General features: G+C 33.0%; 2 protein-coding genes across 2 annotated transcripts; both read left to right on the top strand.

Moving 5' to 3' along the window:
- Window positions 1-20628: 20628 nt before the first annotated feature.
- On the top strand, window positions 20629-21246 carry LOC138339428 (uncharacterized). Its single transcript, XM_069291025.1, has one exon. The coding sequence runs from the start codon at window positions 20629-20631 to the stop codon at window positions 21244-21246; it is 618 nt and encodes a 205-aa protein (XP_069147126.1).
- Window positions 21247-24265: 3019 nt separating this feature from the next.
- Window positions 24266-24712, top strand: LOC138339427 (secreted RxLR effector protein 161-like). The gene has a single exon (XM_069291024.1). It carries the CDS (start codon window positions 24266-24268, stop codon window positions 24710-24712), a length of 447 nt encoding a protein of 148 aa, XP_069147125.1.
- Window positions 24713-60948: the final 36236 nt, after the last annotated feature.

Here is a 60948-nt window from a genome sequence, read left to right as displayed (position 1 = left end):
TAATTATAACATGTCATTACTTCATTATTTCATTAGTACTCATACATCACATAAAGGACATCTAAGTAATGGTCTTAGAAAGGACCTAGGGACTCTAACTAACATCTTCAAAGTCTATTGTGCAAATTCTAAATAGCGTCCCATACCACCACCAAAACTTCAAAGAACTTATTTAGTAATAGTAAGTATCCTACATGATGAGAATATTAAATAACCGACATAGACCATGATAGCCAGACATGGAATCTGGAATTCTATCCTACTCGGATGAGGTTGTTTAACTTGTCAAGTATCGAACTTAGACACTTCCCATGTAGGCACATGGTTAAGGAATATGAAGGGCATACTTTTGTAATCTAGTCTCACTCATTAGATAGAACTACTTCCCCCTTACCATACTCACTCGGTGCTAGCCTTCTTTCTCATAGAGTAAATTACACATTAGGTTCACATAAAAGGATGCCATAACAAGTTCATAACCCAATCACATTTACCCTACAAAAGAAAGGTCCACTAGGACTACCTCACAATGGCGACAAGAACTTCATGATAAATTTCCTAAGGATTAATATGATGTCGTTCCAGCCAATGCACCTTATGTCTGTCATCCTTTACTTTGAAGGATGAACTACGACTTATGACATCAACAATCTTAACATTACCACTAAGTCAAGTTTCTCACATAATAGACTCTCTAAAGTTCATTTAAGGTCACATGTCATTCATACATTCTAGACTAAGAGTGTTAACATCCTAATTAAAGATATCACATATCCATAATTATATATACATCAAGCAAGGGACAAAAGTCAACCAAGACAAGACACCATATACTTCACTTTTAACTAATAATGCAAGTCATTCTAGAAGAACATAGAAAAACCCCTAACATCATGAAGTCACCCTATATACTATAATTAGATCATCAATTTAACCAATATAGACTCGTATAGTCAAGTACCAATAAACAATACTTAACCCTAAGACTATACACATAAGGTAAAAGTCATAGTCTAACATGATCACCTATGACAACATTAATAAAAGAATACATATATGACTTCACATGTAGAAACATATTCTCATGCTTCACATAATTAAACTATATAAATAGTCATATTACTTTAAATAGTTGCTGACAGGACCAAGATCATCATATTACATAAAGTAACGCCTACACGTCCATATTAATTGCAATTAAAGCACATAACACCGCCATCGTAAGTGGAACATACCAATAACAACAGAATCGAAGTATAAATAACATCAAGATAAAGGGAAAAGGGCATCATACCCCCACTTCATCGTCAACACCTCAATCCGAAGTAAACTTACTCAATTCGATAACACAAGACCCTTACCCAAGAATATAACCAACAATTCAACATAAAAACTACAATAATAAATGAGTTAGGTCAAATCAACGTAAATTCATTAATTTAATACAAACTAGAAGTACAATTAATATTACATCAATCTAATACAAACTAGACATTAATTTTCTACAATTATTATTACATCAATGAATAGCCCACATAAAATTACGTAAGAATTTATCAATATTAGATCAATATCAAATAACTCACAACTTAGTCAAAATTTAGGGTTCATAGGCAATTTAGGTGAAAATGATCGACAAAACATCAACCTAATCCATAATAGATGTTTAAAATTAATTGACGCAAGAACCAATGGTAAAATCATTAAATTGGACGATTCAACTTTTAAAACTTAGAAAACATTTTGAGAATCGGGTCTCATTAATGAAACAAGTTTCAAGGATAAAAATTCATACCTCAATGATGATAGTTCTTCACATTGATGAAGAATATCCACTCAAATTGTCACACCGAGATCTTCCTTGATTTGGGACTTCAATGGAGTCTTTGGGAGTTTCGAAGGGATTTTGGGGTTTTGATTTGGAAGAATGAATTATTCTAAAGTGTTAAGCAATTATATACATATTTAAAAAATTCATAGACCCCAAATAAACCTCCAATACTCTTATTTGGATGTGGGGTGAAATTATAACATCACATGTCAACTTACAGTAAAGTTGCACGCATGTAGATCTCCAAGGACGGTTGCCCCATCGACAGGGCATTGGTCCATGGACGGGCCGTCCTGGTCTCCGCCGATGGGTTCAATGACTTTAAACTAGGAGTTTCGCTCCCCTGTTTAAGAAACACAGATTCCCCCCACCTACGGGGCATCGATTAATCCACTGGCCGTCGATTGCCATTCATAGATAGACTGCCTTTTGCAGTTTTGGCCACTAACATGGGTCGTTCCTCAAGGACACTTGGTTGATCCATGGGGTTGTTTTCCCGGACGTTTCTAACCAAACATTATATTATATGATTTTATCACGTCTCACATGAATTTCACTCAAAACGAACAAGTAAAACTCGACGAAACATTCCTAGATACACAAGGTCATTTCAAGGCACATATTTCTAACGTCATGGACGTTCTTGGACGTTTGACCTCCAAACTCTATCAAACATGACACACTGCCTAAATATTCTATAATAACTCATTTAAGGACCTTAAAATCTCATTAATAACACCTAAGGACATAACACCACATATGAGGCACATAGATGACTTAGTCGCCGAATGTCTTGGTCGTCACTTGACGTTCGACTTCCAATACGCCTAATACATTAGACATTGCCTCAATACCATATATTATACCTATTTAGGACCTTATAACATAAATACAAACATGTTACTCTAAGTTCACCTAAGTCATTTTCGGGGTCTTACATTTTCCCCACTTTGACAACATTCTTCCTTGAATGACACTTGCCACTCTCCTAAACACTTCTAAGCATGGAGATGTATGTAACAGATAATAATCATACCATTCAAAAAATCAAGAAAAAAATATGAATTTAACATAGTCAAGAGATTCACAACATAACAATAAACCAGAAGACTATTCTATAACTCATCGTGCTAGAAAACTCATATGCTTTATTCCAAATAACGAAAACTCCTTTTATATTCAATATAATGAATATATACATAAGCTATAACCACATTAAAACAATGTTAGACCAAAGAATCAATTAGTCAACTTCCCAGAAATCTTACAGTGAACTGTTTAATGCTACAGTGATTTTTACCAATTTTTCAAAAATGCGTCTTCTAGGAAATTCATGATATGAACATTCTCATATGAAAATTAATATCATATAAACACATCTTACAATATACAAACAACTTTAAAAATTACACAATGCAAGAAGTCAATGAAACTTAATTTCAACAAAACACCATGCACATGCAACATTCTTCTATATCATTCTATCCGATTTACTAAACATACTCCCCCACTTAGAAGGACCTCATATTACAAAAATATAAATAGAACTTACCAAAATCATCATCCCTCTTATCAGGCTTCTCCCTTGTATACCAGAGTTAATAGAAACACCTCTTTTTTGGATAATCGTCCTTTGGAACACTAGGAGTAACTTGTTTACCTCTCTTCTTCTAGAAGCAATCACAGGACAATCTATCACCTTGTGTCCTTCCTTACCACAACCAAAGAATGTCCCGGTACCTAAAAGACACTCACCATAATGTTTCTTGCCAAATTTTACACAAGTTGGTTTTACTCTTTGAGAACCAACTCCTTTCTCCAATTTCACTTTAGCACTCTTAGGTTCTACTTGAGTTTGAGCCCTCTTCTTAACACCTAGTTTTCTCTTTATGATTAGTACCACTCCTTTTCAAGCTTATAGTGATCCTCCCAAGTTTAGACTCTTCAATCGATTGTGCATACACCATGAGTCTAGCTAGGTCATATCATCATGTAGCATAGTGGTACGATATTCCTCCATCACTAAGTCATCTACTCTCTTAACAAAATGACTCATTTCATCTCTTTTGATTAGACAAAAGAAAAAGTGCACCCCAAGATAATGTTGAGAATTTCAAAGAGTACTCCTCAACATTCATATTTCCTTGTTTGAGATAGTTAAACTCCTCCAACATAACTTCTCTTTTTGCCTGGGGAAATTACTCACCAAGAAAAGATTCCTTCATTTATTCTTAGTCAATGGGACCCGATTCCTCTGGCCTATTTTCCTTCTATTGAGTTTACCATATTTGAGAAACATCCCTTAATTGGTATGAAGCCAACCCCACCTTCTCCCTAGATGTAACTTCCATAGCACTCAACACCTTATAAACCACATCAAGAAACTCGTGTGGATCCTGCCCCACCTTAGAGCTAAGAAAGATAGTAGGATTCATCCTAGTAAGTCTCTCAACCTAGATGTCATAGTGCTCTCTGCAACATTCACCCTAGGCTTCATACTTAAATTTGTTTTAGTAGTCACGACTTGGGATAAAGCAACCAAAGCCTCTCTAATATCTTGATTAGCCAAATCCAGATGAACCACCATTACCTCATTACCTCCTTCCACATTAGGAATATGATCACCTTGGTGAGCCACTTGAGAACCTCGCACACCTTTCCCATCTTGAGGAAATTGCTTAAATTGATCAAGTTTAGGAGGAATATCCTCATTCATCCTTTCATCTTCCAACCTTCTAGCGACAATCCTTCTAGTATTCATTTCCTAGAAACACAAGGAAACAAATTCAGAAGTATACTCATAACATTTACTCTAGTGGACGACATAGGAGTAGGAAAGAGAGGAAACTCTAAACGTCCTATTGCTCTTGAACATAGATATGTTGCAACTCACACCGATGTTCAACACTCTACAAGACGTGATTTGATGATACTTTTTTATTCGTAATACTAATTTCACAACCTGGCTCTGATACCAAGCTTATCAAATACAAAAATCACATCCTAGAAGTTAGGGAAAATCTCAGATTGCAACCGGCATACTTGACTCTCGGAGGTCTTGTCCAAGCCCATTTATATAATTCATCGCATAAACATAGTGAAAAGTAGTGTGGAATTAAAACCTTTCATAAACATAGCATAGTCTTTAAAAAGTCTTTCATATAAATCAATAAGAATTACTAATTCATAATCTTATCATCTTAAGACACAAGAATATTTGGGACACGGCCCATAAAAAATATATTATAGAAATAAATAGTCTATTAGAATACTTCAATAAGAAACATAAAGGACATATAGTCCCAGGAGTCAAACAAGGACATACTTCAACATCCCTTGAACGATGCTATGGTCCAAGTCTTCCTTCCCAAAATCTCCTCACTTACCATGAACTATATAGATATAAAAAAGCATGGACTTAGTACAACCACATGTACTAAGTATTGCATAATGCATAAAAATCTTGAAAATTGACATTTATTGGAAATATGCATGTTTTCTTTAAAATATCAAAATATAATCATATGAACAATATTTATCAACTTGAAACACATAAATAAACATTTAAACTAAACATCTCATTTTGTAGGATCACTTTACAATGAGTTAATTCACTGTTACATTGAAGTCTCTTCACTGTACAGTGAAATTTCATTCCTTCAATTGAGATACATTATAGCATGTAATTATCCCACTTAAATTTATCCTAATATTCGTTCAAGTCAAATAAAGAAAGACCGGCCACACAACCTCTCTAAATGTGCATAAACGACCTTTAAGATTACTTAAAATGGGTCACATAAACACTTCAAGACATGAAACATATCAACACATAAATACTATGACATTTCCTCATCAAAGTCAATCAAAAACACTTACTTAAGTATATCATAAAGATAACATCCATCATTGACCTCTTTCAGGCTAATTAAATGATCCGTAAGACTTCTTATGTTCGGATCATGTCCACATAATCAAAATAATCCCTAACTAGACCCATTCTTAAGACTCATCTAGATAAGATACGAAGTGACCATTCCTATGACCCCTTCACACCTTAACTAGATAACCCTTAACTACTCTAGATAGGAACTTATTCCATTTACATCCTTCATAACATAAGTAATTAGTTCATTAATTTATTAAGACTCATACATCACATAAATGACATCCAAGTAATGGTCTTATACAAGACCTAGGAACTCTAACTAACACCTTCAAAGCCTATTGTGCAAAGTCTAGATAGTGTCCAATACCAGCAACTAAAGTTCATATTACTTTTATAGTACTAGTAAGTATCCCACAAGATGAGATTAGGCAATAACCGACATTGATAATGATACCCAAACATGGAATCAGGACTTCTATCCTACTCTGATGAGGTTATTCTACTTGCCAAGGGTAGAACTTAGACACATCCCATGTAGACACGTGGTTAGGGAATATGAAGGGAATACTTTTGTAATACGGTCTCACTCCTTAAATAGAAATATTTTCCCTTACCATACTCACTCTGTGCTAGCCTTCTTTCTCATAAAATAATTTACACATTAGGTTCCCATAAAAGGGTCCCATAACAAGTTCATTATCTAATCACATCTACCCTACCAAAGAATGGCGACAAGAATCTCTTGATGACTTTACTAAGGATTAATATGATGTCGTTCCATCCAATTAACGTTAGTTCTATCATTTCATTACTTCGAAGGATACAATTACGACTTACGACTTAAACAATCTTAACATTACAACTAAGGAAAAATTTTCACATAAAAGACTCTATTAAGTTCATTTAAGGTCACATGTCATTCGTACAATCAATACTAAGAATTTTAACATCCTAATTAAAGATATCACATATCCATAATTTTATATTTATGAACCAAGACAAGACACCACATACTTCACTTTTAACTCATAATGCAAGTAATTCTAAAAGCACCTAGAAACAACCCTAACATCTTCAAATCACCGTATATATTATAATAAAATCACCAATGTAACCAATATATACTCTTATAATCAAGTAGAAATAACCCAGGCTCAACCCTAAGACTATACACATAAGGTCAAAGTCATAGTGTAACATGATAACCAAAGACAACATGAATAGAAGAATACATATATGACTTCACATGTAGTAGTATATTGACATTCTTCACATATTTAAACTACACAAATAGTAATATTACTTCAAATAGATGTTGACAAAGAAAAAATTATCATATTGCATAATGTTACACAGACAAGGTCACATCAATTGCAAGTAAAACACATAACACCACCACAATAAGTGAACAATACCAATCATAATAGAATCCAAGTATAAATAACATCAAAATAAATTAAATGTGGCAGCATACCCCCACTTCATTCTCATCACCTCAATCCAAAGTCAACTTACTCAATTCGATAACACAAGACCCTTACCCAAGGCTATAACCAACAATTGAACATAAAAACTACAATAATCAATGCACTGGGTCAAATAAATGTAAATTCATAAATCTAATACAACCTAGATATTAATTTAGTACAATTATTACATCAATAAATAGCCCACATAAAACTACATAAGAATTCATCAACATTAGATTAAATATCAAATAACCGACAACTTAATAAAAAATTAGGGTTCATCCACATTCATGGGTTCATTGCTAATTTAGATTAAAATAGTCAATAAAACATCAATATAATGCATAATAGACATTTACAAATAATAAATGCAAGAACCCACGATAAAATCATGAAATTGGACAATTAAACTTTGAAAAGTTAGAGAACATCTAGAGAATTGGGACTCCTTGATTAAACTAGTTTCAAGGATCAAAAGTCATACCTCAATGATAATAATTCTTCACTTTGATGAATAATATCCACTCAAATTTTCACACGAAGCTCTTTTTTGATTATGGACTTCAATGGAGTCTTTGGGAGTTTCTAAAGGATTTTGGGGTTTTGATTTGGAAGAATGAAATATTCCAAGTGTTAAACACTTATATACATGTACAAAAATTCCAAAATACCCCTAGTAAACCTCCAATACACTTATTCATAAATTGAGTTAAATTACAACAATACCTCTTAATTTACAGTCAAGATGCATGCTGGCAGACCTCCATCGACTGTTACCCCAATGACGGGGCGTAGGTCCATGCATGGGCCGTCCTGGCCTCCGTTAATGAGTTAAAGACTTGAAACTAGAGTTTTTTTTCTCCAAAAAAAAAGGAACTGGAGACACCTACCACCTACAGGGCGTCGCCTAGGCCACTAGCCGTCGATTGTGATACATAGGTGGACTTCCTTGGGTAGTTTTGGACACAAACATGGGTCCTTCCTCGATGACCCTAGTTTGGTCGTTGGGGATGTTTTCCTAGACGTTTCCAACCCCAAAATGATCATCTATGAGTATAGAACGTCTCACATGAATTTAACCCAAAACAAACACGTAAAACTAGACTAAACATGCCTAGACACACAAGGTCATTTCAAGGCACATCTTTCAAACGTCATTGACGTTTGACCTCAAAACTCCACGAAACATGAATCAATTCCTATATATGATATAATAAAAATATTGAAGGACTTTAAAACCTCATGAATCGCACCTAAACACATAATACCACATATGAGGCACATAGGTAACTTAGTCGTCCAACGTCTTGGTCGTCCCTTGACGTTTGACTTCCAATGCACCTAATACTTTAGATTCTGCCTCAATACAATATATTAGACCAATTTAGGACATTACACCATCAATACAAACATGTTTGTCTCTAGTTCACCTATTTCATTTTTGGGGTCTTACACTTCTACGAGTGGAGAGAAGTCCATATTTCTCTACAAAGTAACAATGTTCAGACAGAGTATGATATTTTATTCTATTACACTTCTCGTCACTAAAAAGTCGGCAGTCTGGTGATGAAATCTATTTGCTTAATGGACTTGCAATAATGGAAGACATAAAATTTAGCCAATGTGTCCTCCATTTAATTTTAAAATGAAGGGATCTAATTTCTTCACAATTAAGATGATATACAAGCATTTTTATCCAATATACATTACGCATAATTCATTAATCATTTACAACTTCACAATTTAGCTATTGTCAAGTGCTTACAAAAAGGAGTTCAAATTTTACAACACATGGAGTAGCATATTTTATGCTAAATTTTAAATCGTTGAAGAATATAGTATAAATCCTCAAAGTATGTAAGTTTGAATACATCAACCACAAAAATTTAAGAGTTCAAATTGTTTAATCTTTTCTCATATTCAACATCGTAAAAGTATCACATATAGTGAATTGGATTAACAAATTCTTTACTTGTTCCATGTAACTTATTTAAGAAAATATCAACATCAGTTTTTGATTATATTCTTTAGTTAGAGACAACAAATTGTATTTTTGCATTTGGGAAACTCTTAAAAGAATCAATAAGAAGCAGGGTAATGTGATTGATTCATTATAGTATTGAAATATTAAACATCATATATAATTTTCCACATTATATAAGCAAGTTTTGGTTATAGCTCTTTTAAATATTGTGTCAATATATCTTATCTTGTGTTTCTAACATAAAGATCAAATAGAAATTTTTAGTTGTTTTAAGTTATTGAATAATTAGATTGATACATCAAAATAAAATTAAAAGGCTATAATATTATAACTACTAGAGTAAATCACTGGGAAGTGGGTACTTGTCTCGCAACTCTTTAAAAAAATGGTACTCTTTTAATGCAAGTACTGCATCAATTGGGACTGGTCAAGTATAACATAGGGCCTGTAGTAGAAGCAAGATACTAAGATAATGAAGAGATAAAATAAGCGATACTCAATCAAGTTCATAGAAACATAGTTCATTACAGATATTTAATAATATAAAATATCCTCAATTAAGTTCTACTCGAGCAAAGATGCAACCAACACTAATCAAATGAAGCAAAATATTAAACAACATATTTAACTCAACCCTATCAATTTTAAAAGGGAAGCCCCAAGGAACACACATAAATTTCAATGTAGTGATAAGACTTTTTAGCTATCTGGTAACACCATAAAACAAAAAAGTAGCAAACAACTAGCATAAAAGCTACAAACTAACAATTTTAAACATCAAGAGCAACTACGAACAATATAATACCTCCTCTTATGTTCCTTTTAAACTTTTTCTATGAGTAAGTTCGAAAACAATAATTTTGAGAGATGTGAAAAGCTTGTAAACAACAACACACTTAGCCATAACCTCATACCAATTTTGGGGTGGAAGCGATTATTGTAAGAGAGAGAGTTGGAAGAAGTTGATTATTTATTTATGAGGGAAAGCCCTCTATTTATACACAAAAATTACACTCTTTTAGCAAAAATGGCCGACACTCCTACTTTCAACCTGGCCTTTTTATATTCAGCCGACACAAGAAAACAAAATACTTACTATTACTACTTTACATAATGGCCTCTTCTTTATTTCTGGACGACACACACACTATTTACTTTATGACTAACACAAGAAAACAAAATACTTTTTACATGATTGGCCTTTTATGGCCGACACACTAACTATCTACTTTACGATTTTTACAGTAAATCTTATCTTCGATATCTTGCTTCTTCCATCTTTACTCTAACTGTACATCTGGTACGTAATTATCTTCTCCTTCACATTTTGAACATAGATGATCAGGATATTTTTGCCCTATCAACTTGCAGTATCTTTTCATCAGATTAGGAGAAATAAAATTTTTCCTTATAGCTCTTGTTGTTGGTGTAGCTTCTGGCCTTAATAGACTTAGTATCCATTGTCTTACTTCTTCCATGTCTGCTGATCGTATATCTTTGCAATTTGAATAGATTATTGTTTGATCTCGGTTGTGGTATGTCCACATGGCATTTTCATTTAGATAATTGTTTGTTATCTCGTTCAATATAGTAGCTATTCCGATAGTTCTTTTATTTGCATAGAATTCCGGAATATCTACTCTTTGTATGTCTTCCTGGGTGTCTATCTTTTCAGGGATTATCATTTCCCTAGTCATCCCAATTTTTATAACTTGTATTGTAGGTTTGACTTCGTCATACAATATCTCTGCCGTAGCTGCGTAGAACTTTATATAAAAAAAGAGTACCTTTGGTTACTCTTTTATACTGTAAAAAAGCTTTATATAGTTCTGGTATCTTGGATATCTCGTCTCCTTTTATCGTATATACGGTACTTAACAGTCCATACTTGTAGCAAGTTGCTACTAGGTTTGGATTAGTTCCTGGTTGTGCAATTAATTTATTATATGCTTGTAAATGCTGGGTTATGTAGTGTTCGTCGGGTTTTTTCGTATTTTTAGCCTTAGGGTTCTGGTTGATAAAAGTCTGTATTTTGTATATATTTTCTATATATGTTCTGGAGATATAATTGTATGTTTATTTTTGGGAATCTAAGCTGGCTTTGTAGGTATTTGTTTGTAGGATGACAGACATATTTTTTTGGGTACTTTGAGGAGTATATGATTTTGAGAATAACTTATTCATGTTTGTATTTGTGTATTTTACCTTAGTCTCCTCCTTTTTCGTAGGTTGTCCTACTGTAGATGTGCTGGCTGTAGCTGCATTTGAACAAACATTGTTATGGGTTTTTTGGAGTTTCCCAACGTCTCCTTGTAGTTCCGCATGTTTATAGTCATGCTGCTGACTTAGCTCCGTATATTTTGAGTCATGCTGCTGACTATTAGCTTTTTCTTTCAGACTTTGTACTTCCATTTCTATCTTTTCCATCTTTTGGCATAGATTTGTCATCATGGCCAATATATCTTTTAGTGTATCTTTCTCTTGAGAGATAGTCTGCAATGAGATTCTCGTCAGTTTTAATTGTCTCAATTGTAAATGTAAAATTCAATATATTTAATACTAATCTTCTTATTTCTTTTGTTGTAACTGAATCATCTACCTTTTTAGTTATCCACCATTTTACCTTTGTGTTATCTGTTCTTACAATAAATTTATTGTAAACAATATATTGTTCGAATGCTAATAAATATCTATATAATGCAAATAATTCCTTTCTATTTATCTCCCATTTCGTTTGTGCATTAGTATATGTTCCTGAGTAATACCTGCAATGATGTTCTATCTTTTATTTGTTCTATTTATATTTTGGTACTCCTCCGTAACTGTGATCACTTGAATTTGTTTCAACTATATATGTAAATGCTTTACTTTCATCAGGAAAGTATAGTTTTGGTAATTTTTTACATAGTTTTTAAATATTTTTTATATGTTCTTTATCTTTTTCGTCAAACTAGTATTCAACGTCCTTTTTAAGTTTTTTGTGTAGTGGTTTTAAATGTTCTGCTAATTTTGGTATATATTCTCTTACTTGGTTTACTAATCCTAAAAATGATTGTAATTTCTTTTTTGTATCTATATTTTCGTTAAGGGTAATTATTTTTGTATTATATGAGTTTGCATTTTTATTCCATTTTTGTCTATTTGTATTCCTAGAAATTCTACCTGTGGTTTCATTATTTCTGTTTTACTTTTACTTAAGCTTATACCTGAATGTTTAATTATATGTATAAATTTTTCTAATAATCTTATATGTTCTTCTTGTGTTTTAGAATATAATAATATGTCATCTATGTATACAATGCAATTTTCTAATTGGTTAAAGTAGTTATCCATGAAATGTTGATATCTATCTGGTGCATTTTTATATCCAAATGGTAATACATTCCATTCATAGAATTCTTGTGGTACTGTGAATGCTGTTAATTGTTTAGATTCTTCTTCTAATTTTAGGTGGTAAAATCCTGATTTGCAATCAAATTTACTAAAATAGTTGTATCATTGTATTTGTCTTATCTTTAATATTTTATTTGGTATTGGATAGTTATATGTTTTATTTTTTGCATTTAAATTTCTGTAATCTATAACCATTCTACTTTTACCTGTTTTTTGTTCACTGTGTTTTATAACTATAAATGTTGGGCTTGTGTGGTTGCTCTTACTCTCTTGTATGTAATTGTTTTTTAATAGTTCATTTATATGTATTTTAAATTCTTGTAAATCATCAAAGTTATACTTTAATGGTTTTTGTGTTATTATACTATTTTTGTCTATTAATTCAATTTTTACTTTTGTCTTATGTTTTTCCCATCCTTGTAGTGGATCTTCATTATATAATTGTTCTAGTTGTTCATTAATTATTCTGGCTCTGTCTATTGTAAATATAATGTTTTCTCATTGTGTTATTTGTTTTTCATTTATATTTTTCATTTCCTGGTTTATTTTTTCACTACCTTTTATCCATTCCATAGATTTTTGTTTTTTATTTTTTAGTCTTTTTGCTCCTATTTTATAGCCATGTGGCGTAGTAAGCCACCAGTGTGTTTTTGTTATTATATGTGGGTAAAATTTGTCTAGAAATGGCATCCCTAGCAACATATCTTTTGTTGTGAATTCAAAATTATAGATTTCTTCGATTGTTAATATTTTATCCCATATTTGTATTTTTATATTTTTTGTTTTATATTTAATCATACTTCCTTCATTATTAAATCCTGTTACTACCATTGGTGTTTTTAATTTTTCCCATTTATCTTCTGGTAAACAATTATATTTACATATATTTGCTTCTGCTCCTGTATCTCTCATAGGGGTATAATATCTATTGTGGTATCCTTCTATGATAATTTTTGCGAGTATATATATTTTCATTATTCATTTTGTTCTTTTTATGATTATCTTCTTATTTTGACATGTTATTGTTAATTGTTCGTTTTCTTTATTATATGGTTTAACTTTCTCTAGCCATTTTATTCCTAACGTGATATTATGGTTTCCTTCGTATATCTTAAATTGTATTTTTAATGGAATTCCTCCTATAATTATTTCTTTTTCTGTTGTTTCTTCATTTGTATTTACTATTTCACTAGGTAATCAAGGGCATATGTTTCCTGTGTTTATAATTTCTTCTTCTAATAATAATTCTCTTGTTATATGATTTTCTTCTTGTCCTGTGTTTATCAAGATTTTATATTTTCTTTGGTCCATTATTCCCATTATAAAATAATGATATAACGTCGTTTCTTCTAATAAATTTTGTGGTATTTCATATTTTCTTTTAGATGTACTCATCCTTGATGAGGTACCTCTAGTCAACATATTTAATATGCTTGTATTTGGTGTACTTGAGGTGCTTAATCTTCCTTTTACTATTTCCAAATCTCCTTCTGTATCAATTTCTTTATAGCTATAGTCATTATTATCTATTACAGTAATTATTTTTTCAAAAGGATTTTCTATTTTTATCTTATCAATTTTATTCCTTGCTGTTATTTTATGTTTTGTTGTTAATATATATAGATTTTTACATCTTGCTGTGAATACCTTACTTCCTGGTGTTAACTCTATTCCTGACATTTTCCAATATAATACTAATGATTTATCTATATTTGTATCTGTTAATGCTACTGTATAATTAGCACTTATTATAAATTTAAATTTTTGGTATATTGAATTTCCTTTAACTGCACTTATTACACTTTTTTCTATAGGGTGTATTATTTTGTCATCTGCTAAATATACTTCAATGGGTGTATCTATTCCTTCTCTGGAACAAGCTTTTATTAGTATTTCTGTTCCTCCTAAATGTACATATTTTATAGCTGCTTTAGTTTTTATGTCTTGTATTTCTTTATTTATTATTTGTTTGCTTATTATAGGTATATATGCTTTTCCGCTTGTATATTTACAGTGTATGACGTGTTCTTTTTGACTAACTACATAGTATTCTTCTTTTTGTCTTTTAAACCAGTTTTTTAATGTAGGTATTTCAAGTATCTTTTCAACACTTAAATCTAATTCTTTTCCTTTTATTTGTTCAAAGACTTTATTATCAAATATAATCTTATGGTGTGATAATTCTTCATTTTCATAATTTTCTTTAGATATTATTTCGTTTTCAGACATTATATTTCTTCTTCTATTTTATTATCTAAATTTTCTTTTTCATTTTCAGTTTCTATATCTGATACTTCATATATGCTTTCGTTATCACTTAATTCATAGTCTATGTATTCTATTTGCATATATTTTTTATTGTCTATGATTAATTCTGCTATTTGTTTTCTTTTTGGATCTTTTGGTAATTTACAATCCTTAGCTATGTGTCCTATCTTTCCGCAATTGTAACAAGTACATTGGGATATTTTCCTCTTTGGTTTACATGGTCTTTTTATTATATAATTTTTTATATAATACCTTCGTCTTGGTTGTTTATATTTATACTTAGTTTTATTTTTTCTATAATTTTTATATCTTTTGGATTTTTGTTTTTATTTGTACATCCAAATTTTGGTGCCATTCTATTTTTGCAACATGCTAAATTTTTATTAAGTACTTTTTCCATTTTTAATTTTTCTTTTTGGCTTTCACATAATTATGTAAACCATTGAGATAGGAATTTTATTCTAGCTCCTAAGGTATCTACTAATCCTTCATCATTGCAATCTTTTATTACTTTTGTACTAAATGGCTCTGGTAATTTCGTAAAATATTATTTTCTTATTTCTTTTGCTTCATCAAAATTGTATTTTGTTTTGTAATAATATTCTTTAAATGCACAAGTGTATTCTTCTATATAACACATTTTACATATAGCTAATTTTGTCATAAGTTGTCTATTTGTTATTTTTTCTCTTTTTTGTTCTCTTATATCTCTAGTCATACCTCCAAATTCATTTCTTATTGTTGATTCATATTTATCTAGTATATCTATATTTGTTGCTGATGGAGATCCATCTATTTTCTTGTCACTTATAAGTACTTCTAAGCTTTCTGAGGGTAGATTTTCTATCCATAATCTTGTTGTTCTTACGAATGTTCTTTCTATGTATCTCGGTGTTTTTGTTGTTTCTATTTTGTTATCTATTAGTTGCTTAGATATATTTTCTATCCACATTAATATTGCTTTATTTATGTCTGTAACACAATCTAGATCTAAAAAATTATATTGTTCATTTATTGGTTTTGGTGTCCAATTCTTATTTAATCTACTGTTCCATATTGCATTAGTTCTATCTGATTGCTAATAACTTTCTGTATAATAAGTTGGTGGTGTCCATCTAGGACTAGCTCTAGGACTATTTTTGGGACTATTATCTAGAGTTTTAACTCTTGACGTACTAGGTCTATTCATATCTCCTATGTTTATTTCTAATTTTTTTACTTTATCTACCTGTTCTAAAATTTCTGTATATGTCTCACTTATGTCACTTATTTCTGATTTCTGGTCATTTTCATTTTCATCTATTTCATTTACTGCATTTACCTTAAGATCTTCATTTAATTTTTGTTCCATCTCGTTTATTTTATTTGTTAATTCTTTTTCTTTTTCTATCTGTTTTTCTTTTTGTTTATTTTGATATAACAATTTTAACTTTGCTAATTCTTTTTCTAGTTCGTTTATTCTTGTATTTTTTATTTCTTCTAAATTTTGTACTTCTTGTTTTGCTTCTACTTTTATTTTTTCTATTTCTCTTGATTTGTCTATTTCTTCATTTTCTTTTGTTATTCTTATCATGGCTGTTAAACTATCTTCTAATCTTGCTGTTTCTTTTTCTAACATCAAGTATAGATTATTTCCTATTTTTTATATGTTCTTCCTAAATTTGAAAATATTATTTTTATTATCATTCCGTCTTGATTTTCATATGTCTTTTCGTCTACTGCAAATTCTTCTTTGTTCATTATAATTTATGTATTATATTATGTTGTAACTTATATTCAAGACAATCTAATTATAGTTCTAACATAAATATAACTTTTCTTTGTGCTAGTATTGATTTATTATATACTCCTGCTAATATATTTTCTATTAATCTTTCTTTTCTATGTTGTAATTCTTGCCTTTTTTCATCTATCTTTTCTATCAATTGTTGCTTATATATTTCTTTGTCCATGTTGTTTTTTTTAAATAACATGCATATTTATACTTTGTTTTTGAAATTATCTTTATTAAATGGTTTTTCTTATCATTGTTTGTTTTGGTAATTTGTGATAGTTCATATTCTATGTACAGGGATTTTAATTTTTTCCATATCTTTCGTACCTTTTTATCTATCTTGGTCCTTTTTATTTTAGTTTCTTTATTTTTGTTCATTATATTTTTCTGTATAAAATTTTAAAAAGTCTACTTAATTTATCTGGGTTCTTAATGAGCTTTCCAAATTTTGATTAGGAAAGTAATTTCATGAGAGTAACGTGCACCATCATACTTATATATTTGCACACAACACATAACATATTACACATAGCACATATCGTTTTGCATAAAGCACATAACATATTACACATAGCACATATCATTTTGCATATAGTACATAACATCTTTCATATCAGTCATTCATATTCCATGATACCTTGGAATCATGTAATTAACATTAAGACTTGACCAAATAAGGGCTTAACATATGGGACCTCAACTATGGATTCTTCTTTAGCAAACAGAGTCTGCTTCATTCATTCATTCATACGTACTTCAGTTTGTTTCGTTCATAGGCAAGTGTGAACAACAGCTATAGCTAGAATATATTTTACGACTTTCATCCGCTTCGCTGTGCAATGATCAAGAATGAACTAGTGCCATTACTTAGGTCTATCTCACCTCTTTATTATCCTATCTTAACACCTATGGTACCATTCATTTCATTATGTGCATCATTTGAGACTCCTCTCATTCATTCATTGGGAACTTTAACTTTAACTGACATATATCATGTGAGCATCATCAAATACAGTGTCTCCCCCACATTGAAAAAAGGTGAAATCTCTGGCCAAAGTGACCCAAAATATGCAAGCATACATGGAAATCGAACCCCGCCAGATCCTTATATTGGCAGTATAGGTTCAAAGACTAAGAGATATAAGGAGACCCATACCCGGCATTCCTGACAACCTTATCTCATGAAAGTTACGTGAACCTCTGCCCTTCCCAAAAGATGGCATCACCGCTCATAGCTAGTCTATGGATTCTCAAAATAAAGTTCCATTACATTCAACTCATATGTTATGGTAGTTGGTTTCTAGTATGAGGACATCATAGCTCAATAGATAATTTCTTATCTCATTATTAGTATTAAGTTCATACTAATCTCAATACTTTCATTAAAGTGTTCATAGAGTCTAGTCTATTGTTTAACTTTACACTCTCATAGGTGAGTACGTTTTGGTAACATTTACTTATGCTCATTTCAGAATGCTCTCTTGTTTTACTTTATCCCCTTATCATGTTGTCACCACATTCATTAACTTTAGCACATTTGCTCTTCATAATTACGCACCCCTTATTACTTGAATGTTCATTTCATTATATGCCAATGCACTTGCCCGTTTAGTGTGTTTAACACTCTTAGTTAACCCTCCTCAGTTTTAAAATTTCATTGTTCATTTCATCATATGCCAATGTACTTGTACATTTATAGTGTCTCATACTCTTACTTATCCCTTCTAGGATTTAATCATTTCATTGCATACATCTTAGTTTCACTTTCTTTTAAACGTATGCTACACTTATGGGTCTATACATACAAGCCATGAGTCCTCATATCACAACTCTTTTAAGTAAATCATATCTTCCTAAGATTATGTGGTAAAATACTTATGCATCTTGTATGTACACCAAGATCTCAATTTCGATCAATGTGGGCAGCATTACTTTGAATATTTATTAGCGAATGACTTATGTATCGATACAAAATTTTTGCAAGGGAACCCGATTTCGAATCCTTGGTTAACACCTAAATTTTTTATTTATTTTATTTTGATCCATATAGCTTGGGGACCCAAGGTCGAGCCCCAACGCCTTAATTTTATTTTTCCTTAAGTTCTCTCTTCATTTTTCGCTCATTGGGACTGAGAGGATGTGGGAACGATCCCCCACAACCTCATTTTCTTGTTATTTCCTTCTATTTAATTTCTCTTATTTTGTCCTAAGGGGTGTGGGTTCGAACTCCCACAGCCCAACTTTAATTATTTTCTCCTTACTTTTCCTTGGTTCTACCTAGAGGTCGTGGGTTCGATTCCCACACGCCTCAACCTGTAATTTTTCTTTTTATTCCTCCTTCAATCTGATTGAAAGGTGGTTGGTTCGAATCCCAATCCTATCATTTATTATTTTTTATTTAATTTTCAGATCAAGGCACATGGGTTTGAATCCCACATGCCATATTCTCTTTTTCTCAAATTATTTCAATGACTTTTAACATGGTGAGGTCACGGGTTCGATGCTTAGTGGCCTCACATATTTTAATTTAATTTAACATAGCATGATAGTCCGCTTAGCGTGGTCGAAACTCATCAACAAGATGCTTGAATTTTTTTAGCATAATTTATCACCTCTTTCACATTAAATGTATAGACGTTTTATGTATTTTTTTAGTGAGTTCTTTAGGTGAATTTTCGTGGATTCATTTGACTATTAATTTTCACTAAAATCAGCATTTTGACATCACTTGTGAACATCAAGATTTAAGAAAGTTTGTGCACAGGAAATACAACCATAAACATGTAAATTTTTTTTACTTGAATCCAAGAGTGTATATCACGACTACACTTTGCAGACACATCATTTTTGTCTTAATTTTGGACATCATACTCAATATTCACCTGATTACAGACATACACACATAAACATAACAAATATATTACATCCCTAATTTCTACCAGCAAACATACCAAACCTATGATTCAATGGGAGCTAGTGACAAGGACATGAACATGGAACAATCCTAGTTTTAAGAATTGAATATACTAAACTTTAAGGGGTCTCTTTGTGAAAGAGACCAAGAGAGAAGAGAAATCGTACCTTTTTGATGTTCAAACCTTCAGCTTGCTGACAAACCTTCTCCAAAATTTAGTCTAAGTCCAAAAGCTTCAACCCTAACTCAACGGAAAAATCCTCTCTTTGCCTTACATTTTTTATTATATTTTGAATATGTTTTTAACATGAAAGTTCTTCAAGCATGAAGATTTTGTAGCTTCTGATTTGTTCTAGTGTTTTTGGCAGAGAGAACGTGAAAGATAAGAGAGATATTGACATGAGAGAGAGAGAGAGAGAGTTATAAAGTATTTGTCTTATAGATAATGTCTTTCATGTGGAGTCCTTTTTAGGATATGGTTAAAGAGTCCTAATTGGGGACCAAGTTAGATATCTCCTATAAATAGAGTGCTCCTCTTCATTGTAAATTCATTTATCAAGAGAAATAATAAGTCTTCTCTTCTTTTATCTCTAGTTTCTTCTTCTTATTCTATAGTTTTATAACACGTTATCAGCACAAGACTCTAATTTCTCAAAAGTGAAGGTTAGATTTGAAGAATTAAGGGTATTATATATTCTTTTGTTTTAAATTTTGATGGTCAATCTTACAACTACAGTTCATTGACCTTCAAAGTTCAGGCAGGAACTACCTCTCATATGTGTCGGATGCTAAAATCCACCTCGATACAATGGGTCTTGGAGACACCATAAAAGAAGAAAATAAGGCATCAAATAAAAATTGTACACGAGCAATGATATTTTTGCGTCATCATCTTGACGAGATTCTGAAAATTGAATATCTGACAGTTAAGGATCCACTTACTTTGTCGAAAAACCTAAAAGAAAGATTTGACCACTTGAAGGTAGTCATAAATCCAAAGGCACGATATGATTGGATGCATCTAAGGCTACAAGACTTTTAGTCTATACATGAGTACAATTCTGCCCATGTTCAGAATCACTTCGCAATTGAAATTATATGGAGAAATGGTTAGTGTGATTGATATGATGGAAAAGACGTTCTCCACTTTCCATGCCTCGAATGTGTTCTTGCAGCAACAATATCGAGAGAAAGGTTTCAAAAAGTATTCTCAACTAATTTCTCATCTTCTTGTGGCCGAGAAAAATAATGATTTATTATTTAAAAATTATGAGAATCGACCTACTGGATCTGAACCACTTTCTGAAGTGAATGAGGCGTACGCCCACCATGTTTGGTGTGATAAAGGTCGCGGTCCTAATCGTGGTCGTGGACGTGGACGTGGTCGTGGTCGTGAATACGGTCAAGAACATAATTTTGCTCCTGACATTAATCATTCATCAAATAAAAGGGAAAAATTAAGGGATGAGAAACGTGAAGCAACTAGGAAAGTTGGTTTTCGATGTGGTGGAAGAGTTCATTATGCACATTATTATCGTACTCTCGAACACTTCGTTGAGCTTTATCAAGAATCACTAAAGAAGAAAGAGAAAAATCCTGAGGCAAATTTTATCTCTCAAAATCAAGTTCAGATCACGCACTTGGATGTAGCAGATTTCTTTACACATCTTGAAGGAAAAATAGATCACTTAATTGGTGATGGTTCTGTGAACATGGAAGAGTGATATTTTTTTGGTAGTATTTATTAATAAATTATATGTAATGATAGTTGTTTGCATGAGTATTAGTATTTTAAATTAGTTTAGTCGTTCATTAGCTTGTTCCTTAATTCTTAATTAAATAATTCATATTTTTCATTGATTTATTAATATTATTCTAATATGATAGAGTTAGTCAAATATAAAAATTTATCACGTGTTTGTATTATATTAGGTCTTTAATTTGATATAATGTTAAACACTTGCAGTCTTTTATTTAACTAGGATTAAATAATGATTTTATTTTATTTTCCTAACAACTCGTTTTTGACTTAGAGGAAACAATAAACTAATGCTCAATTTCTAATATTTAATTATTAATTTATTCCTTTGAATAACTTTAACCTTTTCACAACACTAATATTTAATGTATATTTATATTGTGTATCTCATTTCATGTGAAGATATGGATAATTCTAAGAACATATTATTGGAATATGAAGATATTCGTTTGATTAATTCTAGCACAACACATACGATATTCAAAAATAAGAAATATTTTTTCTCATTTGAGTATGGGTAAAATAAATGTTACTACAATATTTGGTAGTACTAATATGATTGAGGGTTTTGGAAGAGCCATAGTAATTTATCCTAAGGGAACTAAACTCATCATTAATAATGCCATGTTTTCTCCAAAATCTAAGAGAAACTTGTTGAGTTTTAAAGATATCCGTGAAAATGGTTATCATATACAATCAATGGATGAAATCAATCTTGAATTTCTTTGTATCACCAAGAATGTCTGTGGGCAGACATGTGTTATAGAAAAGTTCCTTGTTTTATCTTCTGGCTTGTATTAGAAAAAAAATTAGTGCAATTTAGGCACATTTTATAGTAAATAAGAAGTTTATTGATTCCAATACATTTGTAATTTTGCATGACCATCTAGGACATCCTGGGTCAATAATGATGAGAAGAATTATAGAATATTTGAATGAACATCCACTAAAAGACCTAAAAGTTTTTTTAAATGGTGAATTTTCTTGTACTGCTTGTTATCAAGGCAAGTTAATTGTGAGACCATCACTAATGAATGTCAAGATTGAGTCCCCTTGGTTTTTGGAACATATATAAGGGGATATTTTTGGACCTATTAACCTACCTAGTGGGTCATTTAGATATTTTATGGTTCTAATAGATGCTTCTTTAGATGGTCTCATGTGTGCCTATTGTCATCTCGTAACTTGGGATTTGCAAAATTATTGGCACAAATAATAAGGTTAAGGGAACACTTTCCTGATAATAAGTTTAAGTCCATTCATTTTGATAATGCTGCTGAGTTTTCATCCCAATCATTTAATGATTATTTTTTAGCAATTGGGATAAGAGTTGAACACTCCATTGCTCATGTTCATACTCAGAATGGTCTCATTGAGTCATTAATTAAACGTTTGCAATTAATAGCAAGATCATTGCTTATGAAAACTAAGTTTCCCACTTCTGTGTGGGGAGATGTAATTTTGCATGCTGCAACACTTATTCGTATCAGACCAACAAGTTATCATAAGGTTTATCCATTGCAATTGTTTATGGTTCAAGAACCTAATATATCCAATCAAAGAATTTTTGGAAGTGTTGTACATGTGCCTGTGGCACCACCAAACCGCACTAAGATGGGCACTAAAAGAAGGTTAGGAATATATGTTGGGTTTGAGTCACCCTCCATTATCCGCTATCTTGAACCATTGACTAAAGACATGTTTACTGCTAGTTTTGCAGATTGTCGGTTTGATGAGACAGTTTTCCCAAACTTAGTGGGAGAGAATAGTTAAATAAAATGAGAAATTTTGTGGAAAAATTTATCAATGTCTCATCTTGATTGATATTCTTCTACTTGCGAACAAGAAGTACAAAAGATTATTCTTTTGCAGAAAATTGCAAATCAAATGCTAGACGCATTTACAGTTTTGAAAAGGATTACTAAATAACATATTCCTGCAGAAAATGTCTGAATTCGAATTGATGTCCCTAAAGGACCATCCACTAGTGTCATAGCTAATGAGTCAAAAACACACCTAAAGCGTGGTAGACCATTAAGGTCTAAGGATCAAAATCCTAGAAAAATAGAAAGATTAAATGTCAAGATGACACTATGAAAGAACCTCATATGGAAGTTCAAAATTTGAATAATTGTTATATTCATGAAAGAATCAATGAACTTGAAACTCAAGGAAATAATGAACTATCCATAAATTTAAGAGATTTTGAAACTAATATGAATCGATCACAAATAGTGGTTGATTATGTCTTTGCATATAATGTTGCAACAAATATCATGCAAGATAATGAGGATCATAAACCTCAATCAGTTATAGAATGTCGAAAACGAAATGATTGGCCAAAATGGCATGAAGCAATTTAATTAGAGTTGAAATTTGCCATGCGTGAAGTTTTTGTACCTATAGTTCAAACACCTAATGGTATTAAACCTGTTGGTTACAAATGGATTTTTGTGTGAATAAGTAATGAGAAAAATGAAATAAAAAGGTATAAATCAAGCCTTCTGGCACAAGGATTTTCTCAAAGGCCTGGTGTTGCTTATGAAGAGACATACTCACCCGTTATGGATGCAATAACATAGTGTTATCTCGTTTGTTTCAAAGTCCATGAGAAACTTGAAATGCACTTAATGGATGTGGTTACAACCTACCTTTATGGATCACTTTATAATGAGATATACATGAAAATTCCTAAAGGATTTGCGATGCCTAAATCATGTGAATCAAAATCTCGAGAAATGTATTCTATTAATTTGCAAAGATCATTATATGGTTTGAAGAAATCTGGGTGCATGTGGTATAACCGTCTTAGTGAGTATTTAATTTAGGAAGGATATACAAATGATGCAATTTTTTCATGTGTCTATATAAAGAAAATAATATCAGAATTTGTTGTACTTGTTGTTTTTGTTGATAACATAAATATTATTGGAACTCCAATGGATATTCAAACGGATATTAATTATTTATAAAATGAATTTGAGATGAAAGATCTGGGAAGGACAAAACTATGTCTTGGTTTGCAAATTGATCAGTTGACAAATGGTATTTTTGTTCATCAATCTACCTACACAGAAAAAGTGTTGAAAAGATTTTGTATGGATGAAGCGCATTCATTATGTACTTCGATGGTTGTTCGTTCACTTGATGTGAATAAGGATCCATTCCCACCTCAAAAAAATGATGAAGAAATTCGTGGTTATGAAGTACCATATCTTAGTGCAATTGGTGCACTAATGTATCTTGCTAATATTACAAGGCCTGATATAGATTTTGTTGTTAACTTGTTGGCAAGGTATAGTTCTGCTCCTACTAGGAGACATTGGTGTGCGATCAAACAGATTTTGCGATATCTTAAAGGGTCAACTGATGTAGGATTATTTCATTCTATTAATTGTAGCCCAAATCTAGTTGGTTATGCTGATGCATGATATTTATTTGATCCACACAAAGCTCGATCCCAAATAGGCTATGTGTTTATATGTGGGGGGAATGCCATATCTTTGAGATTTACAAAGCAGTACATCGTAGCCACTTCATCTAATCATGCTGAAATAATTGCTATTCATGAACCAAGTAGAGAATGTTTGTGGTTAAGGTATATGATACATCTTATTCGAGATAAATGTTTTTTGGAATGTGATAAAGTACCTACCATTTTATAAGAAGATAATGCAGCATGCATGGCACAACTTAAGGGAGGATTCATAAAAGTTGATAGAACAAAGCACATTTCACTGAAGCTTTTCTATACACATGAACTTCAAAAGAATGGTGATATAAATGTGAAATAGATTTGTTCAAGTGACAATGTGGCTGATCTATTTACCAAGTCTCTACCAACTACAACTTTTAAGAAGATGGTGCACAAACTTTGAATGCGAATATTCAAGTCTCTTGATTGATGTTCTTATTAGGGGAGTTAATACGCATTGTACTCTTTTTTCCGTTACAAGGTTTTGTCCCACTGGGTTTTCCTTGTAAGGCTTGTAATGAGGCAGCCTAGATGTATATTAATATATTTGTGTACTCTTTTCCTTAACTAGAGTTTTTCTTTTCTTAAAGTTTTTTTTGTAAGGTTTTTGACGAGGCACGTTATCTATGAATTAGACATTCAGGTGGAGTGTTATAAATTATTTGTATTATAGTGAATGCCTATCATGTGGAGTGACTTTTAGGATATAGTTAAATAGTCCTACTTGTGGACCAAGTTAGATTTCTCCTATAAATAGAGTGCTCCTTCATAGTAAATTCATTCGTCAAGAGAAATAACAAGTCTTCTCTTCTTTTCTCTATAGTTTCTTCTTCTTATTCTATAGTTTTATAAATTTTCCTTTCTATTTTAAATCATCCAACAATATTAATTAATTAAATTAATTACAAATTTAAATTAAAACAATCTAAATAATTACTTTCAGTTATGTCCGAACCTGAGTGGAGAAAGACTTCACTTCATGGGCAAATTTTCGGCCCTCTCTTTCCTAAATACCCCTCCACCTTATTAATTAAATTATTAATTACATATTTAGGGTAATTTCGATACCACCCTTATCCTAGACAAAGACCATTTTACTCCTACACCCTCCGAATTTATGATTTCCCCTTTTTAAATCCGGTAAAGATTCATTCAGGTAAATCTTCATATTCGGGAGCCATACATGGCTTGACCTAACCTCTCCTAGCATAACTAAATCCCCATGTTAGTTGGCTTGGATGTCAGTAGGTTGAAGAGATTTGGTTCTCCACGCATCAATCCGTTTCTAGGCACAATAAGCATTATTTAGCATACAATTTTTAAGCTTGTTACAAGTAAATTGATCTCCACATATATATATATATATATGATCTTATGTTTCCAATTGTAGAAATTGTAATGAAAATTTTTAAAGCAATATCTAGCTACATAAACACAAATGTCATACTCTGCTTTCATACATAGATGCATATAAATCCACAATTCAATACATCAATCAATGGTCATTATTTGCACAATTATTTGACAACAAATAAAAATAACATTCTTTATCCAATACTATAACTGTTGATGTCTTATTGGTTTATATAGTTTCTTATGCTTTTATGAGTTCCAGTACCTGCAGTTTTTATGTCTGAAAATTGTGAGGTCTAACAAGGTATTTCGAGTAATTCTAGGTACAATTTATATATAGTCCAGTGAAGAGAGATGAAATTCGTTGTAATTCCAACTTTGTTGTCAAATCCCGAAACCACACCCTAGAAGTTAAGGTCGATCTCGAATTTCAATAGTCGTTCTTGACATCTCGGAGGTCTTGTACGGGCCCTTTCATATCATTCATCGTATAAACATAGTGAAAAAAAGTGCGAAAATTAAACTTTTTACAAAACATAACATAGTCTTTCAAAACTCTTTCATATAAAGCAATAGGAAATACTAAGTCTCAATATCATCATCTTATGACGGAAGGATAATTGCGACACGGCCCCTACAAAATACGAGTATAGAAATACTTAATCTATTACAATATTTCAATAAGAAACATAAAAGACATATATGCCCTCGAGTCAAATGAGGATATACTTACACTTCTCTTGAATGATGTTGTTCTCCAAGTGTTCCTTCCCAAAAGATCCTCATCTACCAAGAACAATATTGACAGGTAAAATCATGGAGTTAGTACAACCACATGTACTAAGTACGGCATTAACCATAAAAATCAAGAAAATGGACATTTATTTGAAATATGTATTGTTATTTAAAATATGATGATATAATCATGAGAACAACATTTATCAACTTAGAAACACATAAAGAAACATTTAAACTAAACATCACATTTTTAAGAATCACTTTATAGTGAGTTGATTTACTGTTAAAGTAAAGTCTCTTCGTTGTACCGTGAAATTGCCTTCCTTCAATTAAGACACCTTCTAGCATGTAATTATCCCATTCAAAGTTATCCTAAGATTCAATTAAGTCAAAAAAGGTGATATACCGTGGTTTCACGGTATAATTAATACTTTTTCCTTAAGTTTAGTGTGTCTAAAAGCCTTTTTTGTGCTAATTTTGATATAAATTTCTCTTTGTTTTGCAGGAAATCTGTCCAAAGCTGAAAACAGAGATTTTGAGCGAAAAAAATGAAGAAGAGACCACCTACGGAGCTTATGACGGTCCGTCGTGCCTATGACGGTCCGTAGGTGGCAGCGTAGAGAAGCTGCTGAAGGAAGATGGGGAAGTCTGACCAACTGTGGGATTACGAGGCTTGTGACGGTCCGTCATGGCTATGACGGTCCGTCCTGCAGGTTCATCGCGAAGATCAGAGAAGTGATCCCAGTACCCAGATTCCAAGAGTTGAAGTATTTTGAAACGAAGACCCTTGACGGACCGTTGTGCCTATGACGGTCTGTCAGACTTGCCGTCGAGGGGAATGAAGAAAGCAGCAGAAGAAATTGCACCAAGTATGGGACGACGGAATCCACGACGGTCCGTTGTGACCACGATGGTCCGTCGCGTGGTCTGTCGACCCAGCCGCGTTTTTGCAGATTTCCAGTAATTAGAATCCTCGTTTTATTAGGTTTTTATTTTTTATGACTAGTTTGAAAAACCTCATTTTTGAGGTTAGACTCTGCTAGATTAGACATCATATTATTAGACTTTGCGTATTAGTGTTTGATTTTTGGAGATTCTTACAAGTGATTTTTGGTGATTAATCAAGCAAATTGTCGGACTTTATTTTTCTCATTGAAGTAAGTACATGAATTCTTATTTAATATATTTGAATGTTGTGTTTATGGATATGAGTAACTAAACTCCATAACTAGGGTTGTGGGAACCATAGGCACATAATGAGATAAACCCTAGCTAAAATAACAATTCTAGAATAGTGTCTTGCATGTATTAATAATCCTTTCGCTTAGAAGTCTTTTTAACGGATGATCAACGTTAGAACTCACCTTAATGCTACTTGCCGGACCAAGGAGGTAGATAATAGGAAAAGAATTATTAACATAGATTTAGTGTATACTATCTAATAGGCTAGTATGGATTGGTACGAGGTAATAACTTAGTCAAATATCGAATACAATGCTTAATATGAGGTAAAGATAAGGGTTAGGAAAGTAACACACGTAGCCGGACCAAGGTGCGGAGTGAGATTTTCTAGATGCCGGATCAAGGATTTAGAAATACATAACTTATCACTTTGCATGCAAGATACTAGGAAAGAATTTTTATAGTTAGAATTATCAAGTTATGAACCTGTGGGGAACACGTACACCCTAGTTACTTTGATTAATTGATTAAAACCCAAAATTAAAAGCTGTTAAGTGTCTCTTTCAAGTTCGTTGTTTATTTTCACTTATTTAGAGACAGAACCCCCCTTTGTATGTTTTTACTTTCTAAGGAAGTCATCAACCGAACAATAGTAATAACACGTTGAAGTTAAGTCTAGACTATTTTCCTCGTGGGAACGATTCCAACCTCACTAGTTGGGTTATTTACTTGACGCGACCGCTTTACTTCTTATTTGAGAAGTAAGTTTGAGCGTATCAAATTTTGGCGCCGCTGCCGGGGAAATTAGCTTTTAGATTAACTTGAACTTATTACTAAAGTTTAGTTGATATTTTCTTGATTTTACTTTGTTTTATTGTTTTTGATTTCCTTTCAGAACTATCCTCCTTGTATGCCAAATACACGGAGAGGAAGAGAACCCTTGTTTCCCTACGATCACGAGCTAGAGCGTACACTGCAATATGAATCAAAACATGGGAATAAATGATGAGGATCCAAACCAAAACATCCCAGATCCAGTGGATGTTCATGGTCAGATGTTACCCGACGCTCCGGGTGAACATCAACAGAGGGGACAAAATCCCGTTTCACCGCCCCAAGCATACTACAGAGGGTATGGTAACATAGCAGACTCGGATAAGCCACTTGTCTTTCCCCCTCTACGCATAGGCAACACTTTTGTGGTGACTAGTAGCCTGATACAAATGCTCACTGCCAGAGGTTTGTTTTCAGGGCTACCTTCTGAGGATCCACATGCCCATATAGCTAAGGTAAGGGCAGTGTGTAAAAGTTGTGTGGGGAGGCCTGATTTGGATCTAGATGTAATAGGTTTCAGAGTGTTTCCTCTCTCACTGACGGGAGAGGATGCTATGTGGTTTACTGAGCTCCCATACAACTCCATCTTCACTTGGAACCAACTACGGGATGTCTTCTTAGCACGCTACTATCCGGTCTCCCAGAAATTAAACCACAAAGACAAGGTGAATAACTTTGTGGCACTACCAGGAGAGTCAGTTAGTAGTTCTTGGGATAGATTCACCTCATTCTTGAGATGTGTTCCAAATCACCGTATTGATGATGAGTCACTGAAGGAATACTTCTATCGGGGACAGGATGATAACAATAAAGTGGTGTTGGACACTATAGCAGGTGGATCTTATGGAGAACGCTCTTATGCTTAGATTGCTGAGAAATGAGAGAAAATCTCCCGTAACAACAAAGCTTGGAGTACTAGGAAGTCTGATACAGGGAGAAACACCTTCGCTGTGCAGTCCTCTCACAACCCAGCCACAGATGATATTCGTGAAGAAATGGCTCAGATGAGAACTGAGCTTGGGTTGGTACTAAAACATGTCACTGGGAGTGCAGAAAAGATTAATGCAGTCAATTACTTGGCTAAACCACCACCTCCAAATGATGAGTGCTATTATGCGGAGGAAACTTATGCGGTAAATAAGCAGACGGGGGGTTTCCGACCAAGCGCCCAAGGCTCGCATCAGGATAATTGGCGCCAAGGTCAAGGGAACCAAGGTAGGAACTATGGTAACTACAACCGTGAGGGTCATTATGTCCGAGATGGAAACTACAACCGCGACAACAACTTTAACAGGGGTAACTATGCTAATAGAAACGACGGGAATGGGACCTATGTCCCTCCTCAAAATCGTGAAGTTACTCCAAGGGATGGTGGAGATAGTATGGCGCCAGTTGAGGATATGTTGCACAAAATGATGAGGATGTTCGACACTAATGATGAACACATTAAAGAGTTCGAATTGTAAGTGGCCCAATTATCTGCGACAGTGAACACACGACAACTAGGCACTCTTCCTAGCAACACTGTCAAAAATCCAAAGAATGATGCGCACTGCATGAAAATCACTACACAGGGTGGTAGACAAACCATTGATCCACCTATGCAATCTACTAAGGAAAATGTGGTAAAGGGTAGTAGTGAAGCAGAGGGAAGTAATGGAAAAGCTGCAGAAGTACCTATCAAGGTAATTCCCATGCCTAGGCCACCACCACCCTTCCCTCAGAGATTAGTGAAAAAGACTGAGGATGGTAAATACCGGCGCTTCATTACAATGTTGAAGCGGCTCTCTATCAATGTCCCTTTGGTAGAAGCTCTAGAACAAATGCCCGGTTATGCCAAATTTATGAAAGATCTGGTCACCAAGAAAAGATCGGTCACTTTTGAGGATGATGATAGATTGCAGCATTGTAGTGCTATTTCTACAAGATCCCTAGTACAAAAAAAAGAAGATCCGGGTGCCTTCACTATTCCTTGTACAGTTGGGTCATTACATTTTGCAAAAGCATTATGCGATATGGGGGAAAGCATAAATCTAATGCCCCTCTAAATTTACAAGAAGTTGGGTTTAGGGGATCCAAAACCCACTGCGATGCGGCTACTGATGGCCGATCGGACAGTAAAAAAGCCCATAGGGATACTCCATGATGTGCTAGTAAAATTGGAGTCGTTCATCTTTCCAGCAGATTTTGTTATTCTTGATTGCGAAGTCAATTTTGAGGTGCCCATTATTCTTGGGAGGCCATTCCTTGCTACAGGTAGATCCTTAGTTGATATGGAGAAGGGACAGATGACATTTCGGTTGAATAATGAAGAAGCAACCTTCAACATTTGTAGGACCATGAGGCAGAGTGGTGAGCTCCAATCGGTATCTGCCATATCCCACAATGAAAAGATGAAGAAGGAGACTGAACAGAAAACTGCAAAACAAGAGTTTATGGTTGGGGATTTGGTGCTTGTAGACAGCTCCGGGGTGCCTTGTCTTCCGGGCAAGCTCAAGTCCAAATGGACTGGCCCTTACTTGATTACCCAAGTATTCCCTCATGGGGAAGTTGAGTTAAAAGCCAAGGAGGGAGTGCGGTTTAAGAGGAATAGAGATAGAATAAAACTCTAATTTGGGCATAAAGCATCGGGGAATAAAGTGATAGAGGCATACCATCTTGATGAAGTCTGAGTAATCAAGTCCCAGTCGTGCCGCAACATTAAATCAGGCGCTTGTTGGGAGGCAACCCAATTATTATCATTTTTTTAGCAATGGTAGCATTTTTCTATTAATGGCTTTTGAATTTGCAGGCACATCACCAGGAAATTCTACAGAAAACTACTCCGCAGCAGCCACTGACGGATACATCGACGGACCGTTGCGCATGAAACGGACCGTCGTATGCATCTGTCACCCCAGGTACGTTTTTCTGTCATTTTGAAATTAGGGCACACGCGACGGAACGTACGACGGGTCATCACAACTGCGACAGACCGTCGTCGGGGAACCGTCGCGTGATTAATGAATTCTACCCGACCCGACCCGGTTGGACCCTTTTCAAAATCTGACCGTTTATACTCCCCACCCCTCCATATTTCACCCCATTACTTCCGTATTCCTCTCATCTCCCCTCTCTTTTCAACTTCCACATTTCCCCCCACTGATCATTGCCCCCAAAATCCTCCTAAGCCTTATAATAACATCTACTAGTCGGTGTTGCTGCTGGAGGTGTCTACCTTGCCAACTGAATCATTCTCCATTTGTTTTTTTCTCCATTTCCAAGGTATGTGTCTCTAAATTTATACTCATTTATCTTGCATTTTGGTTTAGTAGTTAGTATTAGCTTAGTTCTTAGTCGTATATTGTTTCCTTTATATGATAATGTCTAAACCTAGGCTCAAAATGTTCGAATCTGCCATGTTGATAACCCTAGGCATAGGTGATTTTGCATTGGTAGCTTCCTAGGTAGTTGGGATAGACAAATATAGGTCCACAACACTACAAGACCATATGGGTTCATCGGGGATGCATAGGGTACCCCCAGTTCTATCACTTCTACTCAGAACGAGACCCCGATGATGGACCGTCGCACACACGACGGATCGTCGTAGGGTCCGTTCCAAAAGCCCTAGCAACCTGTACCAATGACGCCTGTGACGTACCATTGTCTTCACGACGGACCAACCTGCGCAACCATTCTGGTTGTCAGAGAACCTGTTTCTAAGGGTCTTTCAAAATTTTCTAAGTATCCTACGACGGACCGGCATACCCACGACGTCCGTCCTGCACGACCGTCATGATGGTCAGAGACCCCAAAGTGTCCTACGACAGGCTGTCGTACCCACAATGGTTCGTCCTGCAAGACCGTCATGATTGTCAAAAACCCCTCTGATAAGGGTCTCCCAACATTTACTAAGTGTCCTACGACGGACCGTCGTACCGACGACGGTCCATCCTGCTCGACCGTCATGATGGTCAGAGACCCCTCTTTCAGGGTTCTTTATATATACATAGACCAAGTATAACACGACGGTCCGTCATAGCCACGATCCTGATAAAACTGGAAAATGTTGCATGACTAGGCGTAGTAACTGATAATTGTGTGGCTCTAAACATGAAATAGAGTTACACCATTGCATTACCCTAAATCTTCAAGTCGAACTAGGTGTCTGATAATCTGGTATAGTGATGAGATGTCAAGTGAGTGTGAGGAAATTTGAATAGTCCACTACTGGTACTGAGCTAGAACTTGCCTGGTTAGTCCTGCTAAAAGTAAGCTGTAACAGACAATTACGAAAGGATCATAGGCCCTTATTCAAGATAGCCTATTTCTAGCCTAAATAAAAGAAACCAAATGAAACTTATCCTTCTTTGATCCAAATAATTTGAGCTTAAAATTAGACCTTTCTTTTTCACCCAACTGATCTTTTCTGGGAACAATATGTTGGCCCTGGTCCCTCCTTCGACATGTGCACCTCAGCTTATGCAAAAAGCATATGTTGAGGGTGGCTAATGCATCAACAACCTTCGTTATGGCCTTGACCCGACTTTGGGTATTGTGAACCTTGACTCATGTCAAAGCCATGAGTTGAGGGTGGCTGTTTTGAGGAATGCTCTTGAAAGTGGGGTTGAAAGAACAAAGAGAGAGAAAGAATAAAAGTAAAGTGACTCAAGAACTCGTTGGAAAAAAAAGGAAAAGAGTCACTTACACAAATGAAGAAAGAAGGGAAAATATCAAGGTGAAAGAATGGGAGAAACTGGGCGAGATAAAGTGATAGAGAGTGGAAGGTTTAGCCGATATATCAAGGAGGGCAAAAAGTTACTAAAGTACACCTAAATATACCCTACCTGACTCTGAGCCTATGTTACAAGCTAAGAAAGTCCTATCGTGATCCTAAGGGTTGTATAGCGAACTTAAGGCAGTGAAAATAAGGGCAAGCTTATGGCAATAGGTATGAATGAGTATGACTTTGTTCTGAGAGCGAGTGTTGAAGTGTAATCCTTATACTCAAACTGAAATCATTGTGTGAAAAATGAGGATTTTGTTCTAAAGTGAGGACACTAGTTGCAATACCGGAATTGTTAGCACCTCGGTGAGAAATTGAAGAGGATAGGTGTTAGTGCATGGTGAGTCTGTGTCATGTTCGAATCCCACAAAATTCAAGCCTAATAGTGATAGCATGAATAAATTTGATTAGATTAATCGGGATTGATAGCCAAATGATTGCAAAGGATAAAACATGAATACTATTGTACAAAGATTGTGTAGTGAGTCATAGTGCGTCGCTTGAGGACAAACAACGAATTTAAGTTGAGGGTGTTGATATACCGTGGTTTCACGGTATAATTAATACTTTTTCCTTAAGTTTAGTGTGTCCGAAAGCCTTTTTTTTTTGCTAATTTTGATATAAGTTTCTCTTTGATTTGCAGGAAATCTGTCCAAAGCTGAAAGCTGAGATTTTGAGCGAAAAAAATGAAGAAAAGACCACCTACGGAGCTTATGACGGTCCGTCATGCTTGTGACGGTCCGTAGGTGGCAGCGTAGAGAAGCTGCTGAAGGAAGATGGGGAAGTCTGACCAAGTGTGAGATTACGAGGCTTGTGACAATCCGTCATGGCTATGACGGTCCGTCTTGCAGGTTCGTCGCGAAGATCAGAGAAGTGATCCCAGTACCCAGATTCCAAGAGTTTAAGTATTTTGAAACGAAGACCCTCGACGGACCTTTGTGCCTATGACGGTCCGTCACACTTGCCGTCGAGGGGAATGAAGAAAGCAGCAGAAGAAATTTCACCAAGTATGGGACGACGGAGTCTACGACGGTCCGTTGTGACCACGACGGTCCGTCGCGTGGTCCGTCGACCTAGCCTCGTTTTGGCAGATTTCCAGTAATTAGAATTCTTGTTTAATTAGGTTTTTATTTTTTATAAATAGTTCGAAAAACCTCGTTTTTGAGGTTAGACTCTGCTAGATTAGACATCATATTATTAGACTTTGTGTATTAGAGTTTGATTTTTGGAGATTCTTACAAGTGATTTTTGGTGATTAATCAAGCAAATTTTCGGATTTTATTCTTTCCCATTGAAGTAATTACATGAATTCTTGTTTAATATATTTGAATCTTGTGTTTATGGCTATGAGAAACTAAACTCCATAACTAGGGTTGTGGGAACAATAGGCAAATAATGAGATAAACCCTAGCTAAAATACCAATTCTAGAATAGTTTCTTGCATGTATTAATAGTTCTGTCCCTTAGAAGTCTTTTTAACGGATGATCAACGTTAGAACTCGCCTTAATGCTACTTGCCGGACCAAGGAGGCAGATAATAGGAAAAGAATTATTAACATAGATTTAGTGTATACTATCTAATAGGCTAGTATTGATTGGTACGAGGTAATAACTTAGTCAAATATCGAATACGATGCTTAATATGAGGTAAAGATAAGGGTTAGGAAAGCAACACACGTAGCCGGACCAAGGTGCGGAGAGAGATTTTCTAGATGCCGGACCAAGGATTTAGAAAAACATAACTTATCACTTTGCATGCAAGATACTAGGAAAGAATTGTTATAGTTAGAATTATCAAGTTATGAACCTGTGGGGAACACGTACACCCTAGTTACTTTGATTAATTGATTAAAACCCAAAATTAAAAGCTGTTAAGTGTATCTTTCAAGTTCCTTGTTTATTTTCACTTATTTAGAGACAGAACCCCCCTTTTTGTGTTTTTACTTTCTAAGGAAGTCATCAACCGAACAATAGTAATAAAAAGTTGAAGTTAAGTCTAGACTATTTTCCTCGTGGGAACGATCCCAACCTCACTAGTTGGGTTATTTACTTGACGCGACCGCTTTACTTCTCATTTGAGAAGTAAGTTTGAGCATATGAAAAGGTTAGACCGCCCATAAACCCTTTTTAAATATGCCTAAATGACCCTTAAGATTACTTATAAAGGGTCAAATACACACTTCAAGACATCAAACATACCAACACATAAATAGTATGACATTTTCTCATCAAAGTCAATAAATAATACTTACTTAATTAGACCAAGAAGATAACATCCTTAATTGACCTCTTCAAGACTACCTAAATAATCCTGAAGACTTCCTTAGTTCGGATAATTTTCACATAACCAACGTCTTCCCTAACTAGAGTCATTACCATTCCTACGCCCCTCTCACACCTTAACTAGACAACCCTTAACAACTCTAGATAGGTACTTATTCCATTTACATAATTCATAACATGTCATTAGTTCATTAATTTATTAACACTCCTATATAACATAAACGACATCCAATTAATGGACTTAGACAAGACCTAGAGACTTTAACAAACACCATCAAAGCCTAATTGTGCAAAGTATAGATAGCGTCCCATACCACCACATAAACTTCATAGAACTTCTCTAGTACTAGTAAGTATCCCACATGATAAGAATAGACAATAACCGACATAGACCATGATACCAAGACATGGATTCCGGAGTTCTATCCTACTCTGATGAGGTTGTTCTACTTTCAAAGGGTAGAACTTAGACACATCTCATGTAGGCACATGGTTGAGGAATATGAAGGGCATACTTTTGTAATGTAGTTTCACTCTTATATATATTTAACCTTACCATAATCACTCAGTGGTAACCTTCTTTCTTACTGAGTAACATACACATTAGGTTCACATAAAAGGGTCCCATAACAAGTTCATAATCCAATCACATTTACCCTACAAAAGAAAGGTCCACTAGGGCTACCTCACAATGGCGACAAGAAGCTCATGATTACTTTCCTAATGATTAATATGAGGTTGTTCCGGACAATTAAACTTGATTCTATCATTCATTTATTTTGAAGGATACCATCACGGCTTACGACTTAAACAATCATAACATTAGCACTAAGTCAAGGTTTTCACATAAAAGACTCTCTTAAGTTCATTTAAGGTCACGTGTCCTACATACATTCAATACTAAGAGTTTTAACATACTAGTTTAAGATATAACATATCCATAATTATAAATACATCAAGCAAGGGACACAAGTCAACCAAGCCTAGATACCACATACTTCAGTTTTAACTCATAATACAAGTCATTCTAGAAGCACCTAGAAAAAACCCTAACATCTTCAAATCACCATATATACTATCATAATATCATCAATGTAACCAATATATACTCATATAGAAAAGTAGGAATAACCAAGACTCAACCCTATGGCTATATGCATAAGTTTAAAGTCATAGTCTAACATGATCACCTAACACAGCATGAATACAAGAATATATATGACTTCACATGTGGATGTATATTGACATGCTTCACATAATAAAACTATAAAAATAGTCATATTTCATCAAAGAGTTGAGAACAAGTCAAAGATCATCATATTCCATAAAGTAACGCCGACAAGGCCATATTAATTGCAAGCAAATCACATAATACCGCCACCATAAGTGGACCATACAAATAAAAATAGGTACGAAGTATAAATAACATAAAAATAAAGGAACTAGGTCATCATACCCCCACTTCATCCCCAACATCTCAATCAAAAGTCAACTTACTCAATTCGATAACACAAGACCCTTACCCAAAGTCATAACCAACAATTTTTCAAAACAAAAACTACAATAATCTATGAACTAGGTCAAATGAATTTAAATTGATCAATTTAGTATAACCTAGATATCAATTTACTAAAATTATTACATCAATGAATAGACCACATAAATCTACATAAGAATTTATCAACATTAGATCAATATCAAATAACCCACAACTTAGTCAAGATGTAGGGTCTATCCAAATTCATGGGTTCATAGATAAATTAGGTTAAAATAATTAATACTAAATAAATATAATTGATAATAGACGTTAAAAACAATTGATGTAAGAACATATGGTAGAATCATGAAATTGGACAATTAAACTTTGAAAACATAGAGAACATCTTGAGAATTGGGGCTCCTCGATGAAAAGAGTTTCAAGGATCAAAAGCCATACCTCAATGATTATTTTTAGTCACTTTTATAAATAATATCCACTAAAATTGTCACACGAAGTTCTTGTTGATTTTCAACATCAATTAAATCTTTGGGAGTTTCTAAGGGATTTTCGGGTTTTGATTTGGAAGATTGAAATATTCTTAGTATTAAGAACTTACGTACATTGTTAGAATTCCAAAAACACCCCTATTAAAATTCCAATACTCCTATTTGGAAGTGGGGTGCAATTACAACATCACCTTTCAACTTATAGTAAAGCTGCACGCAGGCAGACCTCTATCGCCGGTTGCTCATCCACGTGGTGTAGGTCCATCCATGGGAAATCGTGGCCTGCATCGATGGGTTTAGAGACTTGAAAATAGTATATTTTCTCCCCAGGATAAGGACCAGACGATGCCGATAATTACGGGGCGTCGACCAGACCATTGTTCATCTATTTTAATCCCTAGGTAGACTGTCTTGGCTAGTTTTGGCCACCAACTTGGGTCCATCCTCAAGGACCCTTTGTTTGTCCTTAGGGAAGTTTACCCAGACGTTTTAATGCTGAATATTATCTTCTATTATTTATGCACCAATGACATGAATTTCACCCAAAACGAACACATAAAACTTGACGAAACATGCGTAGACACACAAGGTCATTTCAAGGCACATCTTTCGAACATCATGGACGTTCTTGGATGTTTGATCTCCAAAATCAACCAAACATGAAACACTGCCTATATATTCTATAATAACTCATTTAAGGACCTTAAAATCTCATGAATCATGCCTAAACACGTAACACCACATATAAGGCACATAGATGACTTAGTTGTCGAACGTCTTGGTCATCCCCTGACGTTCGACTTCACCTGCACCTAAAACATTAGACACTGCTTCAATACCATATATTAGACCTATTTAGGACCTTATAACATAAAGACCAACATATTAGGCTCAAGTTCACCTAAGTCATTTTCGGGGTCTTACATTCTCCTCCACTTGGACAACATTCGTTCTCGAATGACACTTGACACTCTCCGAACACTTCCAAACATAGATATGCAACTAGAATCTAATAACCATACCATTTAACAAAAAAATAAAGAAGAAAATATCTGTTTCACATAGTCAAGAGATTCACAACACAACCAGAAACTAGAAGACAATTCTACAACACATCGTGATAGAAAAATCACATGCTTCATTCCAAATAACGATAAGTCCTTTTATATTAAATATAATATCTATATAAATATGTTCTAACCACATTAAAATAAATTTATACCAAAGAATCAATCAGTCAACTTTCCAAAAAAAATTTACAGTGAACTATTTCAATGCTTTAGTGATTTTTACAATTTTTTTAAAAATGTGTCTATTCGGAAATTCCTGATATTAATATGCTAATATACAAAGTAACATCATATAAAAAATCTTACAATATAATCATGACTTCATAAAATACACAATGCAAGAAGTTAATGAAATTCAATTTCAACAAAACTCCTAAACACCATGCACATGCAACATGCTTCTATATCATTCTATGTCATTTACTAACGATACTCCCCTACTTACAAGGAACTCATATTACCACAAGATAAAGAGAAATTAACGAAATCGTAATCACTCTCATCCGGCTTCTCCCTATAGATTGGACTTCATAGAAATGCCTGTTTGTTCGAGCCTCATCCTTTGGATCACTAGGAGAAACTTTATTACCTTCTCTTCTTCTAGAAGAAATCACACGACAATCTCTCACCCTGTGTCCTTCCTTACCACAACAAAAGCAACTCCCGGTACCCAATAGAAAATTACCATAATATTTCTTGCCACAGTTGGCACAAGTAGGTTGGACCTTTTGAGAACCACCTCCTTTCTCTAATTGTACCTTTGCACTCTTAGGTTCTTCTTGAGTTTGATCCCTCTTCTAAAACCTTTTTTGCTCTTAATTATTATCCCCACTGCTTTTCAAGCTTCTAGCAACCTCTTAATTTTAGATACTTTAATCAATAGTGCATACACCAAGAGTCTAGCTAAGGTCATATTAACATATAGCATAGCGGTACGACATTCCTCCATCACTAAGTCGGCTACTCCCATAAAAAAATAACACATTTAATCTCTTGTTTTACAGACATGAAAAGGGGTATACCTAGACAATGTTGAGAATTTCAAAGAGTACTCCTCAGCACTCATATTGACTTGTTTGAGATTGATAAACTCCTCTACCTTAACTTCTCTTTTTCTCATGGGGAAATTACTTACCAAGAATTGCTTCCTTGAATTCTTCCCACGCAATAGGTCCCGATTCATCCGACATACTGTCCTTTCATTGAGTGTACCATATTTTAGAAACATCCCTCAATTGGTACGAAGAAAAATCCACCTTCTCCCTAGATGTAACTCCCATAGCACTCAACACCTTATAAATTTTATCAAGATACTTTTGTGGATCCTCCACCACCTTAGAGCCAAGAAAGATAGGAGGATTCATCCTCACAAAGTCTCTCAACCTAGATATAAGAGTGCTCTATAAAATATTCACCCTAGGCATCATACTGAAATTTTTTTGAGTAATCACGACTTTGGCTAAGGCCACAAAAGTATCTCTAATCTCTTGATTAGTCAAATCCGGATGAACCACCGGCACCTCATTACCTCCTTCCACATTAGGAATATGATCACCTTGGTGAGGAACTTGAGCACCTTGAGATCCATGGACACCATGCCCATATTGAGAAACTTTCTCAACTTGCTCCACATCAAGAGGAATCACCTCATTCATCCTCTCCTCTTCAAACTAGCGGACATCCTTCTAGTATTCATTTCGTAGAAACGCAAGGAAACAAATTCAGAGGATACTTGAAACATTTACTCCACCGCACAACATAGGAGTAGAAAATAAGGGAAACTCTATCGTCCTATATCCTCTTGCCCATAGATGTGTCGTGACTCACACCGATGGTCAAGACTCTACTAGACGTGAATTGATGAGATTTTTCTATTTCTTATACTAATTTCACAACCTAGATCTGATACCAAGCTTGTAAAATACCGAAACCACACCCTAGAAGTTAGGGAAATATTTTGATTGCAACCGGCATACTTGACCTCGTAGGTATTGTACAAGCCCTTTCTTATCATTCATCGCATAAACACCGAGAAAGTAGTGTGCACTTAAAACTTTTCACAAACATAACATAGTCTTTAAAAACTCTTCCATATAAAGAAATAGGAAATACTAAGTATCAATGTCATCATCTTATGACACAAGAATACTTGGGACAAGGCCAATGTAGTATACTAATATAGAAATACTTAGTCTATTACAATACCTCAATAATAAACATGAAAGACATATATGCCCTCGAGTTAAATGAGGACATACTTCAACTTCTCTTGAATGATTCTATGGTCAAAGTATTCCTTACCAAGAACTATATAGATAGATTAAATCATGGAGTTAGTACAACCACATGTACTAAGTATGGCATCATGCATAAAAATTGCCAAAAGGAACATTTATTTAAAATATGCATCTTTTCCTTAAAAAATCATAATAGAACCACAAGAACAACATTTATCAACTTAGAAACAAATAAAGAAACATTTAAACTAAACATCATACTTTTAAAAATCAATTTATATTGAGTCATTCACTATTACAGTGAAGTCTATTCATTGTACAATGAAATTGCGTTCCTTCGATTAAAACACCTTATATCATGTAATTATCCACTCAAAGATATCCTAGGATTCACTTAAGTCACACAAAGAGAGACTGCCCATGCACCCTCTCTAAATGTGCCTAATGATCGTTAAGATTACTTATAATGGTCACGTACACACTTTTAAACATCAAAATATAAATACATGAATACTATGACATTTCCTCATAAAAGGCAATAAATAGACTAACTTAAGTAGACCAAGAAGATGACGTCAATGATTGACCTCTTCAAGACTACCTAAATAATGCTTAAGACTTCCTAAGTTCAGATAATGTCCACGTAATCAACGTCTTCCCTAACTAGAGTCATTCTTAAGACTTATTTAGGTAAGATACGAAGTGACCATTCCTATGCCCCCTTCACACCTTAACTAGACAACCCATAACTACTATAGATAGGTACTTATTCCATTTACATAATTATAACATGTCATTACTTCATTATTTCATTAATACTCATACATCACATAAAGGACATCTAAGTTATGGTCTTAGAAAGGACCTAGGGACTCTAACTAACATCTTCAAAGTCTATTGTGCAAATTCTAAATAGCGTCCCATACCACCACCAAAACTTCAAAGAACTTATTTAGTAATAGTAAGTATCCTACATGATGAGAATATTAAATAACCGACATAGACCATGATAGCCAAACATGGAATCCGGAATTCTATCCTACTCGGATGAGGTTGTTTAACTTGTCAAGTGTAGAACTTAGACACATCCCATGTAGGCACATGGTTAAGGAATATGAAGGGCATTCTTTTGTAATCTAGTCTCACTCTTTAGATAGAACTACTTCCCCCTTACCATACTCACTCGGTGCTAGCCTTCTTTCTCATAGAGTAAATTACACATTAGGTTCACATAAAAGGATGCCATAAAAAGTTCATAACCCAATCACATTTACCCTACAAAAGAAAGGTCCACTAGGACTACCTCACAATGGCGACAAGAACTTCATGATAAATTTCCTAAGGATTAATATGATGTCGTTCCAGCCAATGAACCTTATGTCTGTCATCCATTACTTTGAAGGATGAACTACGACTTATGACATCAAAAATCTTAACATTACCATTAAGTCAAGTTTCTCACATAATAGACTCTCTAAAGTTCATTTAAGGTCACATGTCATTCATACATTCTAGACTAAGAGTGTTAACATACTAATTAAAGATATCACATATCCATAATTATATATACATCAAGCAAGGGACAAAAGTCAACCACGACAAGACACCATATACTTCACTTTTAACTAATAATGCAAGTCATTCTAGAAGAACATAGAAAAAACCCTAACATCATTAAGTCACCCTATATACTATAATTAGATCATCAATTTAACCAATATAGACTCGTATAGTCAAGTACCAATAAACAATACTTAACCCTAAGACTATACACATAAGGTAAAAGTCATAGTCTAACATGATCACCTATGACAACATTAATAAAAGAATACATATATGACTTCACATGTAGAAAGATATTCTCATGCTTCACATAATTAAACTATATAAATAGTCATATTACTTCAAATAGTTGCTGACAGGACCGAGATCATCATATTACATAAAGTAACGCCTACACGTCCATATAAATTGCAATTAAAGCACATAACACCGCCATCATAAGTGGAACATACCAATAACAACAGAATCGAAGTATAAATAACATCAAGATAAAGGGAAAAGGGCATCATACCCCCACTTCATCGTCAACACCTCAATCCAAAGTAAACTTACTCAATTCGATAACACAAGACCCTTACCCAAGAACATAACCAACAATTCAACATAAAAACTACAATAATGAATGAGTTAGGTCAAATCAACATAAATTCATCAATTTAATACAAACTAGATATCAATTTAGTACAATTAATATTACATCAATCTAATACAAACTAGACATTAATTTTCTACAATTATTATTACATCAATGAATAGCCCACATAAAATTACGTAAGAATTTATCAATATTAGATCAATATCAAATAACTCACAACTTAGTCCAAATTTAGGGTTCATCCAAATTAATGGGTTCATAGGCAATTTAGGTGAAAATGATCGACAAAACATCAACCTAATCCATAATAGATGTTTAAAATTAATTGACGCAAGAACCAATGGTAAAATCATTAAATTGGACGATTCAACTTTTAAAACTTAGAAAACATTTTGAGAATCGGGTCTCATTAATGAAACGAGTTTCAAGGATAAAAATTCATACCTCAATGATGATAGTTCTTCACATTGATGAAGAATATCCACTCAAATTGTCACACCGAGATCTTCCTTGATTTGGGACTTCAATGGAGTCTTTGGGAGTTTCGAAGGGATTTTGGGGTTTTGATTTGGAAGAATGAATTATTCTAAAGTGTTAAGCAATTATATACATATTTAAAAAATTCATAGACCCCAAATAAACCTCCAATACTCTTATTTGTATGTGGGGTGAAATTATAACATCACATGTCAACTTACAGTAAAGTTGCACGCATGTAGATCTCCAAGGACGGTTGCCCCATCGAAAGGGCATAGGTCCATGGACGGGCCGTCCTGGTCTCCGCCGATGGGTTCCATGACTTTAAACTAGGAGTTTCGCTCCCCTGTTTAAGAAACACAGATTCCCCCCACCTACGGAGCATCGATTAATCCACTGGCCGTCGATTGCCATTCATAGATAGATTGCCTTTTGCAGTTTTGGCCACTAACATGGGTCGTTCCTCAAGGACACTTGGTTGATCCATGGGGTTGTTTTCCCGGACGTTTCTAACCAAACATTATATTATATGATTTTATCACGTCTCACATGAATTTCACCCAAAACGAACAAGTAAAACTCGACGAAAAATCCCTAGATACACAAGGTCATTTCAAGGCACATATTTCTAACGTCATGGACGTTCTTGGACGTTTGACCTCCAAACTCTATGAAACATGACACACTGAATAAATATTCTATAATAACTCATTTAAGGACCTTAAAATCTCATTAATAACACCTAAGAACATAACACCACATATGAGGCACATAGATGACTTAGTCGCCGAATGTCTTGGTCGTCACTTGACGTTTGACTTCCAATAAACCAGAAGACTATTCTATAACTCATCGTGCTAGAAAACTCATATGCTTTATTCCAAATAACGAAAACTCCTTTTATATTCAATATAATGAATATATACATAAGTTATAACCACATTAAAACAATGTTAGACCAAAGAATCAATTAGTCAACTTCCTAGAAATCTTACAGTGAACTGTTTAATGCTACAGTGATTTTTACCAATTTTTCAAAAATGCGTCTTCTAGGAAATTCATGATATGAACATTCTCATATGAAAATTAATATCATATAAACACATCTTACAATATAAAAACAACTTCATAAATTACGCAATGCAAGAAGTCAATGAAACTTAATTTCAACAAAACACCATGCACATGCAACATTCTTCTATATCATTCTATCCGATTTACTAAACATACTCCCCCACTTAGAAGGACCTCATATTACAAAAATATAAATAGAACTTACCAAAATCATCATCCCTCTTATCCGGCTTCTCCCCTGTATACCAGAGTTAATAGAAACGCCTCTTTTTTGGATAATCGTCCTTTGGAACACTAGGAGTAACTTGTTTACCTCTCTTCTTCTAGAAGCAATCACAGGACAATCTATCACCTTGTGTCCTTCCTTACCACAACCAAAGAATGTCCCGGTACCTAAAAGACACTCACCATAATGTTTCTTGCCAAATTTTACACAAGTAGGTTTTACTCTTTGAGAACCAACTCCTTTCTCCAATTTCACTTTAGCACTCTTAGGTTCTACTTGAGTTTGAGCCCTTTTCTTAACACCTAGTTTTCTCTTTATGATTAGTACCACTCCTTTTCAAGCTTATAGTGATCCTCCCAAGTTTAGACTCTTCAATCGATTGTGCATACACCATGAGTCTAGCTAGGTCATATCATCATGTAGCATAGTGGTACGATATTCCTCCATCACTAAGTCATCTACTCTCTTAACAAAATGACTCATTTCATCTCTTTTGATTAGACAAAAGAAAAAGTGCACCCCAATATAATGTTGAGAATTTCAAAGAGTACTCCTCAACATTCATATTTCCTTGTTTGAGATAGTTAAACTCCTCCAACATAACTTCTCTTTTTGCCTGGGGAAATTACTCACCAAGAAAAGATTCCTTCATTTATTCTTAGTCAATGGGACCCGATTCCTCTGGCCTATTTTCCTTCTATTGAGTTTACCATATTTGAGAAACATCCCTTAATTGGTATGAAGCCAACCCCACCTTCTTCCTAGATGTAACTTCCATAGCACTCAACACCTTATAAACCACATCAAGAAACTCGTGTGGATCCTCCCCCACCTTAGAGCTAAGAAAGATAGTAGGATTCATCCTAACAAAGTCTCTCAACCTAGATGTCATAGTGCTCTCTGCAACATTCACCCTAGGCTTCATACTTAAATTTGTTTTAGTAGTCACGACTTGGGATAAAGCAACCAAAGCCTCTCTAATATCTTGATTAGCCAAATCAAGATGAACCACCGTTACCTCATTACCTCCTTCCACATTAGGAATATGATCACCTTGGTGAGCCACTTGAGAACCTCGCACACCTTTCCCATCTTGAGGAAATTGCTTAAATTGATCAAGTTTAGGAGGAATATCCTCATTCATCCTTTCATCTTCCAACCTTCTAGCGACAATCCTTCTACTATTCATTTCCTAGAAACACAAGGAAACAAATTCAGAAGTATACTCATAACATTTACTACAGTGGACGACATAGGAGTAGGAAAGAGAGGAAACTCTAAACGTCCTATTGCTCTTGAACATAGATATGTCGCAACTCACACCGATGTTCAACACTCTACTAGACGTGATTTGATGATACTTTTTGATTTGTAATACTAATTTCACAACCTTGCTCTGATACCAAGCTTATCAAATACAAAAATCACATCCTAGAAGTTAGGGAAAATCTCAGATTGCAACCGACATACTTGAATCTCGGAGGTCTTGTCCAAGCCCATTTATATAATTCATCGCATAAACATAGTGAAAAGTAGTGTGGAATTAAAACCTTTCATAAACATAGCATAGTCTTTAAAAAGTCTTTCATATAAATCAATAAGAATTACTAATTCATAATCTTATCATCTTAAGACACAAGAATATTTGGGACACGGCCCATAAAAAATATATTATAGAAATAAATAGTCTATTAGAATACTTGAATAAGAAACAAAAAGGACATATAGTCCCAGGAGTCAAACAAGGACATACTTCAACATCCCTTGAACGATGCTATGGTCCAATTCTTCCTTCCCAAAATCTCCTCACTTACCATGAACTATATAGATATAAAAAAGCATGGACTTAGTACAACCACATGTACTAAGTATTGCATAATGCATAAAAATCATGAAAATTGACATTTATTGGAAATATGCATGTTTTCTTTAAAATATCAAAATATAATCATATGAACAATATTTATCAACTTTGAAACACATAAATAAACATTTAAACTAAACATCTCATTTTGTAGGATCACTTTACAATGAGTTGATTCACTGTTACATTGAAGTCTCTTCACTGTACAGTGAAATTTCATTCCTTCAATTAAGATACATTATAGCATGTAATTATCCCACTTAAATTTATCCTAATATTCGTTCAAGTCAAATAAAGAAAGACCGGACACACAACCTCTCTAAATGTGCATAAACGACCTTTAAGATTACTTAAAATGGGTCACATAAACACTTCAAGACATGAAACATATCAACACATAAATACTATGACATTTCCTCATCAAAGTCAATCAAAAACACTTACTTAAGTATATCATAAAGATAACATCCATCATTGACCTCTTTAAGGCTAATTAAATGATCCGTAAGACTTCTTATGTTCGGATCACATGTCCACATAATCAAAATAATCCCTAACTAGACCCATTCTTAAGACTCATCTAGATAAGATACGAAGTGACCATTCCTATGACCCCTTTACACCTTAACAAGATAACCCTTAACTACTCTAGAAAGGAACTTATTCCATTTACATCCTTCATAACATAAGTCATTAGTTCATTAATTTATTAAGACTCATACATCACATAAATGACATCCAAGTAATGGTCTTATACAAGACCTAGGAACTCTAACTAACACCTTCAAAGCCTATTGTGCAAAGTCTAGATAGTGTCCCATACCAGCACCTAAAGTTCATATTACTTTTCTAGTACTAGTAAGTATCCCACAAGATGAGATTAGGCAATAACCGACATTGATAATGATACCCAAACATTGAATCAGGACTTCTATCCTACTCTGATGAGGTTATTCTACTTGCCAAGGGTAGAACTTAGACACATCCCATGTAGACACGTGGTTAGGGAATATGAAGGGAATACTTTTGTAATATGGTCTCACTCCTTAAATAGAAATGCTTTCCCTTACCATACTCACTCTGTGCTAGCCTTCTTTCTCATAAAATAATTTACACATTTGGTTCCCATAAAAGGGTCCCATAACAAGTTCATTATCTAATCACATCTACCCTACCAAAGAATGGCGACAAGAATCTCTTGATGACTTTACTAAGGATTAATATGATGTCGTTCCATCCAATTAACGTTAGTTCTATCATTTCATTACTTCGAAGGATACAATTACGACTTACGACTTAAACAATCTTAACATTACAACTAAGGAAACATTTTCACATAAAAGACTCTATTAAGTTCATTTAAGGTCACATGTCATTCGTACAATCAATAATAAGAATTTTAACATCCTAATTAAAGATATCACATATCCATAATTTTATATTTATGAACCAAGACAAGACACCACATACTTCACTTTTAACTCATAATGCAAGTAATTCTTAAAGCACCTAGAAACAACCCTAACATCTTCAAATCACCGTATATATTATAATAAAATCACCAATGTAACCAATATATACTCTTATAATCATGTAGAAATAACCCAGGCTCAACCCTAAGACTATACACATAAGGTCAAAGTCACAGTGTAACATGATAACCAAAGACAACATGAATAGAAGAATACATATATGACTTCACATGTAGTTGTATATTCATATTCTTCACATATTTAAACTACACAAATAGTAATATTACTTCAAATAGATGTTGACAAAGAAAAAATAATCATATTGCATAATGTTACACAGACAAGGTCACATCAATTGCAAGTAAAACACATAACACCACCACAATAAGTGAACAATACCAATCACAATAGAATCCAAGTATAAATAACATCAAAATAAATTAAATGTGGCAGCATACGCCCACTTCATTCTCATCACCTCAATCCAAAGTCAACTTACTCAATTCGATAACACAAGACCCTTACCCAAGGCTATAACCAACAATTGAACATAAAAACTACAATAATCAATGCACTGGGTCAAATAAATGTAAATTCATAAATCTAATACAACCTAGATATTAATTTAGTACAATTATTACATCAATAAATAGCCCACATAAAACTACATAAGAATTCATCAACATTAGATTAAATATCAAATAACCGACAACTTAATAAAAAATTAGGGTTCATCCATATTCATGGGTTCATAGCTAATTTAGATTAAAATAGTCAATAAAACATCAATATAATGCATAATAGACATTTACAAATAATAAATGCAAGAACCCACGATAAAATCATGAAATTGGACAATTAAACTTTGAAAAGTTAGAGAACATCTAGAGAATTAGGGCTCCTTGATGAAACTAGTTTCAAGGATCAAAAGTAATACCTCAATGATAATAATTCTTCACTTTGATTAATAATATCCACTCAAATTTTCACACGAAGCTCTTTTTTGATTATGGACTTCAATGGAGTCTTTGGGAGTTTCTAAAGGATTTTGGGGTTTTGATTTGGAAGAATGAAATATTCCAAGTGTTAAACACTTATATACATGTATAAAAATTCCAAAATACCCCTATTAAACCTCCAATACACTTATTTGTAAATTGAGTTAAATTACAACAATACCTCTTAATTTACAGTAAAGATGCATGCTGGCAGACCTCCATCGACGGTTACCCCATCGACGGGGCGTAGGTCCATGCATGGGCCGTCCTGGCCTCCGTTAATGGGTTAAAGACTTGAAACTAGAGTTTTTTTGCTCCAAAAAAAAGGAACTGGAGACACCTACCACCTACAGGGCGTCGACTAGGCCACTAGCCGTCGATTCTGATACATAGGTGGACTTCCTTGGGTAGTTTTGGACACCAACATGGGTCCTTCCTCGAGGACCCTAGTTTGGTCATTGGGGATGTTTTCCTAGACGTTTCCAACCCCAAAATTATCATCTATGAGTATAGAACGTCTCACATGAATTTAACCCAAAACAAACACGTAAAACTAGACTAAACATGCCTAGACACACAAGGTCATTTCAAGGCACATCTTTCAAACATCATTGACGTTCTTGGACGTTTGACCTCAAAACTCCACGAAACATGAAACAATTCCTATATATGATATAATAAAAATATTGAAGGACTTTAAAACCTCATGAATCGCACCTAAACACATAATACCACATATGAGGCACATAGGTAACTTAGTCGTCCAACTTCTTGGTAGTCCCTTGACGTTTGACTTCCAATGCACCTAATACTTTAGATTCTGCCTCAATACAATATATTAGACCAATTTAGGACATTACACCATCAATACCAACATGTTTGTCTCTAGTTCACCTATTTCATTTTTGGGGTCTTACACTTCTACGAGTGGAGAGAAGTCCATATTTCTCTAGAAAGTAACAATGTTCAGACAGAGTATGATATTTTATTCTATTACACTTCTCGTCACTAAAAAGTCGGCAGTCTGGTGATGAAATCTATTTGCTTAATGGACTTGCAATAATGGAAGACATAAAATTTAGCCAATGTGTCCTCCATTTAATTTTAAAATGAAGGGATCTAATTTCTTCACAATTAAGATGATATACAAGCATGTTTATCCAATATACATTATGCATAATTCATTAATCATTTACAACTTCACAATTTAGCTATTGTCAAGTGCTTACAAAAAGGAGTTCAAATTTTATAACACATGGAGTAGCATATTTTATGCTTAATTTTAAATCGTTGAAGAATATAGAATAAATCCTCAAAGTATGTAAGTTTGAATACATCAACAACAAAAATTTAAGAGTTCAAATTGTTTAATCTTTTCTCATATTCAACATCGTAAAAGTATCACATATAGTGAATTGGATTAACAAATTCTTTACTTGTTCCATGTAACTTATTTAAGAAAATAGCAACATCAGTTTTTGATTATATTCTTTAGTTAGAGACAACAAATTGTATTTTTGCATTTGGGAAACTCTTAAAAGAATCAATAAGAAGCAGGGTAATGTGATTGATTCATTATAGTATTGAAATATTAAACATCATATATAATTTTCCACATTATATAAGCAAGTTTTGGTTATAGCTCTTTTAAATATTGTGTCAATATATCTTATCTTGTGTTTCTAACATAAAGATCAAATAGAAATTTTTAGTTGTTTTAAGTTATTGAATAATTAGATTGATACATCAAAATAAAATTAAAAGGCTATAATATTATAACTACTAGAGTAAATCACTGGGAAGTGGGTACTTGTCTCGCAACTCTTTAAAAAAATGGTACTCTTTTAAAGCAAGTACTGCATCAATTGGGACTGGTCAAGTATAACATAGGGCCTGTAGTAGAAGCAAGATACTAAGATAATGAAGAGATAAAATAAGCGATACTCAATCAAGTTCATAGAAACATAGTTCATTACAGAAATTTAATAATATAAAATATCCTCAATTAAGTTCTACTTGAGCAAAGATGCAACCAACACTAATCAAATGAAGCAAAATATTAAACAACATATTTAACTCAACCCTATCAATTTTAAAAGGGAAGCCCCACGGAACACACTTAAATTTCAATGTAGTGATCAGACTTTTTAGCTATCTGGTAACACCATAAAACAAAAAAGTAGCAAACAACTAGCATAAAAGCTACAAACTAACAATTTTAAACATCAAGAGCAACTACGAACAATATAATACCTCCTCTTATGTTCCTTTTAAACTTTTTCTATGAGTAAGTTCGAAAACAATAATTTAGTGAGATGTGAAAAGCTTGTAAACAACAACACATTTAGCCATAACCTCATACCAATTTTGGGGTGGAAGCGATTATTGTAAGAGAGAGAGTTGGAAGAAGTTGATTATTTATTTATGAGGGAAAGCCCTCTATTTATACACAAAAATTACACTCTTTTAGCAAAAATGGCCGACACTCCTACTTTCAACCTGGCCTTTTTATATTCGGCCGACACAAGAAAACAAAATACTTACTATTACTACTTTACATAATGGCCTCTTCTTTATTTCTGGATGACACACACACTATTTACTTTATGACTAACACAAGAAAACAAAATACTTTTTACATGATTGGCCTTTTATGGCCGACACACTAACTATCTACTTTACGATTTTTACAGTAAATCTTATCTTCGATATCTTGCTTCTTCCATCTTTACTCTAACTGTACATCTGGTACGTAACTATCTTCTCCTTCACATTTTGAACATAGATGATCAGGATATTTTTGCCCTATCAACTTGCAGTATCTTGTCATCGGATTAGGAGAAATAAAATTTTTCCTTATAGCTCTTGTTGTTGGTGTAGCTTCTGGCCTTAATAGACTTAGTATCCATTGTCTTACTTCTTCCATGTCTGCTGATCGTATATCTTTGCAATTTGAATAGATTATTGTTTGATCTCGGTTGTAGTATGTCCATATGGCATTTTCATTTAGATAATTGTTTGTTATCTCGTTCAATATAGTAGCTATTCCGATAGTTCTTTTATTTGCATAGAATTCCGGAATATCTACTCTTTGTATGTCTTCCTGGGTGTCTATCTTTTCAGGGATTATCATTTCCCTAGTCATCCCAATTTTTATAACTTGTATTGTAGGTTTGACTTCGTCATACAATATCTCTGCCGTAGCTGCGTAGAACTTTATATAAAAAAAGAGTACCTTTGGTTACTCTTTTATACTGTAAAAAAGCTTTATATAGTTCTGGTATCTTGGATATCTCGTCTCCTTTTATCGTATATACGGTACTTAACACTCCATACTTGTAGCAAGTTGCTACTAGGTTTGGATTAGTTCCTGGTTGTGTAATTAATTTATTATATCCTTGTAAATGCTGGGTTATGTAGTCTTCGTCGGGTTTTTTCGTATTTTTAGCCTTAGGGTTCTGGTTGAGAAAAGTCTGTATTTTGTATATATTTTCTATATATGTTCTGGAGATATAATTGTATGTTTATTTCTGGGAATCTAAGCTGGCTTTGTAGGTATTTGTTTGTAGGGTGACAGACATATTTTTTTGGGTACTTTGAGGAGTATGTGGTTTTGAGAATAACTTATTCATGTTTGTATTTGTGTATTTTACCTTAGTCTCCTCCTTTTTCATAGGTTGTCCTGCTGTAGATGTGCTGGCTGTAGCTGCATTTGAACAAACGTTGTTATGGGTTTTTTGGAGTTTCCCAACGTCTCCTTGTAGTTCCGCATGTTTATAGTCATGCTGCTGACTTAGCTCCGCATATTTTGAGTCATGTTGCTGACTATTAGCTTTTTCTTTCAGACTTTGTACTTCCATTTCTATCTTTTCCATCTTTTGGCATAGATTTGTCATCATGGCCAATATATCTTTTAGTGTATCTTTCTCTTGAGAGATAGTCTGCAATGAGATTCTCGTCAGTTTTAATTATCTCAATTGTAAATGTAAAATTCAATATATTTAATACTAATCTTCTTATTTCTTTTGTTGTAACTGAATCATCTACCTTTTTAGTTATCCACCATTTTACCTGTGTGTTATCTGTTCTTACAATAAATTTATTGTAAACAATATATGGTTCGAATGCTAATAAATATCTATATAATGCAAATATTTCCTTTCTATTTATCTCCCATTTTGTTTGTGCTTTAGTATATGTTCCTGAGTAATACCTGCAATGATGTTCTATCTTTTATTTGTTATATTTATATTTTGGTACTCCTCCGTAACTGTGATCACTTGAATCTGTTTCAACTATATATATAAATGCTTTACTTTCATCAGGAAAGTATAGTTTTGGTAATTTTTTACATAATTTTTTAATATTTTTTATATGTTCTTTATCTTTTTCGTCAAAATAGTATTCAACGTCCTTTTTAAGTTTTTTGTGTAGTGGTTTTAAATGTTCTGCTAATTTTGGTATATATTCTCTTACTTGGTTTACTAATCCTAAAAATGATTGTAATTTCTTTTTTGTATCTATATTTTCGTTAAGGGTAATTATTTTTGTATTATATGAGTTTGTATTTTTATTCCATTTTTGTCTATTTGTATTCCTAGAAATTCTACCTGTGGTTTCATTATTTCTGTTTTACTTTTACTTAAGCTTATACCTGAATGTTTAATTATATGTATAAATTTTTCTAATAATCTTATATGTTCTTCTTGTGTTTTAGAATATAATAATATGTCATCTATGTATACAATGCAATTTTCTAATTGGTTAAAGTAGTTATCCATGAAATGTTGATATCTATCTGGTGCATTTTTATATCCAAATGGTAATACATTCCATTCATAGAATTCTTGTGGTACTGTGAATGCTGTTAATTGTTTAGATTCTTCTTCTAATTTTAGGTGGTAAAATCCTGATTTGCAATCAAATTTACTAAAATAGTTGTATCCTTGTATTTGTCTTATCTTTAATATTTTATTTGGTATTGGGTAGTTATATGTTTTATTTTTGACATTTAAATTTCTGTAATCTATAACCATTCTACTTTTACCTGTTTTTTGTTCACTGTGTTTTATAACTATAAATGTTGGGCTTGTGTAGTTGCTCTTACTCTCTTGTATATAATTTTTTTTTAATAGTTCATTTATATGTATTTTAAATTCTTGTAAATCATCAAAGTTATATTTTAATGGTTTTTGTGTTATTATACTATTTTCGTCTATTAATTCAATTTTTACTTTTGTCTTATGTTTTTCCCATCCTTGTAGTGGATCTTCATTATATAATTGTTCTAGTTGTTCATTAATTATTCTGACTCTGTCTATTGTAAATATAATGTTTTCTCATTGTGTTATTTGTTTTTCATTTATATTTTCCATTTCCTGATTTATTTTTTCACTACCTTTTATCCATTCCATAGATTTTCGTTGTTTAATTTTTACTCTTTTTGCTCCTATTTTATAGCCATATGGCGTAGTAAGCCACCAGTGTGTTTTTGTTATTATATGTGGGTAAAATTTGTCTAGAAATGGCATCCCTAGCAACATATCTTTTGTTGTGAATTCAAAATTATAGATTTCTTCGATTGTTAATATTTTATCCCATATTTGTATTTTTATATTTTTTGTTTTATATTTAATCATACTTCTTTCATTATTAAATCCTGTTACTACCATTGGTGTTTTTAATTTTTCCCATTTATCTTCTGGTAAACAATTATATTTACATATATTTGCTTCTGCTCCTGTATGTATCATAGGGGTATAATATCTGTTGTGGTATCCTTCTATGATAATTTTTGCGAGTATATATATTTTCATTATTCATTTTGTTCTTTTTATGATTATCTTCTTATTTTGACATGTTATTGTTAATTGTTCGTTTTCTTTATTATATGGTTTAACTTTCTCTAGCCATTTTATTCCTAACGTGATATTATGGTTTCCTTCGTATATCTTAAATTGTATTTTTAATGGAATTCCTCCTATAATTATTTCTTTTTCTGTTGTTTCTTCATTTGTATTTACTATTTCACTAGGTAATCCAGGGCATATGTTTCCTGTTTTTATAATTTCTTCTTCTATTAATAATTCTCTTGTTATATGATTTTCTTCTTGTCCTGTGTTTATCAAGATTTTATATTTTCTTTGGTCCATTATTCCCATTATAAAATAATGATATAACGTCATTTCTTCTAATAAATTTTGTGGTATTTCATATTTTCTTTTAGATGTACTCATCCTTGATGAGGTAGCTCTAGTCAACATATTTAATATGCTTGTATTTGGTGTACTTGAGGTGCTTAATCTTTCTTTTACTATTTCCAAATCTCCTTCTGTATCAATTTCTTTATAGCTATAGTCATTATTATCTATTACAGTAATTATTTTTTCAAAAGGATTTTCTATTTTTATCTTATCAATTTTATTCCTTGCTGTTATTTTATGTTTTGTTGTTAATATATATAGATTTTTACATCTTGCTGTGAATACCTTACTTTCTGGTGTTAACTCTATTCCTGACATTTTCCAATATAATACTAATGATTTATCTATATTTGTATCTGTTAATGCTACTGTATAATTAGCACTTATTATAAATTTAAATTTTTGGTATATTAAATTTCCTTTAACTGCACTTATTACACTTTTTTCAATAGGGTGTATTATTTTGTCATCTGCTAAATATACTTCAATGGGTGTATCTATTCCTTCTCTGGAACAAGCTTTTATTAGTATTTCTGTTCCTCCTAAATGTACATATTTTATAGCTGCTTTAGTTTTTATGTCTTGTATTTCTTTATTTATTATTTGTTTGCTTATTATAGGTATATATGCTTTTCCGCTTTTATATTTACAGTGTATGACGTGTTCTTTTTGACTAACTACATAGTATTCTTCTTTTTGTCTTTTAAACCAGTTTTTTAATGTAGGTATTTCAAGTATCTTTTCAACACTTAAATCTAAGTTTTTTCCTTTTATTTGTTCAAAGACTGTATTATCAAATATAATCTTTTGGTGTGATAATTCTTCATTTTCATAATTTTCTTTAGATATTATTTCATTTTCAGACATTATATTTCTTCTTATATTTTATTATCTAAATTTTCTTCTTCATTTTCAGTTTCTATATCTGATACTTCATATATGCTGTCGTTATCACTTAATTCATAGTCTATGTATTCTATTTGCATATATTTTTCATTGTCTATGATTAATTCTGCTATTTTTTTTCTTTTTGGATCTTTTGGTAATTTACAATCCTTAGCTATGTGTCCTATCTTTCCGCAATTGTAACAAGTACATTGGGATATTTTCCTCTTTGGTTTACATGGTCTTTTTATTATATAATTTTTTATATAATACCTTCGTCTTGGTTGTTTATATTTATACTTAGTTTTATTTTTTCTATAATTTTTATATCTTTTGGATTTTTGTTTTTTATTTGTACATCCAAATTTTGGTGCCATTCTATTTTTGCAACATGCTAAATTTTTATTTAGTACTTTTTCCATTTTTAATTTTTCTTTTTGGCTTTCACATAATTATGTAAACGATTGAGATAGGAATTTTATTCTAGCTCCTAAGGTATCTACTAATCCTTCATCATTGCAATCTTTTATTACTTTTGTACTAAATGGCTCTGGTAATTTCGTAAAATATTATTTTCTTATTTCTTTTGCTTCATCAAAATTGTATTTTGCTTTGTAATAATATTCTTTAAATGCACAAGTGTATTCTTCTATATAAAACATTTTACATATAGCTAATTTTGTCATAAGTTGTCTATTTGTTATTTTTTCTCTTTTTTGTTCTCTTATATCTCTAGTCATACCTCCAAATTCATTTCTTATTGCTGATTCATATTTATCTAGTATATCTATATTTGTTGCTGATGGAGATCCATCTATTTTCTTGTCACTTATAAGTACTTCTAAACATTCTGAGGGTAGATTTTCTATCCATAAACTTGTTGTTCTTACGAATGTTCTTTCTATGTATCTCGGTGTTTTTGTTGTTTCTATTTTGTTATCTATTAGTTGCTTAGATATATTTCCTATCCACATTAATATTGCTTTATTTATGTCTGTAACACAATCTAGATCTAAAAAATTATATTGTTCATTTATTGGTTTTGGTGTCCAATTCTTATTTAATCTACTGTTCCATATTGCATTAGTTCTATCTGATTGCTGATAACTTTCTGTATAATAAGTTGGTGGTGTCCATCTAGGACTAGCTCTAGGACTATTTTTGGGACTATTATCTAGAGTTTTAACTCTTGACGTACTAGGTCTATTCATATCTCCTGTGTTTATTTCTAATTTTTTTACTTTATCTACCTGTTCTAAAATTTCTGTATATGTTTCACTTATGTCACTTATTTCTGATTTCTAGTCATTTTCATTTTCATCTATTTCATTTACTGCATTTACCTTAAGATCTTCATTTAATTTTTGTTCCATCTCGTTTATTTTATTTGTTAATTCTTTTTCTTTTTCTATCTGTTTTTCTTCTTGTTTATTTTGATATAACAATTTTAACTTTGCTAATTCTTTTTCTAGTTCGTTTATTCTTGTATTTTTTATTTCTTCTAAATGTTGTACTTCTTGTTTTGCTTCTACTTTTATTTTTTCTATTTCTCTTGATTTGTCTATTTCTTCATTTTCTTTTGTTATTCTTATCATGGCTGTTAAACTATCTTCTAATCTTGCTGTTTCTTTTTCTAACATCAAGTATAGATTATTTCCTATTTTTTATATATTCTTCCTAAATTTGAAAATATTATTTTTATTATCATTCCGTCTTGATTTTCATATGTCTTTTCGTCTACTGCAAATTCTTGTTTGTTCATTATAATTTATGTATTATATTATGTTGTAACTTATATTCAAGACAATCTAATTATAGTTCTAACATAAATATAACTTTTCTTTGTGCTAGTATTGATTTATTATATACTCCTGCTAATATATTTTCTATTAATCTTTCTTTTCTATGTTGTAATTCTTGCCTTTTTTCATCTATCTTTTCTATCAATTGTTGCTTATATATTTCTTTGTCCGTGTTAATTTTTTAAATAACATGCATATTTATACTTTGTTTTTGAAATTATCTTTATTAAATGGTTTTTCTTATCATTGTTTGTTTTGGTAAGTTGTGATAGTTCATATTCTATGTACAGGGATTTTAATTTTTTCCATATCTTTCGTACCTTTTTATCTATCTTGGTCCTTTTTATTTAAGTTTCTTTATTTTTGTTCATTATATTTTTCTGTATAAAATTTTAAAAAGTCTACTTAATTTATCTGGGTTCTTAATTACTTTTATCTTATATTTATTCGTACTTCTTTTTTGCCATATCTCAAACTTTTCTGATTCAATCATTAATCTGTAAATATATCTAGATCATCATATAAATCATACATATCATTGTAAAGTTCATCTTGTATACTCTGTATGGTTAACTCAGCCCAACCTTGGGTTGTTATTTCTATTATTTCATATGTTACCAATTTGTCATAAATTTCTCTTTTTATATCAGTACTAAGATTTTTTAGTATATAGAGTAGTAATATCTTATAATCATCATCATCATCTATTAAATAAGTATTCATCTTATTCATTTTGACTAAAAGTTTTATTCCTTCCGACCTCTTAATGGATTATACTTATGTATTATGAAATAATAATGATTTAATAATCATATCGTCTAGTCACTACTACAGCTTTCTTCTTTGATTTGTTATCCTAACAGCGCCTCAACTTTGTTTACTCCCCTAAACGGCCTTCTTGCCTACCGGTTTCAACTTTAGGATGGCATAGTCTGGGCATACTTATTCGAAGAATATTTCTGTAGCAAACCTTCTAAAGATGTTTATTATAACATTATTAAGTCATGATAAACAATTATAATCACCAAGAGATTTTCAGGAATAAATCTATTTAGCTACTCATAAATTTAAGAGTTTATACCTGTTTTTGTAGATCTATAACTCCAGATTGTTCCATAACTCTTACAATAATAGACTTATTATAGGTTGTGAGCCTAAGATTTAATCTTCGTATGTTCAGTTGGAATCTCTATTAAGTTGTTTCTTGAAAATAGTGGAAACAATTAAAAAATCTCGTGCGTTATGTCGTTCTTTTTCTCCATATGCTAGGAGATTTACACATAATACTCCCAATTTGTTTACTTTATAGTTTAGCCTCTTCTATTTTGCATTATTTGTGAATAATCAACATGGTCCCTCATTTCACAGTGGAATATAAAATAGCATACATCTGTATGATTGCAATACTTTATATCTTATTAACACGAAGAAAAGATTTGTCAATGATGGCAGCCCCACAAGGCTTAGAAGAAAGACAGTCTAGTACTTGTATCCCCGTTTTAACAGATGGTACTATAGGAAGTGGAATACTAGAATGCATGAGTGTATTATAAAAGAGGATATTGTACAATGGGAAATAACTTCTGATGGATCTCATGTTTCTAGTAATAATGTAAAAAAGAAGGAGAGTTAACAAGGGTAGTTCACAAAACAAAAAGAGAATATGATGAAACTGAAATAAAGAAAAAAATAACAATAAGATGAAGAAGCTATTAGTTTGTGGAATATGTGTGGAAGAATACCTTATGATCTCAGCATGTGAAATACCCAAGAATATTTGCGCAAGTCTTAATACAACCCATGAAGGAAATATCGAAGTCAAAAATGATATATCGTGAGTTTATGATATTTTCATACATTTCACATAAGATTTGTATGTTTCAAGGGTCATTTTGCGTTAGAAATAATGGTTTTTGTGTTATATTTGTAGGGAATATGCTTGGATGAGGTCGAGAGCCATGACAACTGAAATTCTGCAAAAGAGGCCACAAATCGAAGTGACCTTCGGATTGTAGGCCTAGTTAAATGCATCGTGGGTATGTGTGGAATGATAATCAACGAAGTCTTGAACTACAGAGGCAAGTGAAAAAGCGTAGGTCGACCTAAGGGTTGTACTGCACATCTGTCGATGGATTAGAGAGTTTGGAGTTCTAGTACCTGATGAAAAGTTCTAAGTGTGGAGACATGGAGGGACCCTAGCTCATCCTATGATCTGTACTGCACATCTGATAAGTCCACGATTTAGTCACATTTAGTTATTTAATACGTTTAGTGTCATTAATCGCCTTTTTTTCTTGCAAAATGATAAAATACCTTTACTTTCACGTATATACCCTTGGATATAAATCATGGAAAAATTAAGAAAAAAGGAACAAAGGTAGCTTAAATGAATGAAGGATTGAAGACTCTATGATCATAGAAGCCATTTAACATGTAACCAATAGGTCTCTTCCTCTCCTTTGGTTCTAATGAGATGAGCCTTGAAAGAAAGTATCAAATAGGTAGAGAAAAAGAGTAGTCGCAGTTTTGCCGAGTAGTTCTTCCAAACAGTACTATGTCACCCAATGATCCAAAATATTGTT

Source organism: Solanum lycopersicum, chromosome 11, assembly GCF_036512215.1.
Source record: "Solanum lycopersicum chromosome 11, SLM_r2.1".
Taxonomy (NCBI): Eukaryota; Viridiplantae; Streptophyta; class Magnoliopsida; order Solanales; family Solanaceae; genus Solanum; species Solanum lycopersicum.
Note: the sequence above shows the minus strand (reverse complement) of the source record. Positions and strands in the feature narration are given on the sequence as shown.

Bases quoted from the DNA above. Each gene is read 5' to 3' on its own strand.
- LOC138339428 (XM_069291025.1), top strand. From the start codon at position 20,629: ATGGTTAGTGTGATTGATATGATGGAAAAGACGTTCTCCACTTTCCAT.
- LOC138339427 (XM_069291024.1), top strand. From the start codon at position 24,266: ATGAAAGATCTGGGAAGGACAAAACTATGTCTTGGTTTGCAAATTGAT.